General features: G+C 44.4%; 1 protein-coding gene across 6 annotated transcripts; it reads right to left on the bottom strand.

Annotated features, from left to right (window-relative positions):
* Positions 1-11,181: 11,181 nt before the first annotated feature.
* On the bottom strand, positions 11,182-60,541 carry MORC2 (MORC family CW-type zinc finger 2). Of its 6 annotated transcripts, XM_063173287.1 has the most exons (27): positions 60,419-60,541; positions 54,885-54,938; positions 53,410-53,444; positions 52,369-52,437; positions 40,741-40,831; positions 39,158-39,266; positions 37,810-37,969; positions 37,617-37,728; positions 36,251-36,376; positions 31,968-32,047; positions 29,772-29,854; positions 28,835-28,920; positions 25,333-25,473; positions 24,749-24,903; positions 24,493-24,621; positions 23,126-23,231; positions 17,925-18,057; positions 17,323-17,397; positions 16,836-17,210; positions 16,204-16,344; positions 16,056-16,110; positions 15,159-15,300; positions 14,642-14,833; positions 14,432-14,547; positions 14,051-14,109; positions 12,945-13,133; positions 11,182-12,088 (listed from the first exon to the last, which is right to left on the bottom strand). In XM_063173287.1, exons 1-27 carry the CDS (start codon positions 60,484-60,486, stop codon positions 12,020-12,022), a joined length of 3,150 nt encoding a protein of 1,049 aa, XP_063029357.1. In that variant the 5' UTR covers positions 60,487-60,541; the 3' UTR covers positions 11,182-12,019. The 6 variants fall into 6 exon arrangements, with proteins under 6 accessions (XP_063029357.1, XP_063029358.1, XP_063029360.1 ...); XM_063173288.1 differs by lacking the exon at positions 52,369-52,437; XM_063173290.1 differs by lacking the exon at positions 14,051-14,109 and having other exon boundaries at positions 14,454-14,547.
* Between the last annotated feature and the right edge of the window lie 407 nt (positions 60,542-60,948).

Raw genomic sequence — 60,948 nt, forward strand, 5'->3', positions numbered from 1 at the left:
TTCTAAAATCATGGAGTCAGAGCACATTATTCTTGCGTGGGGGGCTGCCCTGCATCAATGGAACTTCACATTTTTATAGGCAAAATCGTTCACCCAGAACTTCTGAGTTTTTACATTGCCCGAGAGACACAATGCGTCCCCATACACCATTAGATCCTGGATTCAAGATAGGGATACAGCAATTAATAAATTTATTTTTAGGGCAATCTATGGGAGATATCAGGAGGAAACTTCAGAAGTTCCAGGGACCAGAGGAAAGGAATTTGGAGGCCTTGCTAGATGAGGCATGGAGGGTTTTCAGCAGTCGAGAAGAAGAGTATAAGCAAGGGATGAGAAAGTTAATGGCAGTAGTAAAAGAGTGAAGGCAAAGGAAGGTGGAGACAAGGACCACCTAGGCAAGAACCACCTAGGCAAGGACCACCCCGGCTGGGCAAAGATCAGTATGCAAATTGCAGAAAATTTGGACGCTGGAAGAACAAGTGCCCTGAACTAAAAAGAAATGGAAAAGGGGACCAGGGAATGGAGGTGGTGGTTGCTTGTACAAAAAGCAACTGCAGGGGACCAGGGGACCTTACCCCAGGGGATCCACTGGTTATAAAAATGAAATGGGGGAAGGACGAAAAAGAGGTGGAACTTATAGTTCCACAGGGGCAACATTTTCAATTTTAAATAAAACTTTGGTGCCTGTGAGGAATGAATATGTTTGGGTAAGGGGAGCAACTGGCCAATCTGAAATAGCATATTTTTGCAAGTCACTCAAATACAAATATGGAAAACAGTGAGGCATCCATAAATTCTTATACATGCCCAATTCCCCAGATTCGCTCCTAGGGAGAGATTTATTGGAGAAGTTGGAGGCAACTATTTTGTTTAAAAATTGACAGGTTACTCTGGAAGTTAATAAGCAAAAATATGTAGAAGTGCTGAGTTTAATACTGACAGCCATTAAAGCTAAAGAAGAAATTAGTGGGGAGATCCTGAATCAAGTGCTTCTGGGAGTATGGGCCTCCGATGTACCAGGGAGGGTGAAAAATGCACCACCAATATAAATTAAGCTTAAGGGAGAAAAACAACCGGTTATAATGAAACAGTATCCTTTGAGGAAAGAAGATAGAGAAGGAATTAGACCGATAATTGAAATTTTTTTCTCTGGGGTTATTGAAGGAGTGCCAATCTGACTTCAACACTCCTATCCTGCCTGTCCGCAAACCTATGCATCATACCGGGGCGTGCAGGACTTATGGGCTGTTAACAAGATAACTAAGGATCTCTACCCTGTGGTGGCTAACATGTACACCTTGTTAACATGTTTAACGCCAGAGCTAACTTGGTTTACTGCTTTAGACTTGAAGGATGGCTTCTTTTGCCTTCCTCTCCATGAAGCCAGCCAGAGAATTTCTGCATTTGAGTGGCAAAATTCCAAAGGTGGAAGAAAAACTCAGCTCACATGGACAGTCCTACCCCAAGGACAAAAGAACTTGCCCACCCTGTTTGGATAACAACTTGTGAAGGATTTGGAATCCTGGGAAGCTCCACCAGGAAAAATATTGCACTATGTAGATGACATCCTAATAGCTACCCCTACAGAAGAAGGGTGCATGGCCTGGATGGTAAGCCGTCTAAACTTTTCGGGGCTGCATGGGTATAGAGTATCAAAGAAAAAGGCTCAGGTAGTAAAACAAAAGGAGTTTGCCTGGGTTATGAGGTCAGTGCTGGACAATGGGGAAAGAACACATAGAATCAGTGCCAAACCCTGAAGCCTCAAACAATAAAAGAGCTGAGAACCTTCCTTTACATGATGGGATGGTGCAGACTATGGATTTACAACTACGGAGTACTTGTGAAACCTCTGTATTTGTTCATTGCAAATAGGAGAGATCTCCAGTGGACAAAGGAAGCCACACAGGCCTTTAAAGGCCCTCATGTCAGCTCCAGCTTTAGGACTTCCAGACATGAGTAAACCATTCTTTCTCTTCTCTCATAAGAAATAGGGAATTGCCCTGGGAATACTGGCACAGGACCTGGGCCCATACAGGAGGGAGTTGCTTATCTTTCTAAACAGCTGGATACAGCTGGCAAAGGATGGCCAGGTTGCCTCAGAGCAGAGGCTGCAGCTGTACTGAACATTCAGGAAGCCTGTAAGTTCAGCCTGGGCCAGAAAATGACTGTGCTAGTGTCTCATACAGTATCCTCAATACTGGAAAAAAAAGGCAGCCACTGCCTCTCCCCACAATAGTTTCTGAAATATCAAGCTATCATGGTAGAACTGGATAATGTAGAGATAGTGATAACTAACATTGTCAACACACCCTCTTTTCTTAGTGGGAATCAAGGAGAGCCAATTCATCATGACTGCCTGGAGACTATTGAAGCTACTTATTCCAGCTGCTCAGCCCTGAAGGACACTGCTTTGGATGATGCAGAAACCTGGTTCACAGATGGAAGCAGCTATGTTATCAATGGAAAACAACATGCTGGGTATGCAGTTACCACATCAAGGAACCTAATCAAATTAGGACCATTATCAGCAGGTACCTCTGCACAGAAGGCAGAAATAATTGCCCTGGCCTGTGCATTAGATTTATTAAAAGGAAAGAAAATAGCCATTTATACAGATCCAAGATATACATTTGAAGTAGTGCATGCCCATGGGGCTATCTGGAAAGAAAGAAATCTGTTAAATTTGCAAGGGAAGAACATTAAACATTCACAAGAAATAATACAACTGTTGGAAGCAGTCCAAATGCCTGAGAAGGTGGCAATCATGCACATTAAGGCACATCAGAAAGTGAGCTCAGAATTAGAATAAGGAAACAATCTGGCGAACAGAGAGGCAAAAGAAGAGGCAAAAGATGAGGTAACAGTAGAAGGAGCCTTAAATCCCAATGGCCAAATCTCCCTAGAAGGTAAGTCTGCGTATAATTAGAAGGATAGGAAGCTAACTGAGGATCAAAAGGGAACATATAACCAGGAAGGATGGGCGGTTACAGCAGAAAGGAAATTGGTTATCCCCTCCCATTTACTAAAGCCAGTAAGAGAGGATCAGTGGAAAATACACTGGGGAATTGATGCCTTGTATAATACTTATCTCTATTCTCTGCCCTGTTGTTTTGCACATGTGGAATGTGTTAGGAAGATTGTTTACCTGAAGGGATTTGGTAATTGGATTCTGTGATGGTTGTCTATATTAATTAACCAATCACTTGAAGCTTGTGTCCTGGTTGTGGCAGACAGTCACAGGTTTTTCTTTGGTATTCTTTAGTATCTCTTTGTAGTATAGTATCTCTAAATTATAGTATAGTATAATGCAATATAGTATAGTTTAATAAAGCAATTGTTCAGCATTCTGAATCAATGGAATCAGATGCCAATCATTCCCTGCGACAGGGGCACCCTGCATTCAATAGCCCAGCAGTGTGAACTTTGCCTCCAGACTAACCCAAGAATACCCCTAAACCAAACCTGGGCCAAATTGGAAAGGGCCATGAACCTGGGCAGCAGTGGCAAATTGATTTTTCAGAATTACCAAGAAAAGGGGGTGTCGATATTTATTGGTACTAACAGATACCTTTTCAGAATGGCCAGAGGCTTTCCCTACCAGGACTGCCAAAGCCCAGGAGGTAACCAAGGTGCTGTTGCAAGAAATAATACCACACTTTGGAGTTCCAGCCACAATATCCCCAGATATGGGACCACATTTTATTTCAAAAATAATACAGCAGGTCAGTCAACTTCCAGGCATAGGCTGGGAATTTCACATGCCATACCATACCCAGTCAGGCAGCCAAGTTGAAAAAATGAGTCATTTGATCAAACAACAAATTGTGAGACTAGGACAGGAGGTTAATTTGCCTTGGCCCCAGTCCCTCCCAACCAGCATTGCTGTGACTCCTGACTAAGTCCAGAACTAAAGAAAAGCTGAGCCCCTTAGGAATGCTTTATGGGAGAACATACGGTGGGCAGAAAGGGATATCCACCCAAATTGGGGAAGAAAGACTGACTCCTTATATGGTAGCCCTAGGGAAGCAACTCAGAGAAATTGAAAAACGTGGCTGGAGCTCAGAGCAGAGGGATAGATGGACGAGTGCACGACATACAGCCGGTGGATTATGTGTATGTCAAGTGTCTTAAAGAAAAGACCTTGGAGCCACAGTGGGAAAGACCATTCCAAGTGCTTCTCACCACTTTTACTGCAATTAAGATCTAAGACCAGAATGCCTGGATTCACCACTCTCGCGTAAAGAAATCTCCTGAGGCTCCTTGGAGAGTAACACCGGGTGATGAACTAAGATTCACTCGAACAAAATTAATATATTGCAGTTGAAAATGTTTAGCAATCTAGATTGCAGGAATTTAATCAAGAAAATTATTTTCTTAATGTCCTAGGGTGACATTATGATGCTTGTACCCCCAGTCAGGTGTTCTGTTTATGCTGGATGTTATATTGGATGCCTTCAAGGCTGGCTCTCACAGTGCAGGCAGGGAGAAGAAGAAGCACAGAGTTTCTTTATCAGTTGCACTCTCCCCCGCAGTCTGCTGGAACACAGAACTCCACTGTCGTCTGCGCACAGACAGGGCAGAACACAGTGCTTCTTTTGCTTTTTAGTTAGTTTAGCTAGCTGAGGCAGAGTTTTCCCTAGACTGTTTGTCTTTCCCTTTTCTTGGAACCATTCAAACCTGCTTCAGACCAGAACCCAGGGAAACACCAAGAGCTCGCACTTTGTGGCCTACTGGGGTCTACTCTGGGCAGCAGCCATTCCCAGCACCAGAGGGACTGATAACAGTGACCACTCCCAGGAGAGACTTTTCTGAATTTGTCATCTCTTCAGAGTGGTGAATGAGTTTTGCCATCTGGTATTGTTCATTTCTTGTCCTGAGGAGTGCTGTGCCTGTTAAATAAACAGGTTTTTTCCAGTTGTCTCTGAGGAAATTCTTTCCAAACCATCTGGGGGGAGGGGCCATGTGAGCTTGCTTTCTGGGGGGGGGGGGGGGGGGGGCGGCCTTTTGGAGGTTTTCTCCCAAATTTGCCATAAACCAGGACAGTTAGTAACCATAATTACAATCCTGGAACTAGAAAATACTCTAGCCAGATAATGCTGAGTGGCCTTGGTCCCAAGCTTTTACTGGATACACTGGATCCATGGGAGAATATTCTGATTTAAAAAACCTAAACCTGTCAACTGTAGTCATGCACAAAAACCAAGTATATGGAAGGCAAGAGTGGCAAAGACAAAGGTTGTGGTCACTTCAAGGGACTATAGGAGAGGAAATCAGGATAGGGTGTAGAAGAATTAATGGAACAGATCATAGGACAGCAATCCAAATTAGTGTTTCAACCTCTCCCACAGGCAAACACCAGGAAGTTTGCAGTCATTCAAGTGAATTAGACTGTTGGTATAACTTTAGTTTAGTACAGACAATTGAGGTGGTTTGTCTCTGGGCCCATGATACTACTGGGCTCACCTTGAAATTTAAAATAAATGCCACAGTTGAGCCCATTACCCCAGCCCAAACCCAAATCACACCACCTAGGTCTGAAGCCAAAATTTATAAAATCGGCCCATATGTAATAAGGAAGACAGGCCAACAGCAGTTGTTGAATCATCTCTTAAGTGTGTCGAATTACTAATGCAAACTAACATCTCTGAAATTCAACCAGCCTGCTCTTCTTTCCTAAAGACATCCTTTCAGGGTTGGCTGACACAGTTGCAAAAGCTGGCATATACCAGAGGCAGAATGTGAAGAGATCTGACTGGAATATTAGGGACAGGGCTGGAAGTTTTAAATGCAATTGATTCAGAAATATTAGTGAATAAATTGGCCACTACAACAAGCAATCCAACAAAATTAAAACAACCCGTACAGTCAACTTTGTTAGCATTGGGAACCAGTTAGTGGCAGGTTTCGAAAATATTACCAAGTTTGAAAAAAGCGGAAGACCAAGACCATGGATTAATTATAGATGCACTTGCTATGGTTCAAGATAATGTGTCTCTGGCTTTTAGTTGCATAGAGACACAATTATGGTCACAATCAACAGCTGCTTCAATTATAAGAGAAGGGAGTGAAGGAGCTTTTCTGATTGAGATTCGAAAAGTTGTTTGGGACAATGCTACGGATTTTGAGAAGAAATTTCAATCTTGGTGGACGTTGCTAAACTTCACCTATGACTCAAGTGATAACATAGCTAATGCTTTTGTGCTCACCGTACACGACGCCACAGTTTACGTTATTCATCCTATTCGAGCATTAGGACTAAATCAGTGTTCTACCCTTCAGAACACAGGACATGGGCATGAAGAGTAAGTGAAAAATGGCAAACTGTGAATCCAGAATCTTGCATTACCTGGGAACAACAGGGGTTAATTTGTGAGAGTAATACAATCAATGCTCAAGATACATGTCTTGAAACTGAACAGGGTGTTTGTCTTTTTGAAATTCATCTCAATACCAGTCAAAGGACTGTGCTTGTAGATATTGGTCAAGGTTGTGTGCGTTTGAGAACTGCATGCGCTCTTATAAAAATAGACAAGAACAATGAACTTTGCTCAGTGAGAGTCATTTTAACCTTTTGTATTTGTAACTTTGTTAAAATTTTAGGGTGTGAATTTCTGAATTTGGCACCAGTTGCATCTCACCAGCAAATTTAGTCCAACAATACAATGTATCACAGGTTGTCACCAACACCTACTAGAACAAACCTCATGTAAATTTATTAAGCATCAGGATCTTGTCAAAATTCTAAGGGATGTTCAGAAAACTGGACAGAAAACTTTACTGTCCATTGTGATGCGAAGGAAATAAACAAGGTTCTGCAAAGAGTAAAACAAGATGCAAGTCACAATTGGTGGGGTTCATTTTTCAGATGGTTGCCAACTGCAACCGGGATCCTAAATACATTATGTCACCCCATCATTGTTTTACTAATTGATAAAGTTTTAGTAATTGGTGTAAGTTTAACATTGTTTTTTGTAATACTTATTTGGAATTGGAGACTGTTACAACAAATAGCGATATTAACCTCTTTATCATGAGTACATAGTAAACCATTAGAAGACACACATACCATGAGGATTGGAATTTATACTAAGTAAAAGAATTTACTACTTTATTAAAAAGAGGGGACTGAAGCATGGAGTCAGGAACTAGAGGATATATATCAATCACAGAAATTAGAAGGTATTCCTTAAGAATAGGCACATAAGATGGTGGACATTGCTTAATATTTGCTGCATCCTTAGTTGTGTGAGAAAGAAAAGGAATACAAGAAAGGAATATGTGCAAAACAGCAAGAAAGAATGCAAGGATGCCTGATAAGGAGGAGGATGTTTATCAAGAACAGGATATAGTATGCAAGGATACTGAGATAACAAGGCTCCTTGGGCCCCTGAAATCAGATTAAGCTGGACTCCTGGCTTGAACAGAGGCCAAAAGATTAGTAAGCATGTGCAAGGCAGCAGGTCAAAAAGTCAGTCCTGAGGAAGACAATTTTACTTCATCCCTTACGACCACCAGAGACAACTGCGCACCAGCAAAGGACTGATAAGATGATTAGCATACAAAGTAGAGAGGGAGAGGAGCCAGGAAATAATCTATTCTGAAACATGACGCATATGTAACATTCTAGACGATAAAAGAAAACCGTGTCTGTACAAGGGGTACACATGTCTTTGTAGCAATATTCCCATCCATCTGGCCAAATAAAAACATACCTACTTTAAAACTCATTTTGTTTTTGAGTTTTAGAGTCTCTCTCCACGTGTCAATTGAAGCCCTCTCTTTAGAGAAAAACAGTAATTTTAGAGCATTTGTCTCCCAGAATTTGTGTCCAAACTGAGACCGATACTCACAGCATCTGCTCTATGTGACAGCAATTGCTTGCATCTTTAATGGGGGTGTTTGGGCTTTGTATTTTTTCCTTTTGTTTCTTTCTCTCATGGAATTTTGTCTCATCTGTCTCTAAGAAAATATAATTGGTACTTAAGAGAGACAAAAGAAGTTGCCAAACTTGAGGGGCAGGGCACCTAGCTGCACTTCTCTTACCCTCTACTCCAAGAGGGTTTCTCTCAGAGGGCCAGAGATACTGAGAGAACTGGGCTGGGGAAAATGGGTTTGGGAGCAGCTCCTACCTCTCCTACTCTCTCAGCTTTCAGAGGGGAAAGAGGCTTCGGTCCCTGCAGGAAGAATTTGCAACCAGCACCACGTTCAGTCTCCTGCTGCCTCCTACCATGAGTGGAGTGCTGCTTGTAAGAGTGGCCGTTGCACTGAGACCTTATCAGCACCCTTCCACAGCAAATACAGGATCCTTCACCATCTGCTGAGGTGCCTCAGGGGAAATGCCAGGATCCCTGAGCCCCTTCTCTCCCCAAGGGAGCCTCTCTGGGCTCAGTTTGGGAGACGGTCTGCTGCTGCTCAGCTCCTGCTCCAGGGGTTTTTCACAAGACTGTTAACCCCACACTCCCTGCCTGCCAGGACACACCGCAGCTCCTACTACAGCTGACTCTTGCTTGCTATCCCAGGTGAGCTCGTTCCTGCCGTTTCAGCTTGCCACTTCCAAGGTTCCTGATTAGGCATTGGGATCGGCTGCCCCTGGAGGTTTGTGGAGCAAGCCCTTTTCCCAACCCTTCCGCCGGCATGTCCACCATTAAAACGTGAGAGAAATAACCGAGCCTGCGCCACAGCGCCCCCTGCAGGCGCGGGGGAATCATCGCCCCCGCCCTGCCCGGAGCCAGCAGCGCCCCTGGCGGCTGCGCCCGGAACGGCACCAGAGGGGAAATGGCGGGACTGAGTCTCTGCCTCTGGGTGTTGGGAATGCCACAGTTGGTGTCTGTTTGCCTTGGGATGCATACTAGGAAAGAGCTGCTATTCCTTTTCCCAAATCTTTGCCCAAAAGCCCCTAAATTTCAAAGTTAAAATAATTCCGAGGGAAGGGGGTTATAGTCTCCATTCCAAGAGATGTTCCTGCCTTCCTTGGCAGACACCAAGGCAGACACCTTGGCAGACACTTGCTTTTCAAACTAAGACAAGGTAAGCTCTGGTTGAGACTCAAAAAGTGATTCAAGAAGTGCTTCAAAAGGACAGGAATGACATAGTCCTCCTCATTTCCTTGCTAAGAAGCAACTCTGGGCACTGATGAACTCTTAGGGACAATGAAAACACACACCCCTCAGCGTTCTCCATCCAAAAAAGATCAGTGTTACTTTACACCTCTGCAGAGCTGTGCATGCCAGGACATCCTCTCCATTTCCACAGCATTTTAGTTCACAGCAACTATCAAGAATTGGCAAATTTTCCAGATTCCCTTGGTTTCTCTCATGAGTGACCCTCATCTTTACTTTCCTGCAGGCGAGAACATCAGTCATCTACTGCTCTTGGAAACAGATGCAAAGGGAATGTGGCAAAGAGCTTGAAGGAAAAATGCAACCTGCCCACAAGAAGTAAGCTGGCATGAAGTATCCAGCTGACAGCTCTGGTAGAAATTTCAACTATGGAATGTATAAACAAGGGATTAAGCTGGCCATAGAGAGGGGGAGGGAAATGTTGCGCAAAAGGAAACTTATGTCCTTAGTATTTCTGCTGTAAGAAACAGCAGAGGAAGACTTAGGGGAACATCTGAGGCATCAAGAGGCTTAAATGCAGGACAGAGGTGTCCTGACAGGGTTAGAGGCAGGGGACAGGTTTTTGATGGCAGCTGGAATGACCTTCAAGATGTGATAGGGACATCCCTGTGTGATACCAGGGAAGAACACCCATAGGAGTGGTGTGTGGTGCAGAGCTGTGGGGCAGTCTCTACCCCTGATTTTAAGAGCTCAACAGGAAAATGCCCTGAACCACTTTATAAAGCTTTGGAGTATACCCCACTTGGAGCCAGGAGTTTGGATTCCCTCTGGAGGCATTCTGAGCCTATGGGTTTTAGAGGTGTTACTAAAACCTGATGTTACACACAGAGTTGCCTAACAAATTTATAGAAACAAAATCAAGAAAAAGAAAAAAGCAGCTGCAGAGCATTGTCCAAAAGGGTTTGAGAATGAAAAATCTATTTTACTGGCACTTAAAAGTTCTTGGCTTTCTCTTCCTAGCAAAAAACCTTGGTAGAAGATCAAAACAATTAAATGCATTAAAAAACAAGAGTTAAAATTGGAAATGAGAGGTTCCACAGAAAAGAGGGGAAAAAGACCAAACCTCAAAACAATTGCACTTTCTTAACATGGGAGAAGTAGGAAATCAAACTGTGCCAAGAAGCTCAAGAACTATGTAAGAACAGTTAGCCCCATTCTGGTGCCCTCTGGGTGTCCAAAATTGAAGCCTGTGTGCAGCAGCAGCTCTGAACTGCAATATAACAAAATCTCCTTCTTTAGAATGTCTGCTGTCTCCTGGGAAGGACAAAAACTTCTTTCACCTTAATAAAAAATACATCTTCTCTGGATTATTTTCATCAGAAACTGCAGTGTATCATCACAACTAATAAATCTCCAGTATGTGTGAGGAAATGGAGACTGGTGGAGCCTGTTCCTTTGCTTAAGGAATGCTGCCCCTTTGTGCAGGAGGGTGTATGAGGAGAGGAGAATACTCCTTACCTTTATTTATTGTGGAATGTCAGGCCCAGATTCGGGATGGAAGCAGTCTCACCATGTGCTGTGATAAGCACCTGTAATTCAGGTAATAAGCAAAAGCCTTCCCCCTCTTCTGTGGTGTGTAGAAACTTGGGAGTTATTCAGGACTATAAACAATTAGTGCCAAAGATTTTTGGTGCAACAGATTTTTAATTTGGAAGGGTTTGCTGCAAGACGTCCATTACACATCCAGGTGTCAATCTCCAGGGTCCATTCCACCTGACCTCCCTGATAGTGGGTACCTCTTGCTTTACACCATGTTTACAACCATCTGGCTTGCAGGGGACTCCAGTTTCCGAACGTGAGTCCACAGACACTTTGTCCTAGCAGGCCTGCGAAGCCGCTGGCCAGCTGACAAACTCTGACGAAGTCCCCTTGGCCACAAGTGGCTCACCAGGAGTTGGCTGCAGCTGAAGGATAAGGGAGAGTTGTTTTCTTTGCTGCAGGCACAGGGCCAGATGCCAATCAGCGGTGTAGGGCTCCAAAGGCTCCAAATAGCCTCTAATAATTAGAAATCTCTAATAATAAAATTACCTGGTAGAGCAAATTGAGCAAAGCAACACAAAACTGAGGGGGTGAAAATAGAACAGGGGTCACTTTATTGTCAGGTGGATGAGGAGTTGTTCTGATGCTGTACTTATGTCTCAAAGAAACAGCAGCAGAAGTGAGTGATAAAGTGACTGCAAGCAGAGAACCCAACGCCAGCATTCTTCCTCTGACTGTGAGCAGTCCAGGAGGTGATCCTCTTCTACAAGGACCTCAGCCTCTTGGCTATTACCACGGTGGCAGTTTCACCCACTTGCAGCAACCTCCTGTTCAGGAAGCTAACTGCAGGTGCCAGTGCCAATTTCCGAGTTCCACCAATGTTCCATCCCCTCTACTCACACTCATACAAGGACATCTCCTTTCCATAGCTCCAATTCATGGCTTGGCTTTCTCTACCTCAAGTTCAGTATCTTCCACAAAAAAAGCCTGACCCCCTCTGCCACAACTCAAGGCTTATTTTTTAATTGCTGCCAGCTTCTTGCTGGAGAACCAGTAAGCTAAGCAGGGTGCTCCGAGCTCCCAGGTTTAGCATATGAATATACTTGAGTTGCAAAAGCGATACTCACACTTCTACATCACTAAAACCAGCCATTGTAACAGGCACAGTTCCCATTTCTTTTAAAAATAAATATTTATAAACAAAAGGAAGAGATTCAGAGAACTACAAAGTTAAAAATTTTCCTGCCAACAGCACAAATGCTTCTCATGTACAGTCACAGGAACAAGTTGTACACCAACATGAGCGCTGTCTAAAAAACTCTCTCCTCATCAGCTGCCTCAGTCCACCTGCACAGAGATCCACATCTCCCTCTGCAGCAGCCAGCTCTTCTGCACTTCTCCACGACTTGTGCTGGAGCTGCTCAGTCACCTTTCATGATCAAGTCCTCAATATATGCATCCAGTTCATCATCTGTATTAATATCAATGTCCTGAAACCAAAGCAACAAGGAATACCAGTGAGAAGTTAATACCGAGAAACAGCACAAGAAAAGAGGAGCCAGAGCAGCTTAGCACCCTCTGTTACGTCTGGCCTGCTCAACCTCTATGCCCCAACCTCCAGCACCCTCCAGCTGCTGACAGCTTGCAGTGACAACACCCCTAGCTTTCCCTGTCAGCATCCGAAAGACAACACAGGAAACCCATCAGCACCAGATGCTCAAACAACACACTCAAGTGATGGATCTACTGTACTGATTGTGGTCAAAGAAGATTTGGTTTGGGCTCTTTTAGATTTAACACATTTTCCTAACAGGGTGAAACTGCTTTCAGATGCTTTCAGTAGCCTTTACAGGTTGATCCTGATTTTATTAAAGTAGTTTTTTTTTAGTTTAGAGTTAGTTTATTTATTTGTTTTAATTATATATTTTTTATTTTAATTTAATAGTATAACTAATATATAAATTTCACCACAACACTTTTTCATGTTGTTTGTTTAAAGGTTTGCATTTCTATTCGTGGAGTCCAGAATCTGCCCAGGAATGTGGCAAAAATTCCCTGATGAGCACTGCCTACACCTGGGGAAATTCTCAAGCAGCCTCACAGCAGAGAACAAACAGAATCTGTGCATAACATACACACCATGAGAAATCATTCTCATGTGAGAATTAACACACATCAGACTCTCAGAGCCTGGATCCCAAGTGTGGGCAGTGACAGCCAAGCTGTTCCGAGTTGAGGAAGTTGGAGCCCAGTGAGACACTGGAGTGAAACACTGTAATGCTTGGAGGTGATGAGCCAGGTGGCTACTCCGAGACAGCTCAGGGTTTGCTGCTACTCCTCACCCACCTCCTGCACTTTTTGCAGAAGGGCCATGATATTAGTCCTCAGCTTCTGCAGTTTCTCCTCTGTTTCCCTCAGCTTCCTTTCTAAGTTCCGGAGGTTTTCCTCAGAGGCTTTGGCCCGCGCATCGGCACGTGTCTGATATGAATTGCACAGGTTCTGCAGACCCACCTCATACTGCTTAAAATATTCTTTCTGTAGTAGACAAAACACAAGGTGTCACATTAAGAGAAAGCATCAAGCATCAACAAAAACATGAGCATTCACAGGCTGTAGAAGACCCAAACTCCTGGCCCCCATGATCAAATCCTCCCTGCAGCATGCCTCTGCATACTCTGCCCACCCTCATATTTACATCTGATTTGCCTACACCAGCCAGCACAGAATTCACACAGCTTTTCACATTCTTCCAGTACCAGAACTGCCCCCAAAGCTGCTTGAATTTAGATTAAGGGTGCAGTGTACTTTAAAAAGCATGAACCCACAGGTATGGTTGCAGGCCTGACATGCCCTGTAAATTCTAAGTATCCTTGGTACAGATCACCCAGACATCATAGCCTCCCACTGCAAGGTAGGGACAGCTACACTAACCAAAAGCCTCAGACACAACCAAGGTGTCCTATAGAAGAAGCAGGAATAGTAACTCCAGCAAATGCCAGCAGATGCCTGAGTTAACAGAAGAGGAGGAGATGAGACTGCCAATACACACACTTCGAGTCTGGAAGTGCAAAACAGAACAGGCTTTGGTCATGTGCTCATCTGCAGGTGGCTTTTTACAAGTGCCTCCTTGGAAAGGTCTGTCTTGGTGGTATGCTGGAGAAGGAAAAAGTAAGAGAGGCCAGTTCCCTTGCCCTGCATTGCAGCCAGCACTGGTACCAGGTAACGTTCCTCCCAGTACCAGGCTGCTGGTGGAAGCTCAGTCCTACCTGTCCTCAAATAAACAGAAGTCAAAAGTCTTATGGTGTGCAGCTGACTTGCTGGCAGTCAACCTGTTTTCCCAGGGAAGTGGGAAGGGGTTTACTTCAATGTTCTCTCACACTAAAGTAAATGGCCTATAAAGGGATTGAACCCCCACTAACGCTGTGGGCTCAAACCCTGTATGCGCCATTTACCTTAGAGTTGGACTCAATGAGCTTTGTGTCTTCCTTCCAATTCAGAATATTCTGTGAATCTGGGGATAATTATTTGTTATTAATTTATAATTTTTAAGATTGTCTCCAGATAAGTTATAAGGCTTATAAGTTTAATAGCAATGGTTAAGAATTTAAGATAGTAGCAGCCAACAGCATTCCCACACACATGTATGGTAATTAAAAACATCCTCAGACAACTCTTACAAGACTCAAGGCATCTCTCAGAGGTCTCATTCTTTTCCTCAGCTATGTTAGTCTGCCAAGGATCCAAATTATTTTTTCAAGAGTGCACTCCCGCATTAGCAAGACGCACATTTGCCATAAGAAAGGAATATGTGTGGGGAAAACACATAAACTTACTTTTCAGAAGTACTGAACTCACCAAGGGAAATGCCAACAACCCTTCTGAGCTCATGGAACTCAGCTCATTCTTGGAGATTGGAAAATTTGGAGGCAAGAAGTATCGCAAACAATTCCTGTGCAGGAAAACAAAATGCAAAGCCAGAGGTGGCAGTTTAACAGACTGAAGCAATCAGACTGCAGAGCTCACAAGATCTGCAGTGAACCCACCTAAGGATCTGGACTAGTAAGTCAACTGTTTCTTGGCTGCTGCTGGGACCAGTGGTGTCAGGCTCGATTCTGATGCAATCCGAGGTAGAAGGTTCGGCCATGACCGCATCCTCTTGCTGCTGTGTGTCTGGAGCCTGGTACTCAGGAGAGGGAGGCTTCATAAGCCTTACATCCTCACTGCCCTTCTCTACCCTGAGGAAAAGCATTAAGGGAATGTCAGGAATCTTTTTTTACATTGGACATACCTGAAACATGGTTAACAGTTTCATCAAAATCTGTACCCAAGTGTCACACAGACTTCTAGACACACAACAGCTGCCTCCAGGGCAGGCATCAGAGTGACAGACTGATGGAGTCTGTAATGCCCATTCCTTATGTAGCCCTGGACAGTCTTGACCTCACATGTTTCCTGACATGACAACAGCATATTTGTCTTCAGGATCTATGGCAATAAAACAGGCCCTTCCTCCCAAAAAAAACCCCAAGCCTCCACAATTCAGTAGCTCTAGATAGTTACCAGCGATCCCTTGGTGTGGTGTCTGTAGGGACATAATCAAACTTCACCTTCCACCGAATTGCATGCCTGACCCTTTCCACCGCTGTGACACGGCCTGTGAACCATTCCTTGTTCACACGCACTTCCACGTGCAGCCCTTTATCTGTGAGGGGGAAGCAAAGGTGTTTGTAAACATTCAGGTGCTGGAAAGCACATTCTACAGGGGCTCTAGAGATTCAGGCACCTCAGCAGGGAGAACATCTGAACCTGTGACAATGCCCTCAAGCAGTACGGACACCACCAAACACAATGGGCACACAGGTCAGCTCCTGCTGAGAAACATGAAGATGCATGGAAATGAGCTGGCAATTCCGGATGGAAGGTTTCTCCTGTACTCCAAGCTGTTTGACATTGGCTTTATAGTCTCATGATGGGCTCTAGGACAATTTGACACATGTCCCTAGTGGGCCACTTTTCAGACAGCTCCCTGGAAGCATGCTGAAAAGATGTCCTGCTCTGGCAGATGGTGCAGTACCACCCCAGCTATCACCTTTCCTGGGGTCTCCCAGGCACTCTTCTCTCACAGCAGTGCAGATCTGGATAGAGTCCTGAGCATTTTCCAGCTAGCATGGCTGCATGATCCACTCAGGATAGGTGAACATGCCATCAGCTACACCCTGCAGCCCAGCCTCACCTCTGACAACATCACATAAGCATCAGTCACAGACCTTTCCATGCCACAATTGCCACTGGTCTAATCAAAGGGTTCTCAGCCAAAATTTTTCATGCAAGTTAGAGTAATCTTGGGGTTTGGAGTTCAAATCTACACTATTTTTTATTTTAAATCTCATTGATGAAAGCACATGTTTAACTTGTACAACAGTTCTTTTTTACGTCAGATACTGGCTTATTTCTCACCTTTCTGTGCTTTCTTCAGTTCCAACAACTCTTCCTCTCCAGCACTGTCTGTGAGCTGGGAGCAGAGAGAGCTCAAATTAGCCACCTCTCATCAAGATTATAAACACCTGAAAAATACCTTCTGCTGGGGAAACCAGCACACTCTTACCTCCACCACCACCTCATTGGAATCCTTCTCTTCTTTCACTGCCAAAAATTTTCCTCGTTTTGTCCTCTCCTTTTTGGGCTCACCCTCCTCCTCAGACCCATCCTCTGGGATGTTCAAGGCCCTCTTTCGAGTGCTGGAAGCCTGAAGGAAGCAAACAAGCTCTAGCTATTAATTCCAGCCTGCTTCCAACCAAAACCTTCTTGCAGCCAAGTTAAAAAAAACAAAACAAAACAAAACAAAACAAAACCAAAAAAAAAAAACCCCAAAAAAAAAAAAAAACAAAAAACAAAAAAAAAATAAAAACCAAACAAACCAACCCCCCAGAAAAAAACCCAACACTCAGTATTTTATTTGGTAGTTAATGAGCTTTTCTGGAAGGTTTTAGAGGTGGTATATCATCATGCAAACACTCATCCCACCACCCCATGCACTTTTTTTTTCCCTGGGGAAACAATCTGGTCTAACAGGAAAGAGATGAGACCAAGGAGTGTAAATGACACCCTAACCCAAGAGTAAAGTAGAAGTTCTCTTGTCCTGTGCAGTGCCCACAGTGCACATATCACAATACAGAACAGACTGGCTTACAGGACAGTGGGTGAGGAGCTGAGGGGTTTCATCCCATTGATTCTTACCTGTAAACATTTGCCAGAGGCAGATTTCCTTACTGCTGGCACCTTGGCTGCTTTTGGATTGGGTGTCTCACGTGAGCTTTTGGGACTCTGTTGGCCAGAGAGCGACTTCAGGCTTGTACCTGGCTTGGCAAGAGTTTTTAAAGTGCTGTTAGACTTCCCAGCTGTCACAGTGTGATGGTGTGTCCTGGAAGTGCTGGCCTCCTCCTTGAAGAGCATGCTTGCTAGCCTGGGGGAGCTGGTATTTGGATGATCTGAAGAACTTTTTTTCAGCTGAGTGCAGGACTTGTGAGGAGGTGAAGATCCTGGTGGCCTGCTGGGAGCATTCTTGATTACATCAGGCAAAGGAGGAGATCGTGGGCGCTGAGATCGGGTGTGCTGAAACAAAGGAGGGTAGAGAGAGAGGAAGGGTAGAAGAGTGGGGAACTGCTGTTCAGAACAGCTAAGGAAGCACAAAAGAGTAAAAAGCCTACAGTAGGATTCCATTTACCTCCCTTGAAGGCCGTGTAGTCACTTCCAGAGGTAGTTTCTTTAAGTCAGCCTGAGATAGAATTGGAGTGGTTTTCTACAAAAAACAACAAGAAAAAAAGAAAAATTTGAAAAAAAAGAAAAAAAACTCCAAACACAAAACCAACCAACCAAACAAAAACCCAAAACCAAACAAAACCAAAAAAAAAAAAAAAAAAAAAAAAAAAAAAAAAACCAACCAAAAAAAAAAAAAAAACCAAACAAAAACAAAAAAACCAAAAACAAAATAAACCAAAAAAAGCAACAAAAAAAAAAACTGATCAGAAAGTTCATGTTTACAGGCGGCCAGGGGCTGCCTGAACCCATTCCAGCAGTTCTCCAGGCTAAACCAAACAATTATATGGTGTGTTTTGTGTTCTTCAAGAGATATTCTTTCAGCTGTCATTTCCATTTTCCCAACAGAAAATTAAAAGCAAGATGAGATGATCAATTTCTGTTGTTATAACAGCCCCAGCCCTGTGAAGGAGCATAGATGGTTTCAGACTCAGCAGCAGCCCTTTGCACAGGGAAAGGGCTGCTGCTGAGTCACACCTGCTCTGCTTAGCTGGAGACCTCCAGACTCACCTGCAGAGCTTCCAGCTTTTTCTGCTGCTGGCGGATTTTCTCTGTCAGTTGTTTCTGCTTTTCCTCATTTGATTTCAAGTCTTTTTTTAGAGATCCCAGTGGTACCTTCTGCTTCTGCTCTGCAGCCTCACATCTAGAATGGAGGGAATGCAAGACACCCTCAGTAAGGACAGCAGAACCTGTATCATCTCATGCAGGATTATCCCAACATACCATTCTAAAAGCAGCAGGAAAGCCACTTGCCTTTCTGCAGCAGCCACAATCTCAAAAGCAGTGGTTTTAATCTTGGAAAAGAAATATGAATTAAGGATGAAAAGCATAATTGCTAATAAAAAGGCATTTATGCTGGAAATCACCAATTCAGAGCCCAGGAACTCTGACAGTTGTGACAGCTTCTGTACTGCATCTGTACTCCAGACTTTTTCAGCAATTTTCCTTCCTATCACCTTATTTCTTCATATCAGTTCTTCTTTCTACATAGTTTTTTCCCTTCATAAAGGAAAGCACAGTACCAGAAACCCATGACTAAGACATTACCACAAGCCTTCCAGTCCCAAATGCCTTCTGCCTTGCCATTCAAGGCCAGGCAGTGTGCTTTGCAATATCCTGTAGCTAATTGCTTTGTCCTTTGCTTTCCTGTGGCTGTTCAGCCCATGGCCAACAACAGTGGTGAGTATCCTACTCTCCCAGGTCCTCTCAGGTGCAGAATCCTGGAAGAGTCCTTGAGAGAGAAGGAAAAGAGAAGCAGGAAGTACTCTCTCAAACGCACTGGCATCACCTTTGAAGTGCCTGGATGAGCAGCTGGCCCTCAGGAGCACTGCCAGAGGAGGAAGGGGACTGAGCCCAGGCTCATCACCTATCACCAAACAATCACAGAACGACAGACGAGGACCAGCACTGCTGGGGTAAAGTCATGGAAGAATGATTTGAGCCAGGAAAGCAGCAGACAGCCCTTTTACAACACGAGATGCAGCAGATTTCATTGGACACTGGAACCAAGCTGGTAACCTGAAGATGTAAGAGAACCCTACTCTCACTGTAGAACACTCAAAGCTCCAAGAAGCTGAGAAGAGATGATTCTATCAAGATCTCTAGCTATCAGATACACTCTGATCAGCTTTGTGAGTGAGAAGGAGCAAAAGCAGCAGTTCCTCCATCAGCCTCTTCCCTGCTGAAGCACTTTCCATAGAGTGGTTACTTCCTTGGCTAAGAAAGTGTGTGTCGTCACTGCAAAATGACTGCCTGTGAATGAAACCTGCAGTTCCCAAAGATAAAGTTGAACAAGTGGCACCATAAACAGGTTTCCCAGCACAGAAATGCATCTTCCAGCTCATGGCAAGGCTGGAAGCATTGCCAAGCTATGTCTTACAGCACAGTAAAGAACAAAACCACCTTGAGTTGTGTGACAAGAAAAATTCAGACTACTTATGGCATCCAAACCCAGAGACTGCATCACTGGAGGCAGCAAATCAGAACAAATGTATTATCTTGGTAGTCAGAATGGACTAAAACCAAGACTCCTGATAATGCTCAAGGAGCTTTGAGACACGCAATCATCTTCAGCTGGTGCTTCAGCCACCCATCCAAACGACATTTGGGATCCAACTGGATATCAGATAGGAGAATAGAGGCAAGCAAGCCTCACATTATTTCACAGTGTGAAACAGGGACACTGCCTTCTCTGTAACGAAATTGAGTGATAGTGGCACCTGGTGCTGACCTCAACAGAGACAGTTGCACTGGAGGGAGTGACTGCTTCTCATAACACAGACTGAGAAGGGCATTCAGCTCCCATGATCTGGAACACCTTGCCACAAGCAGCCACTGAAGTGCAGGTGGACAAACCAGAAGGGCAGGGAACAGCTCAGTGCCAATAGTAGACACTGTGCTGAGGCAGCCAAAACTACCATATGACCTCTGATGCCAGGACAGTCCCAACACCTGACATTGCTCTGACATTGCATCATTTCCAATTTGGCTGGATGAGACCCTGCACTGAGCCTCACAGTACACAAGCTTGAGGATGTGACCCATGTGCTTCTCAAATCCTGCCATCCTTCAGACACTACAAATACCTGTAATGGTCAGGACACAGATATGAAGGTGTCCAAACTCTGCACAAGGACTCAACAGTGCAGCACTTGGAATGTGCTCCAACCAAAAGCCAGGAGTGCTGGAGAAACTTCTACTTCATGTAAAGGACACAACTGCACTTGCTGCTGGAAAGCACATGTAAGCCTACTTAATCAAGAAATGTCCTGGAGTTATTTATTCTCTCAAAGTAAGACTCCTGAGACTCCTTTTGAAGCTAAAATGACCAGAAGTTTGGCTCACCAGTGCCAAGTGCCCCACCTGCCCTTTCCCAGCTTCCTGCACGGGGAATGTAGGATGGCACAGCATGCACTGCGGAGGTACTTGGACTCACCCCAAACAATACCTCAAAGTGAAAAGTAGCCCCACCCACACACCCCCAATTTTCAAGGTATTGCAAATAAAAGATCTGAATTCTTTCATCACTAAATCAAGTTCCTGGTAGGTGATACAATAAAGACTCCCACTTCTGCAGACAGAAGTGCAGAAATATAATGGCAGGTGAGGGGACCTGAATAACACCCTTCCATGGCTACCCTCAGGCCATCCCAGAAGCTACCAGCCCATCTAGGGTCCATTTCCACAAGCCCAGAGGCCCAAAGGCAGCTCAGGAGATGTGAACTGGGCTTTTTGGGAATTGCGGAATGCAAATCTGTTCAGAGGAACAGAAACCCCTTTTGGGGTCCTGCCAGGACTGTCCTACGGCTGCCTCAGCTCTGGTGAGCTCTGGGGCAGCCCTCTGAAACATCTTTTGGACCAACACCAGGAACCAAAAGCAAGTAAAGGAAAGGACTGAGATTATTTGGGAAGAACAAATATGGGAAAAATACACTATAACAAGGGCCAGTTGTACATAAACCTTGGGCTGGTCAGTACACCTCTGTGTACTAACCTCCATGTCTCCCCCTTTCCTAGGCAACGGCCTCTGTACTGGGGTGCAAGTGTCAGTAGCTGGAGAGGGACCACTGGTGCCAGTGCCTCATGGGCCTGAGTGCCACCAGCTGCTGTGACTACAGGCAAGTGAATGAATATGAGCCACAGGAACGTCAGGCCAGAGGAGCCAACCAGGAGGCTACCTGGGAGCAAGGGAGGGGATGTCTAAGGGTGATGCTCAGGAGCTGATCACTGGAGACATGGGTGAGTCTCACAGCTGATGGAGATGGGTATAGGGGTGTAGGCAGAACAGTGGGTGTCTCTAGGCAGAAAGCATGTGGGGAAGAGCAAGGACCCTGATCCAATCAAGACAGAGAAATCCCCAGTGTGAGACACTGGGAGGTCTGGAGGGTGTGTGCGCTATGTGTAAACAAGGAAGGAGGTCAGTACACCTCCCCCTGGGACTGCAGGCCTCAGGGCCCATCTATCCCAGTGGAAGTAACCAGAGGCTCGGGATCTGAAGGCCAGGTATGGACATGAGTATTTCCACTAGTGATCCTTCACCCTGACGAGCCAAGAGGGAAAAGGATGAAGCTGCTGGTGTGGTCTGTGGGAGCACTGCACATGCCCACTTGTGCTATCTGTGGAACTGGATGTATGTACATACACATTCTGTCTGTGTTTGTGTGTGTCTACAAGCAACATCTTCTGAACTTCACTACTCCTTCCAGCCGAAGGGCTGGGGACGTGCCAGCCCCTTAGGTTCCAGGCTCAGCCCTGCCCCAGCATTTTGTCCAGGAGCATCCTCAGCACTGCCACACTCCTCGGAGCTCTACAGCAGGAGCTCTACATACATATGGAGCAAACAGAGAAGTCAGCACAGGTATTCTCCACTGGGAGGTACCAAAAGGAAGAAGTCAGAAAGTCAATACTTTGAAATAGCATCAATATTCTGTAAAATTTTCAGCCATAGATATTAAATTCTTTATTCCAATCAAAAGTTACCGCCTGGATTCATCCCCTTTGTCTTTAAGCCCTGAGCCAAGGGACCTGACTTAGAGAGAAGCAGCTTCCCTTCCTTACACAATACAGACAAGAACTGGCTTCCAGCAGTGCTGCTTTCCACAGAGAAGCAACCTAAAACAATCATTTTCCTCACTCAAATAAATGACTACATTCTACCTACATTTTGTGACTGTAACACACATCACTGGAAAATGAACCACTGTGCTGCTTCCTCAAGCATGCAAAATGTCCCTCCTGGGTTCATCCCAACCATGTGGAATTGCTGCAGTTTGGTGTCTGATGGGTGGGAGCAGTAGGAGCAAAAAAGGCAATTGCAAAGCCCCCCTGAACTCACCTAACTCCCAGCCTGCACCATGACAGTTCTCCAATTGCCATCTATCCTGCCCATAGCAAACCTAATATAATCTAAACCTGTAATAGCATTTCTGGTGCCAGGGCAGAAAAACAACCAATGATTCAAATTCCACCATATCACTTGGTTGACAGGCTAGAGGCAGCTCTGGGGTCTACCTGGCTCCACCCGGCTCAGGCAGGGCCACCCAGGACCAGGAGCTCAGGACCCCATCTTGGAATATCTCCAAGGATAGAGACGGCACAATCTCCCTGAGAAACCTGGGCCAGGATTTGGTCACCCTCACAGGGAAAAAAGTGTTTCTGATGTGCAGAGGGACCTTCCAGCACTCCAGTTTGTGCTCCTGGTGTCTGGTCCTGGCACTAGGCACCTCTGGGAAGAGACAGGCTCTGTGCTTTTTGCAGCCTGCCTTTGTATGTTTCTATACGTCGATGAGAACGCCCTGAGCCTGATCATCTCTGGGATGGACAGCACACACCAGTGCTGGGGCTGTCCTCCCCAAGGACAGGACTTTGCCTTTTCCTAGCTGAATGTCAGGATAGGCTTCTGCTGGCCAATTTCTGCAACCTGCAAGTCCCTCTGCAGGGATCTATGACTGCCTGGTTTGTCAGCTGCTCCTCCCAGTTTGGTATCACCTGTCACTTGCTGAGGATGTCCTCTGCAATTTGCACATTGCAAATGCCCACCCAGCATTCAGCTCCCTATACAATTGCCATTGCTGCCTTTTCACAGACTGTGAGCACAACTTAAAGGTACAGAACCCCTCCAACTGTTTTCAAAGAACAGATGATCAGAAAAAAGCTCCAAATGTGCAGATAAAGCACCTTGCAGAAAAGTCTTAATATTAACTGATTCTTACCTGTCTTGTTCAGGATCAGGGTTCATGGAGCACACCCAGGTGTCAGGGTAGTTCCTCTCCACTGAGCTCAGCTGGAACGGGAGAGTCCGCCACTTCAGACAGACATCTGTCAGACAGACACTTTGCAAGTCAGAAATACACAGCCTGAGACACATGATTTTTTCCCATAGCCCATTTAATGCCCAAGTACCACACCAAAGTGTATCCAACAACAGTAAGACTAGTGGCCAAAAAAGTGAGACAGTCACAGAATATATTGAGTCAATTATTTATTTGTGCTCACAAAACACTTGAATGAAACCCTCAAAGACAACTCTACCTAACAAGAATGCAATGAAGCCTAGCACCAACCAACACCAGAGGACCTCACACTCCGGCTGCAACTATGACATACACAAACTGAATTGAACAGCCAGTCTAGACATCACAGCTCAGCCCAGCAGACAGGCTGTCTCTCAATGATACCAAAGTAACAGAAATCACAGACATATCCACTTAAAAAAAAATCTACTAAATTTTTGATGAACCAGGAACACAAATATGTTTTCCAGAGTACTGCTAGCCTACCAGGAAACCAACAGCTTCACAAAATCAAGTTCTGCCAAGAAAATCCAAATGTCCTTAAATCAGGCTCTGGAAGGATATCAACAAGGGAAGACAAGAAGGAGAAAAATTCCCTCCCCCTTCAAAAGAACCTTGAAAAGACTGAGACAACCATCAAGGCAGAAGAGCCTAACAAATAATTCCACAAGAATGGCCTCACATTCCTTCCTACAACCACATCCTTAAGTCCCGGCGTGAAAATAAGGGAGCTTGGTGTCCCTCTACCAGGTGACAAAGTGATGGTGTGGAGCTTCCCATTACTCTAACAAGGGCTTAGCCAGAGCTGTTTTGAGGTGCACAGAAGAGAACTTGCATTAAATTCCAAGGTAACTGTAAAAGGTTCCCTCTGTGCTGGCACAGTGCAGGCCAGTGCATCAGGGTACAAATTACTTGGCCACTTCCCATTGCCTGTGCAGATGTTTCACATCTTATTCTGGTGCTGGGATGGGTGCCTTTGGTGAGCTCCAGTTCATATGACATTTCTAAGGCTGTTCTCAACACTGCTACTGGCCATACCTGCCCTGCTCTGTCAGAAGATTCAGTTGAGAAGATCAGTTAGCAAACTAGCAAACTGTGCAGGAAAAGAGCTTTATGCCTGGCTGTCACAGAATACCACTGAGTGCAGACAAAGGCAAACTGCAGAGGAGACAGGCCCTAGGAAGGGATGATATCCATCCCAAATCTCCTATGCATTTAACTGTCCCATCTGCAGCCAGGAGTGCTCCCCCACCTTCCCCAGAGAGAAGCAGCTGGATCAGACGCACCGCACTGAATTGTGGTGGGGATCTCCATGGCTCTCCTGCGCTTGTAACGCAGTTCACTAGACGGAGGCTGGTTCCAGTTTGCTGATAAATAACCAAATTCATCCCAGAACTTGATGATACCTCTCTGGGCTGGAAAACAAACCATATTCTGCTCAATATGGAGTCATTATCACAAAATCACCATCTGCACTTCTGGCTGACCTTCAGCCACCCAAATTTCTCCTTCCAGACTCTGGTAATTGTGAAGTTTCACTACCTATTGCCACATCCTTCCAATACTGAGCCAAATGCTCTCCCATGGCCTTCAGCAAGTGTCGATACTCCTTGGCATCAGCAAAGTCTTGTTTATTATGGGTTGGCTCCAGAACCAAATAGGGCACATCCACCACGCCTACCACTCCTCCACATGCCCTGGAAGAGGGACACAGAGTGACACAGAAGGACACAGATTAAACCGACAGGCTGGCAACATGAACTGTCATGCAAAATGTAAGATGGGCTCAAATATTTGTACTTGCTGTCAAGACCTATTTTGCCTGTCTCTGGAATGAGGCACTAGTACTACCAGCACTCATCAGCACCAAATGGCAAGCTCCTCATACTGCTGCAGGGATGGCTAAAATATGTGTCAAGAACTCTCTATCAAGAAACCAGGAAAATATGAGGCAGTACTAAATATAATTTATTTGTCAGAATGCAAACTGAAGGCTGACAAAATGAGCAGGCCTCAGGCTCAGGAAGAATGATTAATGCAAAACATGGTTACTGTGCAGCCTAAGTCAGATATAGAAAAATGTGCCAAGCTTAAGCAAAGATTGCAGAAAAATCTGCAGGACTCACATGCCACCCTCCAGCTGTGGGCCCACCTTCTCATACATCTTGATCAGCCGACTGCAGTTATAAATGAACATGCCATCCAGCTCGCGCTGCTCAATGTTCACCCCAAAGATAAAATTCAGCTCCTTGGGCTCCTTCAGTGCCCTGTAGGGAACAAAACAGAGCCCCTAGGGATGCTGGAAATAAAACATACTATCTGCTGGTGTTAGAGAGAGGGTATGGAAGGCCAGCACCCTTGAGCATTAAACTGCTACTTCTGAAAAATACAAAACATTTGCTGAAAGAGCATTACAACTGAATATGAACAAAATACAAAAACTTTGCAATACAAATACTAATTTAGGCTGGACAGAGAATTTTTCAATTGAATATGTTTTCTCCTTCAGAACAGATTCTGGTTTTTACTTCAGATGTTTTTATTCAGTGAATTAGTCTTATGAGAGTGCTGTTGCATCCAGACTGGTCCTTTCCCATGCTATTTTGGTTTGTATTTTCCAGCTATATATCCCTTTCTAGATAAAGCATGGAAATTCAGATTTCAATAGAAAAGTACAGTCTTGATATTCTGATTCTAGGAAGTTCTCCTAATTCCAAATTTCACAAGGCTGCTCCTTAAGTTCAAAATCTAGAGGATACAACATACAGCCCAAGCAGAGCTCCTTTTTCTGCAATGTTAGGATATCAATTTGCATGATTTCTCTCTTATCTATGCAGCAGATGACTCCAAGAAAAGTTGGCCTCGAGTATGTTTGTGAACCCACAGGATTTCTCAATCTGAATCTTTGGTTACCAGGAATTCTATCTCCATTAAGGCCAAAAGCCTTGAGATTTCGATCTCTTTGTGCTATAAATCAAACAAAATCCCCGTGTCTCACAAACAAGTCCTGCTCTTCAACATACTAAATTAATCAGGTTCCACAGCTTCCCTGATACCCACGCTGAGAATTTTTCATAAGAAGGATACTCAGCCTCAGTATGGAAGTATCCTCAAATATGAGGCCCAAACCATTAACTACTGCTAGGCATAGCCTATACCATGGTCCTGCCCACCCTTCTCAATTTTGACCTGCTTTATATTCCCCACCTACCCCCATCAAGTCCTTTGCAGTTATGTACCTTATCTTAATGAGGAATTTAACTTCTGCTTAAACGGTTAGCTGAAGATAGTGGAATTCCTTAAAATGTTCAGTTGACTGTCTACTAATATCAAATATTAGGAAGGCCTGAACCACACACACATGAACCCTACACAATGATCACCTGCAGATATGAGATCTGAGTCTGTCTTAATGGTGAAACTTTTCAAAATAAATACCAAAAATAAAACTCATATTCATTTTTTGTTTAAGGCCATCATCCCTCACACCGATGCAATGGTACCCTGTGACACAGCGTCATTTAAAACAGGTGACTGTAGTACATTCCTAGGAAAACACCTGAAATAGCAGTTTTCAGTAATTTCAAATCTAAACCTTTGCCAAGAGGGGATTTGAACACTGCCAACTGCTGGGCTGGAATGTGACCTGTTGGTCTCAGCTCACTGTCGTAGAAAACCATGATTCAAGAGCATGAGCAAGTGCAGCAAAACACCCATCTCAGGGATTAATTTTCTTTTTCTAACTTCTGGAAAAGAATGTAGAGCCTTATACTTCAAGAAATAGCATGTATACTTGAGGAAGCGAAGGGAGTTGACCACATCCTTATTGATGAGCATCAAACTCCGATTTATTGATCCAGTATGCACACTTCTATAATCGTGTTAAATTAAGTTCATACATATTGCAAAACCCGAGCTCATTATTGGCTACAGATTACACACCAACCCCTCCTCTTGTTTTCAATACCTGTGGTTTGTTATTGAGACCAAAACTTGTTTTTCTCATCCTGTTATTAACTGTTCTCAAGGCCTCCATGTTTGTCACTCTGCTTTCCCATCACTATCCAAGGACAAAGTATTTACTTGTTATTAAAAAACAAGCCTGAGAACTTTGCTGTTTACAGGAACGTGTCTGAGAACATGCTGTTTACAGCTGCCTTTTACTTTTCAATCAGCTGTATATTTTCATGGCCTTTTTTCCTTCAAGCCATGTCTGAGCAAAATTCTCCAACATATACTCACCTACAAAACAAAAAGGACATTTCATTTTTATCAAAGACAACAGGAAGTAAAATTATCATCCAAACCACGGAAAATGAAGTGGTGGGTCAAAAGCCAGGGATTTAATTACTAGAAATTTAGTACCTGTCCTACTGTCTGGATTCAGAGCCAACCTGATCTTATATAGCCTTTGGAAACATGAAAGCACTTCTTTCATTGATGCACCCAGCCTCACGGAAACAGCAGAAAACTGTCTTAGGACATCCTCTGTAATTCAAGAATTTTCCAAAAGACAACAGGGATTGCTTAGTACAGAAGTTAATGTGCCTATTATGCACATCTTTCAGGATTTTTTTTTTTTGGTTTTCTGAATGAAGTACAATGCTGTAGAAAAGCATTGTACTTTTGTACAGATCAGAATCCTCTGATCTGCTTCTGATCACCAGTGATGAATGCAGGGACACAGGGAAAGCCATGTACCTGCCCAGAGTGGCTTTTTGCTGCTCAGCTTAGTAACAGGAAGAAGTATTTTGCCCATGGGCAGGAAGGGCAGAAGACTATTCACAAATTTTTCATTGCACACTAATGTCACCAAACCCAAGAATTAAAGAACAAAGGTGTAGATGGAAAAGTATGTGGAAGCTGAAGGAAACAGGTTCTCTCACAAGCTTCTTTATCATTCAGATCCTAGCTCTAGCACTTTTAAATTAAAGTTGTATTTATTTGTTTCTTTTCAGCATCTTAAGATGCTCTGGCAACAAGTCTGCAATAGTTCTGACCTAGGCAGCCATGTAAATCGGCATGCATACACATAGGGAATGGAGATGTTCTGTATCCAAATTCCCAACTTCCTCAAACTCAGCATGTGTTAAGAGCATTTGTTTCTGGTTTTCACTTCATTTGAGAAATGCAAAACAAACATATATGAAGAGTGAAATATTCCTGTGAGTACATCAAAAACCAAAGTTAACTGCCACCAGAGCTAAGCTAGAAGAATGCCTTGGGATTTCACAGCACTGACTACACCAAAACTCAGCCTTTTTGAGAAAGCATGCCTAAAATTCCTACAGCTGTTTCATTGTAACTTGCAAACATTTGTTCATCAGCCTGAATCTTATCTGCAAGTGAAAAAGCAAGACTGAAAAAAAACTGATATGAAAATCTGGTAAATATTTACAGCGAACAACCCAATCCAGAGACCCACATGTCTTTCAGCAGGTAAGAGGGAATACCAGAGGTAACCAGAATAGTGCCCCAGCTGCTCAGTTTAACAGCCCAGGTATATAAGATGCCCATGGATATTTAAGCTTTGAGCTGAACCGAAAATACATGCAAAACGGGAGAGCTATATGAGCACCTGGAGCAAACAGCCTAGGTGCTCCAGAGTTTGGAAGCCCCTGCACTCACCGCTGCTTTGCATCCTTAATCCTTTTCTTGACGTCAGCCTCCCGCCGCATGGTGATGGCAGAGTTCTGGACCTGACGCAATGTCACCTGCAAACAGGCATTGCATAGTCAAGCTGGGAAATTCATAAAATTCACTCCATTTATGATATTCTGCTCTTTCAGAAAGAGCTGAGAAGCGTTTCAAGTGTAAATAAGTCACAACTGGTAGACAGTGACAACCAGTGTGACTCCAGAGGCAGGGCAAACTTATGCTAGGTTTGGAGGAAAATGTCTACATGTAAAAAGAGGACTAAGGAAATTGCAAACAGGGGCAATGGAGCACAAGGAAACATCCAGGGCACTTGGATACTATTGTTTCCATTACATACCATTAGGAAGCTCAATGATTTTAAACTGGTGTTACTTGCTGACCTTCTAGTGCCCCTGCCAGCCCTCCTCCCAACTCCTGGCACCAGGGCTCAGCCTTGCCCCTCAAAGCCACAGTCCCACTGGAAGGAAGCAAAGAGGCCCTCTCCAAAAGCCCCTGCCCAAATGCTGCAGAGACAGCTGCACAGGCAGCAGGGAACAGCCAAAAGGCCCATAGCTCTAGTTCTGTTCCGCGGGCCACTTCCACAGAGGCTGTCAGCAAACAGCACCTGGAGTCAGGAGGTCACCTTCTCATGCAGGATATATTGGGTGTGTAGGCAGGGGAATGCCAACACACTTCTCACTTGGGCAGCACACCGTGTGAAGATGGTGAAACACACCCAGTGGTGATGAAGCCATGGAGATACCTAAATGTTGCTGGAAGTTCACTGCTGACTGGAGCCACCACCTGCTTAACCAGCACACGGCATGCTGCCATGGGGTGCTGCCCAGTCAGTATCACTCCACCACCAGTGCTCTGAACACCCCTTGGTGCTCAAAACACGACATGCTGCCAAAAGCTCAAGGCTCACCCTAGACTCCCGCGTGAGATCCCCTCCGAGGCGTAACTCGAGGGCACGGGCTTTGCTCTCCGCCTCGCGAGCCTTCTCTTCCGCTGAAACATACAGAGACAAGGATGCTGTCAGCCATTTGGTACAGACAGACACCATCAGGCATTCACCCAAAGAGAGCAATTCCAGAGAGCCTTTGCTGCACTGATGTGTACAAGGGTACAAAGGAAACACAAAAATATACAAAAATCAAACCTTACATGAGAGGGTTTGAGAGGTACACCAAAAGCACTGGGCCAGTTCACAGAATTACAGAATCAATTAGGCTGGAAAAGACCTCTGAGATCATGGAGTCCAATCTGTGACCAACACCACCATGTCAACTGGACCACAGCAATAAGTGCCACATTCAGTCCTTCCGTAAACATCTCCAGGGATAGTGACTCCATCACCTTCCAGGGCAGTTCATTCCAATATATAATGATCCATTCTGTGAAGAAATTAATCCTAATGTCCAACTTAAACCTCTCCTGGCGCACCTTCAGACTATGTCTTCTCATCCTGTGACTACCTGCCTGGGAGCAGAGACCTACCCCCACCTGGCTACAGCCTCCTTTCAGGTAGTTTCACCTGAGCATCCTTCTCTCTAAGCTAAACCACCCCAGCTCTCCTCATAGGACATGCACTCCAGACCCTTCACTAGCTCCATTGCCCTTATCTGACTTACTTCAAACACCTCAATGTCCTTCTTGAAATGAGGGGCCCAGAAATGGATACAGTACTTGAGGTGTGGCCTCACCGGTTCTGAGTACCAGGCAGGGGGGAAGAATCACTTCCCTGGTCCACTGGCCACACTATTTCTAGCACAGGCCAGGATGTCATTGGCCTTTTTGGCCCCCTGGACATCCTGCAGGTTCAGTGATCCCTGCACAGCCAAAGGCACCAGGCTGGTTTGGTGATGGCAATGTGTGACATTTTAGGGCCAATGGGACCTGTTCTCAGCACTGGGACAACAATGGACACCACTTTTCAGTGCCATACACTGAACTCCACTTTTAAGTGTCATGAAAGCCTCACAGACTGCTTCAGGGAAGAAGCTTCTCTAAATCCTACTCTTTGCATCTTCTTGAAAAGCAATGGGAGTGTGTGCTCAAGACATGCCCTGGCTATAGGACTCAATGTAAAAATAAATTCACCAATGAGGATTGAGGCATACAATAAAATCTGTTTAAGCTTCATCTTACCAAGTCTATCTTGCCAGGCTGTACTTCCTAAAGGAGGAACAGGGAACATGGCAATTCACACCATTTCATTCTGCTGCTTTTCTTTGGGGCAGGGTCACAATCACACTGCCCTCTGTGATGCTGTACAGGCTGAATGTGGCACCATCCCTGTATATATGACCTGCAGCCATGTGCAGACATGCCTAAAGCAGCTCTGACACCGGGACAGAGGACACATGCCTCCAAGTGATTTATGTATTTGATTTATGAAACCTACCAGAAGATACAGGTCACATATAAATTACTTACAACTTCCAAGATTCCTCCTTCACTATAGCTTTTTTGCATTAAGGGTTAAGGAGGGATGCTGCTTTTTGTGTTATATTTCTGGAGATTTAATGCAGCTCTAACACAGTTTAATGCTGTATTTATATGCTTGTGTGATTTATATATGCTGAATAACCAATTATGACAAACTGAGTTTTCCCTGAGGATTACAGAACTTAACAGGAAAGGAAGATTAGATGGGCAAAAGGTATGCCAGGAAGGATTAAAACCGAACAAACCAGGGCTCCCTTGTACACCCAGACCCCAGACTCTTTACATTAAGTGACAGAATAAAAATCTACTTTTTTAACTGCCTTAACAGGAAAGGTGCAGAATGAAAACATAGCCAGAAGCTCATAATATCTTAAAGGTGAGAGAAGAACTGTAGGATGACAGGGCTCAGCCAGCCTTCTGCTGGAGTGGGGGAAAACTGCTGGGACTCCAAGGGTTATCCTGTACATCTGCTACTCAGATGATGAAATGGTCTCTGGAAACAATGTACATTCCTTCCACTGCATGAACGTAAGTCTGTGTCATCTGTAGTTGCTGCAATAATACAGTTCCTGAGCAATTCCAGTGATCCCAGAGGCCGCCAATCCCAGGTCACATCATTCAAGGGTCTAGTCCTCCCCTTAGCAACAGATGAATGCATACCCTGACGACTCACCTATCCTTGCCAAGTGCTCTGCTTTCTTCACCTCTTGCTCTGCACGGGTCTTGAAACGGTTTGAAGTGTATTTGTACATCCTGTGATGATCAAAATTTATTAATCAGCAAACTCAGCAGTAAGGTCAAATCAAAATTTCATCACTGCATGAGAGAACAAGGTCCCCACATGCTACTCTACTCCTCCCAATAGATTCAATAAATGGAAGAGGTTTACATATCATGAACTGGACATTTCTGGATGAAGCTAAGCAAAATCTTTTTATTTCACAGATATTTTAGTAGTAGCTCCAACCACAATATCCTCTCTTCTTCTGCATTAACCAGTGGGGGTGAAATATATCCATATTCTTGTAGCAAATCTCAATACTTAGAGAAATAATTTCTTCAGAAGTAAAAAGGAGGAGTGAATACATATGGAAAGCTTCTCAAAATGCTCCCACCACAGCTAAATAACCTTTCCTGTGAAGAGCTGTCCACAGGTGCAGTCTGACAGGTCCATCTCACACAGGGCTATCTCAAAGTAGAACAACAATTTGGTAAGAACTTCCAAGTTTCAGGACACTTCTTTGTGTCTGACTCACAACCTTGTAAATTGTGCTGGAGATGAAGCAGCTTGTTTCACCTTCCCTGTATGCTAACATGCCAAATACAGATCCAAATTCACTGACTGCTGCAGAGTGAAAGATTGGTGCCCGTGAGGCAGAAGTTCATGAATGTGTATCACCTCCAAGCACGTCACAAGGAAAGATGACACGTAGGACAAGCAGAGCCTGCAGGAACTCAGATCACCTTAAGACATGAGGGTTTGGATATACCCAAGAGGATTAAATTTTCCAGTATTTAGCTAAAGCAAAAGCCACTAGAAATGCCGTTTTTACAGAAAGGCAAAACCACACAGAGATGTAACACTTGACTGACCAACTGACTGGAATCACACTTAGATCCTAATGAGAGACAAAATTCCCCCCAAATGCAGATAAACTGTCAGGATTTATGAGAAACAACCTTGTACTTATGAAAAGTTTTGTTTAGGTTTGTTTCTGTGGGTGAGCACACAGGGTACTGACATCAGACATAATCTCACCAACAGGAATCCCTTGCTCCCAAATCTAGAAAATTAATACCACAAGAGCAGTTCCCGGAAATACATTTTCCCAGAAATACATCTTCTGCTATTTTTAGGGATTTCCTCCCTGGGGAAAAAGCAGGCAAGTGCTAAGACTTCCAGAAATCACAGTTGGTGATTTCATAACGTCAGGAGCTAAAGAGTCAGGATTTTGGTGGTGCCATCTCTAACCTATGTAAGATTGACTAAAGCTATCTGGGGCCAGGAGACAGTACACTCTGAAAACCGGGCTGCTTTCAACATGTTGGCGTAACTACATTACTTCATCCACACCTGCCTGAATTCTAAGGAGAAAATAAAAAGACAGAGCTGAATTATCTCCCCATACCCAGCTCAGCAGGCAGGGCAGCACTTGGGGGGGACCATAGGGACAGCACTCCTTTGCTGTAAGGAACACTATAAGCAACAGTTGGATGTCCTAGATGATGGCACTGTGAACCATCACGACCTTCAAGACACTCATTCCAACTGCCTTGGAGGGTCCTTGTGGAGGCACAGGCCTTGCATGTGGCCTGGCTATTTCTACCTGCACAGCCCATATTGCTAAACAAGCTCCAACAGGTATTGGGGAAGAGATGGAAGCAATCCTTCAGGAGACACAGGCCACTCCCAGGGAAGCTGGGAATGTGGCAACACAACTGCAAAGGCTGGTGAAAGATCCACACAAAACCAGCCAGCCCCTGTCACCAGCATGTTATCACCTCCAGAAAGGTGAGGAGAGGCCTCTCCCACAGAAACATGGGTGGTGACAAACAGAAAACAAGTGTCCTGCTCAGGAGATGCACTGTTATTCCTGAAAAACAGTGCAAGGGCTGCAAAACCTTTTTTCAGTAAAGGCACTTACATACCCTAAATCCACAGTGGATTTCTATTCATTGTCCACAAACACCAACACTGGAACCTGCAGACAAGCCACTGTACAGGCTTTTCCTTCAGAGATAAAGGCAACCTGACTGACAGCAGGAGGGAGACCCCTCTGAAAGAAAAGAGCCCTTCAGATGTCCCAGACAAGCACACCAGCTACTCAGGCTGTAAGGCAGCAGCACCTCCACTGTCTGTTCCCCATCCCTTTGCTTGATCAGGAAGGTTCAGGATTTATCTGGCCCAGGCTACTGGGCCAGAAACACAGCCAAGCTAAAGAGCTGAGCATCACTGCTACATTTGCTGACCCCAAAGGAGCACCATAATGGAGGTCCCTTCCCCATGCACTCACACACAAAACAATGCTGGCACAAATGCAAGGGATTGACCCAGTATTACCCTGCTGAGCACTCAAAGCCTAGTAGATAAATGGGGATGCTGAGCTCTGGCTTCAGCTCTAAAGGAAAAGTGAGGGCATAAGTGACCCTTTTCAGCAGGTTCAGGGAGAAAAACGTAAAAAAACCCTACACCTATGTCAGTAAAAGCAAAGTAACCACTTTCAGAGTGGACTGATTTACTGGTTTTCCCTTTAGAAAGAGCCACTCAAGGCAGATTTGAGCTCTCCTGAGGAAAAAGACAGCTTCCTCAACCTGCCCAGGGCACAGCATGGCATCTACCCCAAGAGCAGTGCTGGCTCTCAGAACCCACAGGAAAGACTTTGATGGCTTGTCCTGATGGCCACACAGCTTCTAGAGGCCAAAGCTGGCATTGGGAAGTCCAGCCAGAAGGCAGCAGTCTGGACAGTCTCCAGAGAGGCCCAGTAAAGCCACAATGATTGCCAAAAGACTGAGAAGATTTACACTGTGCTCTGCAGGAAGGTCTTTACTGCTCTGTTGCAGGAATGGGGATCGTAAATGTAAACGTCTTTACAACGTTCAGGAATTTGTACTGGCCTATCACTATAAGCAGATCTACAGGAGTTTGCTCACATGCAGCACAAACAGATCTGTAAGACACATCTGCCACCAGCACACATCAGCTTGGGGCTCCTTAGAATAGACTACTGACCACTTGAAGAAGAAGACACTGAAGAAGAAGAAGACACATTCAGAAGAAGACATGTTCATCTGGGGTGACCTGGGACACCTAATATTGTCATGACGCTGACAGCATCACCCACAATGATGGCATCCTGTCTATAAGTCTCGCAAGAAGCTTGTCTCTGATGAGACAAAAATCTGTGTCCTCCCCCAGTTTCTCTCCCTAGTACTTTTGATGAACTATAGCACAAGCAAAAGCAGCACAAGGCCCTCACACGTAGATAAAACACAGTCAAAAATAAAGAAATCCAGACATTCTCTATCCAGTAAATCAGGATTTACAGTGGCAAGTTCCCTGCCTTCCGCAGGGAAACAACTGGCCTGGCCAGCATGAGGAGCAGTGAGTGTGTAACATTCTTTTATTTTGGTCAGGTTTCTGATACCATTTCACACAGTCTCATGTAAGGAGCTGAGGAAGCCTAAGTTAAAAATCAGCCAGGCTCTTCAGGCACTGTCAGTGGTGTGACACTGGCCTGTGGCTGCTAACAGTGCCTAGCAGGCTGGGTGAGCCCAAAACGTTACTCAAAAAATCCACAAATACTCTACAAAATTACTACTGTTTGATTCAAATAAATTATGCCAGGGTATCTAGAATGCAGACTGTGTGCTCCCAGAGAGAGTCTGCCGCAATCAGACTGAAATACAGGTTTCCCCTCCCATGCCAGTAACCTTTTCCAGTCTCTCTTCAGCCAACTGACAGCACACCCCAGCTCACAGTCACATTTTTTGTTTAAGGAAATCTAAAAGGAATATAGGGAAAGCTTTTTCTCAATCTCTATTCAAACCCGGATTAGCTAAACATAGAAGCAACTGTTTCAAAGCACTCAGTCTAGTTTCTTTTTGGAAATAATCCTAACACCCACCTTCTGCTTTCCTTCTGCTCAACAACAACAACATAGTTACCCAACAGTTTTGTATGAATATGGTATTTCATACAACCAGGATCTTAATTTCTTTGTTTGCTCTGAAAGGGAGCCAAACTGCACCAATGACTCAGGCAACTTTCAACGGCATTCGATTTTCCACGATGTATCTCTCTTCCCATGATGTCAACACCACATGCCATTCTCTTATGGTCTGATTCTGTGGCGTTAGAGTTAGGAATGGAATTATGCAGGATACACCTTGAGAGTAAAACACTACACCTTTTCTCTAACTCCAAATGGTCCCACAGATCTTGGATCCAACACTTACCTTGGCTTGTAGAGGCAGCATGAGAGTCGTTTGGTTTGTACTTTGTGTCCATTGATGAAGATCCTCATCCTGGGATCAATATAAAGCACAGCAGCATAGGCACGGAAGGAACGGCGCTCCGGCTTGCTGCAAGAGAGACATCTACTTCAGAATATGCCCAAGAGATACTCTTAGCAAAACAGACAGGTGAAAGAAAAGGTCTTTCTGTTTTAATTACCATGAAACTACAATAAGTAAAGCTTTTCTTTAAATTTTTTTGACCTATGTCTTCTCCAGACTCTTTGTTGAGCTGTACATCATAACTACAGCTACAAGAAACTGATACTCATGTTACTGCAACCTGAAGAGGGAGTTTGAATACATCTGGATAATAATGGCCAAAGCTATAAACTGGCCTATTTAACACTAAAAGTGTGCCCACCAATCCAGAGCATTTCCACCCTTCAGCGAGTCAGTTGTACGCTGCCTCAGAACCTGCACTACTCACTGACACACATGGTACCACAATACCAGAAAGAAGAGGCAGTGATCTGTGGCAATCACGCCTGCCTTATAAACAGGCATTAAATATGCTGAGAACCCTCAGAGGGCCCCAAGGAATTTGCTCAGTAACATCACTCTAATACATAGACAGAGCTGCTTTACAGGGTCTGAAACTTCCTATGGAAAATTCAAGCACTGCAGAGGAGAAGCGTCTAATCTCACCAAAAACATAAAGCTTGCTAGGTGCGCTCATGGAGCTCTGGGACTTAACCAAGCATTTGGCTCATTTCAGCTCAGTTTTTTGCTTTCAGGCTACAGGTGATCAACTCAGCAAACACTCAGCTCTCTCTAAACAGGGGCCTGTGCTCTTCCAGCTGCCCTTTGAGCACATCCTTCTTGCCCCTCTCCAGGAAGAAGTGCTCCCCGACAGATGTGATGATACACTTCACCTGCCTTCCATACTATCCACCCCCAGAGGCTGACCTGTGCAGCACCTCATGTTTTGCCACAAAACTGAACACCAATTTGGGAGCAGCACTGACTCACAACCAGCTCTCATTCTGATGAAAACATCTTTGATAGGTGTATAAAATTAAACATAAAACTTAGAGCTCCTTTTTTTATGGTGCCTAAAGGACACTGAGTTTTCTGCTTTGGCGAAGCTGAGATCAGCCATTGATTGCAGGCACTCAACCCGAACACAGCCACAACACCCATGGGCTGACCCACACATGTACACCAAACAGCTTAAGAACAAACTACAGATCTTCTAAATTCCCTAATTCACTATAAAATGAGAATCTTAAAAAAAACCCACGCACATAGTATATAGCCAAACCCTACACCAAATTTGATCAAGGCCTGTTACACCAGTCACACTTACGTTCCCTCTGGAGGTGTTTCTGCCATCTGAATATCTTGAGGGTCAGAAGTCACATCCAGCTCTGGCTCTCCGTTATCCATTAGTTTGAGGTTAAAGATGATCACCAGAGTGCCTGAGAAAGTAACAAGTCAACCAGGTGAATCCCAACCAAACCCCAAATATCTCACTTGTGACCTGCACCATCCACATGTACCTTTGTCACCACGTATCTTATTGAACTGGTCCATCACTTCCCATTCTGATTTGAAAGGAGAATACTTGTAGATGAGCTCCGTCTCAATAGCAAATTTCTCCATGTTGTCCGTCAGGGGTTCACGGCTCCGTGCGTTCCAGGTGGGTAGGGGAACGATGACCTGCAAATCCCATTGTATTGAGAGTGACTCAGGCTCTCCCACTCCAGTCAGCCCCTCCTGCAGGTCATGGTCCAGTGACTTACCCCTCCTCACAGCCCCCTAAGTCACCAGGAGAGACCTTTCCAGCTCTTCAGTGGTTTGCATGTCTGTCAAATGCTCACAGACCCTCTCTGCCAGCCTCTGAGCTGCCTTCTCAACATACCAGTCTCAGAGTGAACCATTCCCAAGTTACATGTATGGTACTGGCTACTCACACACTCAAGGCCTTTTTTTCCCCTTCTCATGTAGCAACTTTCATAATACTAAAAAAAAAACCCCACTCTGGCTTAATTCCTCTCTTGAACTCAGATATCCTTCACTAATATTTATCCTGATCTCAGTCTTTGATTTTTTAAAGGATGCTAGCAAAGTGGCTTCTGCCACGTAGAGTAAAAATATACACAGAATTCTAAACTGCAGCTGCACATCAAGGACACAAATCCCATCCCAGAACTGTGGTCAAGCCAAAAAAGTAGCCAGAGCTGCTGTGGGAATTAGACTTACTTTACTCTTCCCAATCTGCTTCAGTCATGGGCTGGCTACCAGCATGCACTGGCCCTCCCCAGCTTCACCCTTCAATCCCTCCCTCATATCAGAAGACGCTTTCTGAGATACCACCCCAGTGCAAATTTAAATTATCGACCTTGCCTGGAACAACAATGCCTGAGTTATTTCTTAAAATATACAAGTTTCTCATAGGTAGAACTATGCTGACTTTTTATTAAAAATCAAAAATATTTGTAAGAAGATACACCTGCAGTAAATGACCCGTGGGTAGCAATTTCAAACATCTTTAGTTCTCTACACAAAATCAAATCAGCACAATAAAATTAAATACATCTCAAACTCAAATTTTGTGGGAAAAGAAAAATGCATGTCCTGAACTTAGCATAAGCACACCTTTAAGTGACTGAAATAAGCCCTTCAAACTTGCTCTACTCTAGAGACTTCTGAATTAGAATTAAAACCAAAAGGAAAAAAAATGTGTTGACTTTGCAGAAGCCCTACAGTATAATGCCAAAAGAAAACCATACACTGATCCCACCAGAGTCACAAACAGCTCTGAGACAGACTCTTCTGTAAGAGCTAGGCAAGTTCAGATGAGGCAGCATTCACTATATTAGTTCATTACAAGAAGCACATGCAAACCTCGTCGATGCCTTCTTCCTCATGGAATGTCCGTGATAAGAGGAGGCAAGTCATGGTGTTATCTTTCTTTGTGAACAGGATAAAATCCTTCCCAATCCGCATGGAACCCCTGTAGGCAGAGGTCAAACTGTGTGTTACACCTGAAGCACCATACTGTTCAGAATGCAGGCCACGTTACTGAGCTTTCTTCCCATTACATTCAGTTAAGAGATGCCAAAACCAGGTTAGGCAGAAGAGCTGAAAGAGCAACTATCATTTCTCTCTAAACACCTCATTCCTTTCAGAAGGCATATCAATCTGGGCATTTTCACAATGTTTCAAAACATTTAACACCAGTCACAATTAAAAGGTGCACAGCATTGCAGACTCATACTATGCAGAAAGTTTAAACAGAAATTAAAAAAAAAATTAAAAGACAACTGAGGTGAGATGTGACAATAACCTTCAAATCTTTGAGCAGAAATGTCAGTGAGCAAGAAAGCACATTCCTCATTTCACTGTATCCAGAATCAAGTGCAATCTGGAGACAGGAAATTCATTTCCTAACCTAACTAAAGCCTTACTGACACTTCAGCTAAGGCAGCTTAGTAGCTTGTTGTCACAAAAAGGGACAGTCCCTTCCTTCTCCCCACTCTCCTAAGTTATCCTGTTACCAACCTCATCCAAAACACCTTAACAGGTAACAATTAACATTGCATCGAAAGAAGTATTGGTGTTATGTCAGCGCATTTCTCTTCAGACTGCCTTAAGTCCATACCACAGCAATTCCACAACCTACCTTTTGCATATGCTAGGGCTTCAGGCAGCATTTCTCTGATGTAATAAAGTACACCTCTTGCTCAAGGTTAAGAAAGGACAGAGATCTCTCCTGGAAGCAACAGTCAGGATCTGGGATCTGTCCTGCACTGTAGCTGAACTGACAGTGTCTCATGATCCCCTAATTTTTCCCCCCAGGTTACTGAGTCCCACTGATTTCCCAATAGGATGCATATAATCAAGGCACATGGGTGAGCACAAAGCAGAATAGCCAGAGTAAGTCACAAAGTCCTGTAACTTTCCCAAAGACACAGCAAACTTTTTCCTCTTTCCTAACAAATCCACTCCAACCAGTGTTGTGCTCCTCTGCACTTATTCCTACCCTTCCTCTCATTGCTTCCATCATTCCCCTTCTCCCTGCATTTGTTTGGTTTGAGAACAAAAAGAAATGGTTTAAGTCCATCTGCCTTGCACCAGATAACTTTCCTGTTGGGAGGCTGAAGCACTATTTTGCTGCCTGACTGTAACAGGAAGATGACCATTTTGTTTCCAGCTCTTCCATTATTTTCCCCAAGCTCTCATCTGTACCCTCTGCGTTGGGTAAACACAGTCCCAAATCACTGATGTCAGCTGTACAGAGCCTTCCTGGCCACTGGAATACTACAGCAGATGTTGAGAGAGCTCCTGTCTACCAAAGCAGGGGATCTTAGAGCTCATCTGCTTTTTTTTTTTCTGGGAAGAAAGCTATACACATCTGAGCAAAAAGTACACTGATCATCTGGACTATGACCTCCCCAACCTCAGGAGCTGGCTCTTGTTGTACCTACGATTTCAAGCCGTTTCCATACTGCCCGATTTGAGTTGACTCAGGTGATCGCTTGGCTGATTTACCAAACTGGATAACACTGGCAGCTTCATCTGCAACAAGAAACAGGGAACAGAAAAGGCTTATTTCCGTGTACAGACACACACAGACACATCTTTTAGATAAAGAAGGAAGGTAACTTCTTCACCACTGGAAATAGGCCAGAAAAAAGGCCAGAAGCCCAAGCTGAAGCTGCATCCTGAAATTGTACCACAGAGCCCTGTGAGAGACATACTGCTTGAGGGCACTGATGTTACCAGAAGATCTGTACATGTGCCATGATGCTGACATAAAGAGTTTTAGGTTTCCGTCTAGTTCACTGTCCCATCTGAACTGCATGAAGACATTTCTTTTTGCAAAAAAAAAAAAAAAATCCACAAAAATAATCTATTGTGTCCATCACAGTTGTCAATTCTTATAAATTAAGACCCTGGGATGCAGTGGGTCTGTTGTATCCCATGTCCCATTGACACCTCACACTTGAGAGCACTGGCACTAGAGCATAAGTCAGGACTATTAAAAAGGTCAGAAATCCAGAATAAACACTGCTATTTCTCCACAGTGCTGAACTTAACACTCTGGTTAATTAAAGCACTAGGAGGACACAAGCTAACTTTGGCAGCAGATTGCTGGACCCCTGGCAGCAGGACAACTGGGGAGAAAGTCAACACAAGCCGGTCCTACAGCAATTAGCAGAGGATTTCATTAGCACAGGACAGAATGAAAGGACACAATGGCTTTACAGCTCAGAGGGTCTGTCATTTTCAGTTCCAGCCTTTCTACTGTACAAGGGATAAAGACTTTTAACATCATCCCTAGGACAGATTCCTTTCCCTTCGCCCAAGAGATAATAATCATTTCACCAGAGTTTACTGGGAGAAATAAAGTTTAATTCCAGAGACAAGGAACACAAAGTGCCTTACTCTGAAGGCTAAAAACAAATGCATACACACAAGCTATAAGGGAGCACAAGACATCACTCACCCCACCAGGCAACTATGGGGAGGCTGAGCCCATGGACAAGCTAGATTTCAGCATGCAGGAGACACACAGGCTTATCAGCATTGACCAGTTCTACAGTAAAATATTCAGTACTAACACCATTGGTCTGACATGGCATCACTGAGCTGGTGTCAGAACACCATTTTCAGTTGAAACTATATTCAGATTTAAAGACACAAATACAGGAGAACAACTGTGCAAATACTTTGCTGCCTAAACTGCAGTTGTTCTCAATGGAACTCCACAGCTATTCCAGAAACAGCTTTGGACTGGATAAGGGTACCTCTACCTTCCCTTCAGCCTACTGTACTATTTTCTAGCCAAAGAAAGAAAACACTCGAATGTCTTGTATTTGAGATCTGGCTAAGGATGTTGGTGATGATCATCCTCATCACCATTATCATCCAATTGATGATCATCATCATCATTCAGTTTTTATTACTCTAACTACTATTACTGTGTTATTTTTAAAGCCTGGTAAGGAAAGTAGATACAGGATATTAAAAAGAGAAGGACTATTGGAATCTTTTTGCTCCACAAATATTTTTTCAGTAACTATTTTTAAGAAACTTTTAGAAAGCCTAAAGAGGGTGAAGAGTAATTATCCAAAGCACTTCCCCTCTCAGGAAAGGTGATCAGATGGTATCACTCATTGTTGGATGTCTGAAATCACCCTATTATGACTCCTCTTTCAGGTCAGAGGAATGACGGTGATGCTGAGCAGAGGGGAATGTGAGGTAGAACCTCTCTCCAAGCTGTCTTTAGGAGAGATTCAATATTTATATCCTCCCAAGAATCAAGACACAATTTTTTTCCCCAGCTCTTTATAGAGCTGCTCTTTATAGGCTCTGGAGGGTGTTTCTACTGAAGGCTATTTCTGTCACACTATTTTTGTTTTGTTGTGCCTCAGAGTTACTGGATTTAAAAAAGCCAAACTCCCCAGCAAGAAAAATAGAGAAGGGAGATCTATGCAAAACAAAGAAGAGAAAAAACAAGCTGAAGAAATTCACTCAGATGGTCAAGATAAACAGGATTTAATTCATTACCTGGGGGGAATTAGCCTAAAGACAAGTTGAACTTTCCTGAGGATAGGGGAACAAGGGAAAAGCTGTGACATCCTTTGCGACTGCAACAAACACAGGACACCAACCCCACACGGGGCAATGACTGGAAACAGACAGTGACTGACAAATCACTTTGATATATGTTCCTGTAATTTGTTTTAAAAATCTGTTAACTTTATAGGAAACATCCATGTTTAGGTTAAAGATTTAACCTTAAAGACGGTTAAAGAGACATTTTCTCCTGAGAATTGTGTAGACTTCTCCCCTGAAAGTGGCCCCCAAGAGTCACTGTCCACACACACAAGTGCGTACACACTCTGAAGTAGGAGTTGGAGTTCCAGTTAAACATTTTTCCTCACTATTGTGAGCCTTGGATAAACAGTATTTTTTAAATACAAATAAAGCAACTACTGAAATATTAAATAGCAAATACTATATACTAAAATATAATAATGCAACCAACACACTACTACTTAATTAACTGCTTCCATTAAAACAAAAGCTGTTTTGAGCTTCCAAACTTCAAAAACACAGTTGAAAAAAAGCAAGACTTGATATATTTGCTTCAATCTCTCAAAAAGCAACAGAACAAGCCCTATTAAAAAGTATTAGAAGCCAGACAAGGCAGGTAACTGGGCTAAGTCTGCAGAGATTTACAAAGGCAAGTGACACCTGACTGATTTGGTCACCTTCTACAAGGCAGCACTTCCTTTCCTTATCGAGACAGTAGTGGGTGTTGTTTGGCTGGACTTCAACAAAGTGTTGGACACGGTTTAACACAGCCTGTTCCTGGACTAACTGAGGAGACACAGACCAGGCAAGTGGTATACAAAACAAGTAGGGAACTGGCTCATGGGTCATGCTCAGAAGCGATCATCGATGGTTTTCACTCCAGCTGGGAGGCTGTCACAAGCAGAGACTCCAGGGACTGATGCTCTGCCTCATACTGCTCAACATCTCCATACAGGAGCTGGACAGTGGGGTGCTTTTGAATCCTCACCAGCTTCATTGATGGGGGTAAATTGGAATGCTTTCTTATTACAGCGACCTGAGGAAGGTATCCAGGGTGAGAGACGGAATCTTGATTGATGATCAGAAGGCTGGATTTATTGATATATGATATTAAATACATTATAACTATACTAATAAGAATAAGGAGAGAAGCTGCAGAGGCTGCTAAGCTAAGAATAGCATAGAAAAGAATGAATAACAAAGTTCTGTGTCCAGCAGAAAGCAAGGACAAATTCTCCTATGAGTGGTCAGCAAATCCAAACACTCACAGAAGCCCAATCACCGCTGCACCTGTTACATTCCACACCAGCCGATAACAATAGTTTACATTCTTCTTCTGGGGCCTCAGCTTCCCAGAAGATGAACAAATCCCAAAGAAAGGATTTCTATGAAAAAATGTCTGCGACATCTCACCTTTCTAAATTGCATAAATTAAAAAGAAAAATGTTGATGTGAAATGAACAGGAAATTTCTTCACCTGTAAAATATACAATACTAACAAATCACTAAAACAATCCTACAATCTAAGAAAATGCAAAAAACTATGCAAAGAGAATTCAAGTCCAAGCAGCTGAGTTTCAGGAACAGTCCATGAGCTGAAGTTGCTTCTCTTGGAATATCTGAGAGTCCTTTTTGGTCCTGAAACAGACTTCTGCAAAAGTCCCATCAATAGTTATCACAAACCATTGACAGTCTTACAACAATTTCAAACAATTTGAACAATTTTGGAATGTCCTTTTCTGGCCCTCCAATGCTTCAGTGCTTCAGAGCTGCTGCCCGCTATTTTCAATCTTTTTTATTTAATTTTAAATTTTTTTTTTTTTTTTTGACCGAAAAGGAAAAGAGCAGCAGCCAGCCGAGCAGAGCAGTGCCAGAGAAGGAAAAACCCTGGGGGCCCTGGCCCATGACGGACCAGGAACCCCAAAACTGGCCCACAAAGGGGGGGCCAGGACTGGTAGGAGAAACCACAACCCCCAGAAACATCAAGAGGCCAAGTGATGGCCCTAGCCCAGAAACTTCCTGAGCCCAACAGGCCAGGCCAAATCCATGAAACAGGCTCTGCATTCCCACAGGCCTGCACCCTGCTGCCAGTACAAGGGCAGCATGGGTGATGACATGCTTCCTTTTCCCAAAACCACTGAGGCATGCCAGCAGTGAGGGAACAGAAGCCTTCCCCAGAAATCCCATCTGGGGTCTGGAGATGTTTGTTCCCCACAGCAAACCAGCTATGGTCTCCTCCATCTGTGCCCTCTTCCCCTGCAATGCAAATGCATTGGGTTTTTTGTCTCTCATTTGCCCCATGGCTTCATCCCCACCCCCTCCAGGCTGGGGACCAGAGGCAGAGCTCTCGGGATGCACCTGCCCCCCGCGACTAGGGCGCAAGAGAGGTGGCAGAGATGGCAGCCTCCATGGGACAATTCCCGAAAAACCACCCCCCAACCCGCCGAGAATGCTGATCTTGAACGCAGGCAGACGCACTGCTCCTGCCCCCAGCTGTCGCGCAGCCCCCGCTCCACGGAAGGAGAGACCAGCCACCGGGGCCGCTGCAGGGGCAGCCGGTCCGGGATGGTCTGAGCTCAAACAAGCCGCCAGTTCCAGGGCAGTCTCTGACACCGACATGGAGGACAGAGTCTCTGATAGCGGCAGAACTGCTGGGGCAGCCGGTGGAAGCAGCAGGGGAGCCAGAGCCAGGGAGGGAATCACGCTGGGTGTAGGAGCGACCGCGGGCTTTTCTGAGGGTCCCGCAGGTTCGGCGCCATCTCCAGCACCATCCTGAACAGGGACCATCTCGTCTTGAGGCGGCGGGAAGGCCGAAGAAGCTGGAGAAAACAACTCCTCCGCTGAGCCAGAAGCTGGAGACACGTCGTCGTCGCCTGGCAACTCAGCAGCCACAGGCGCAGGTGGGGAAGCCAGAGAAGCCGTGGGCGGAACCGCCCGGAGAGGCGGAGACGGGATTGCCTGGAGTGGCGGCCGCACCGGCGAGGCGGGTCTTGGAGGCGGACGCGGCGCTGGCAGGGGCGGGGGGCCTTTGGGACCTGCGCCACCCCCATCTCTGAGCGGGGCAAGGTCCAGGAGGCCGGCTGTGGCAGCACTGTCCACTCCCATCCCCCCTGCGGGGGAGAAGGGGGGGAAAGAGAGCTGTCCATCTGCGCAGGCTCCGGAGAAAGAGTAAAAAAAACTTCTTCGCGCGGCGAAGTTTCACCCCCCTCCGCCGCGAAGCAGGGGGGGCTGGGAAGCAGAATCTCATCCTACACCGGGTCTTCTCCCACTGGGGACGGTGGAAACGGAGCCTGCCCATAGCAGTTAGAAATCCATGGAAAAACAGCTGCTCTCCGTTTCAAAACTGGGAAGAGCTTTCTAAATGCTGGGTAGACAGGAAGGAAAATGCATCCCTGACTCCACATCAATTGGAAAATGGAGTCCATGCATTCCCACACGAAAACATCCAAAGCGTATAGGACATCAGTAAAGAACCCAAAAAGCTTTGCCCATCGGAAGAACTCATAGAGATCTGTTTTTGACAAAAAAAATCCGTCCTCTTCACCCCATCTTTGCCAGAGGGCGGTAAGTTTCTCCTCTGAAGGAGAGAACTGAACCTCTTCCTCCAAGGCATGTGTCTTCCATACGAACAGCCACAAGCTACGAAGGGCTGGTTCATCAGGAAGGGAAAAGCCAACAGTACCTTTTGAAAGAGTCCAGCTTGCACTGGCCAGCTCCACGGTTCTGCTGCTCTTTCCAAACATCTCCCAGAGGGTTTTCAGGTTCTCTTTGTGGTCAGCCTTGGCTGTGAACTCTGTCCAAATCAGGATCTTCAGTTCTTCAGCTCCTGGCTTAAATGCACTTCTGTGGTCACTTCAAAGCAACCATCACATGCTACACATACAGGATTTTACCCAGGGCAGCAGTTTGCTCCTCTGGTCTTATCAAATTAATTTTGCTCTGACACGAGGGGTCACCAGATATTACAGCGACCTGAGGAAGGTATCCAGGGTGAGAGACGGAATCTTGATTGATGATCAGAAGGCTGGATTTATTGATATATGATATTAAATACATTATAACTATACTAATAAGAATAAGGAGAGAAGCTGCAGAGGCTGCTAAGCTAAGAATAGCATAGAAAAGAATGAATAACAAAGTTCTGTGTCCAGCAGAAAGCAAGGACAAACTCTCCTGTAAGTGGTTAGCAAATCTAAACACTCACAGAAGCCCAATCACCGCTGCACCTGTTACATTCCACACCAGCCGATAACAATTGTTTACATTCTTCTTCTGGGGCCTCAGCTTCCCAGAAGATGAACAAATCCCAAAGAAAGGATTTCAATGAAAAAATGTCTGCGACACTTTCTTAGACACCTGGACTGGCTGAAACAGTGGGCAAGCAAGATTGTGTCTGAATTTCAAGGGAACTGTGAAGTCCTGCACCCGGGATTAAATAACCTAAGAGCCCAGCACAGACTGGAATCTGCAGGTTGGGAGGAACAGCCTTGTTGGAAGGGTCCTGGTAGACAACAAGCTGAGTATGATCCAGCAGTGTCCCACAACAGCAATTGAGGCAAACAGGATCCTGGACTGTATCCACAGGGACATTGCCAAAGAGAAGGAAATGTGATTAGCCCACTCAGCTTTGTGCTTGTCAGGCCCCACCTGTTGTACTGTGCCCAGTTCTGTCTCCTCAGTTCAGGAAAGATGCAGACAGCCTGAACAGGTTGCAAAGGAGATGATCAGAGGGCTGCAGAAACCGCCCTATGAGAAGAACTAGGTCTCCTTCCTTGAGAAGAGAGGGCCCAGGGGGAATCTCATCATAATACTACGGTACTTGAAAGGTATTTACAAAGGCTACCCTTCCCTAGGAGCCACATGAAAAAGAGGCAAGAGATACAAGTTGCACTGGGAGAGGTTTCTTCTTAAAATAAGTACGAAATTTTTTAGAGATCAATCAGTCATTTAGTAAATCACTAGAACAACCTCCCCAGGTGTGTGGTGGAATCCCCCATCACTGGAGAGACAGGGTGCTAAATCATCTTTTCCCTTGCCCATTAAAGGCTGGAACAAATTATATTTGAGGTACTTTCCAACCTGAGCACTTCTGTGATGAAAATGCCAGTTAAGAGACTTATTTTCTTCAATTGCTTAAGAATAAAACTACAGTCATTTCCTAAACTAGTTGTTATACTTTCTCAACCTACAAGTTGATTCATTGAATCATTCAACCTGTATTTTGATTCTTTAAATTCACGCAGCACTTTCAGAGCCAGGTATTAGATAAAATTTCAAGCCTGAGTAGTTGATTTCACTGATAGTATGAGAAATGTGATGTGCTGCATGAAATCTATTGTTCGGTTTTCTATGGACTCCTATATAGTTCCTTACAAAAGAGCCAAAGTTTTGGACCAGTACTATTATTCTGTGTTGGGGGAAGAGGGTATTTACTGGATAATAATATATTTATTAATATTGGAAATTAGAAAAAGGTTCTTCACCAAAAGGGTGATTAGGCACTGGAACAGACTCCTCAGGGCAGTGGTCATGGTCTCAAGCCTGACAGAGCCTCAGGAGCATTTGGACAACTCTCTTAGGCACAGGACACCCCAAAATCCCACCCTTCCAACTCAGAAGATTCTATAATTTTGACACCTCTCTGCAGGACATGATGGTTCCTTTGAAAAGAGCTGTCCTGTAACATCACTGAATCCTTGGACCTTATGATAACTCATGACTACAGTGTGAGATGTTTCCAGCTTGAGTACAAATGTTTTTTGATCTTGAGACCACACAACTCAGAGTGATCATTAAGAGAGCCAATGCAGTGAGTACTGAATGCAACTGCACCAGGAATCACTTGACAAACATCCCTAATTTTTAGAAATGAGGAGTTGTCATTTGGCTTGCTAATCAGAAGCCATCAGAGCACTCAAATCTGACCAACTGCCTCACTATACTCTCCCATTTTCAGAGCCTGCCAGACAAATCTAGAATTGCCCGAGACAGAACAAGACCAAAGAGAACAGCAACAAGACAGAGTTACACAAACTGTTACTGGAACAGTTAACTTGAGCCCTTCAGCTCTTCCCTCCGTTTAGAAGTGCCCAGACGCAACTGGGTTTATTCACTCATCATCCCCAGATGGTGCCCCATCCAGCCTTCCAAGCCATCCTTTCAGTTGACTTGGGAAGATCCTGGGCTAGCATGGGCTACAACAGCACTACAGCAAGTCATGGAGGTATTCTTTTTAACATGTCACCTTTATGTACAATAAAAATAATTTCAATTGAAGTTATCATGCACAAAAATAAAACACTCCCAAGATCCATGATTTCTGTTGAAGCAAAGTCTGTATTGAGGGAGAAAAGTCCAATAAAAAGTTTTCTGCTGACATCTTTCAAAGTCAGATATGAGATCTTCAGGATATCTTTAAAACTGGTAAACCCTGCATCATGAGAAATTACAACTCGTATCCCTACAGCTAGGGATGGAACCAGAGAGCCCCATGCAGCGAGTTTGAATGACTCTCCTTAGCTGCTTCTGTCCATGCTGACAGGCAAATGGTGCAGCACACAGAGCTTTCACCCGGCTGCCCTTGTCCAGCATCAAGACAGTCAAAGGATCTGAATTACATGGTATTTTCTATATACAATGCATAGCACTGTGAAACATCCCTGCAAGGCACAGTATCTGCCAATCTTCTTCATGAAACATTTCAGGCTATCAGGATAAAATTCTTCAACATTCAGCTGAAAGATTAGTCAAAAGAAGCCACTTAATAGCTGTCTTAGGTAACCCAAATATTATTGTATTTCATATCCATCTGTGCTCAAAACTGAAAGTCACTTTAAGACCCAGCGGTGCAGCCAGAATCAGAACCACAGGGATGGGAGCAGGCAAGTGTCAAGCTCTTTGCAGTCAAGGCATTCCAGGCAGACTTTCGTCTCTCCCCTCATAGCTTTTGCTCAAGGCAGAGGCTCTGCTTTGTTTTTTTTTTTCTTCTGTTTCTTTCCGACCTCCAGAGGGGGTTGTTTAAGGTAGGTTTTCTGTGCTCACAACAGTAGCAACTGTAGCTACAAAATGGGACCATGCATGTCATAAGGAAAAACTGTTTCAGACTGAATTTTGCAGCATCTGTCTGCAGCTGTAGCAAGGTGCTAGGAGGAGTGAAGAGGCCCCAGTCTGTGCAGCTGCTGCAGAAGCCAGCTGACAGGAGGAGTCACAGAGTCTGAGCCACTTTAGCTGGCTGCCCTGCCATCCTCTGCCAAGATGAAGGTGAAGTCCTTCCAGAGGTTCTAGTCCCTGACCAAGTACCAGCAGCCAGAGCATGTCAGTCGCAAACACCGATGGAGCTGCTGCCACCAGAGAGGTAAGAGGGAGGGCTCCCCTCCCTTTGTCTTCCCATACACAGTTGCCCATGGCAAGCGTCACCTCGTGGAAAGGTGTCACTGCCATTTTGAGCTTCTCTTGGTTCCCAGGGAGTCCATGACATTTAGTAATTTTGTATCTAGCGATTATTTACTGTTAGTTTGTGCCTGTTGCTGTTTTGTTTGTTAGTAAACTGTTATTTTTTCACTTATTTTTACACATTTCTTTCCTGTGGAAAGGGATTGGTTAAAACTAAGGGGATATAACTCATTTCAGAGCATCCCCCTTAAATTGTCTTAAACCAAGACAATAGGCAATACTTAAATCCCATTCTGTCACAAAACCAGCACTACAGAAGCAGTAACTGTATAAAAGCTGCCATAAAATTCTGTGGCATTAGAACAGACACCTGGTACCTTCCAGAGAAACACACAGGCAGAGAAGGTCATATTTTCCTCTCCCCTGATCCTAAGGACTACCAGAAGGCCACACACCTCAGAGCTTTTTTTTTATGGATGGGGCTTTACTGTTTCCTTCAGCTTAACTGATGGCAGAAAAGTACTCTTGGAAGACCCGTTTAGCAACCTCAATCATATTCCAAAGAATATCCAGAAGGTATCTAGAGTTCAAACCAAATTCCTTTATGGAAGTCACAAATCTGTGTATCAGAGCACAAATTACATTGAATGAAATGCTTTGTATCTATATGGGTTTGTATCTATATGGGGTGGGATAGAGTTCAATCTCTCCATGCTAACTTGCATGGGGCTGTATTTCAGAGAAATGTTGGCAATATATGGTTTTCATTAGTGCTGAACACAGCTTACACAGCATCAAAGTCCTTTCTGCTTCTCAAACTGCACCACCAGCAAGCAGGCTGGATTGCACAAGGACTTGGGAGGGGACAAGTCTGGGATGGCTGATCCCAACTGACCCAAGGGATTCCAGACAGTATCATAAAATCCCAGAATGGTTTGGATTAGAATGGGCCTTGAAGATCATCTGGTTCCACTCCCTGCCATGGGCAAGGACGCCTTCCACTAGACGAGGTTGCTCCAAGCTTCATGCATGTTGGTGTAGCACTCACCAGATAAAGCTGGGGAAGTAGGAGGAAGAGAGGCATGTGTGACCTTGCAGCATTCGTCTTCTCAAGTCACTGTTTTACATAATGGAGGCCTGCTCTCCTGGGGGTGTCTGAACAATTGCCTGCCCACAGGAAGTGGGGAATGAATTCCTTGGTGTGCTGTGCTTGCATGCACAACTTTTGTTTTCCCTACTGAACTGTCTTTATTTCAACCCATTAAGTTTTCACATTTTACCCTTCTGATTCTCTCCACCATGCCAGTGGAGCTAGAGTAAGCTGCTGTGTAGGACTGAGTTGCCAGCTGGGATTGAACTAGGAAAATATCACAAGAGGAACTTAAAGTACTGAGGAATCAGTGCAAAAATGTTATTTACACATTTCCTTTGTCTTCTCCATATTCACCTCCCAGTTTCACCCAATTTTGCTACCCTGTATGGAACTCCTCACAGGATGATTTACCAGTCCTCAAGACTCAAAGGTGGGTAGACAGTGCTGTTCCTTTACGCTAAAGTAAAGCAGAAAAGCTTTTAGCTTTCACCTGCTAGATACAACATCAATTTACAGCAATTCTTACAAGGCAGAAATACATTTGCTATATTCTCATATTACTAAGGTTTTATATTGTCCAGTATTGATCTCAAACACAATGTCCATGATGAAACAACGGCAAACTGTTTTCAAAGCAGAACCTTAACTTCTGCCGTGGCACACCTTCTGGTCAGAGCTGAGATACACTGATCCCCTGGCAGCCAGATGGAGAAGAGGCTAATGCTACCTTGTACTTGCTCCCCTTCTTGCTCCACTATTCTCCCTTCAGTGTACTGGGAAACTTCAAGCTAGGCTGACCCAACTCTAAAATGAAGCAAAAAAATTTTCTTTTGACCAATTAGTTTTCTGCAATGGAAGAGGTAAATGGTATGATACGTGATATGGTGTGAAAGAGCAAGAGGAGAGGCAGAAACATGTATACAGGCATGGAACATGTCCTTTTCAATGGAACTAAGCTGTTAATTCAACTTAAACCATAACATGAAACCTCGGCTTGCAAATGCAGGTGTAACTTTCCATCACTTACTTGAATCCATTCCTGTTCCATCATCCAAAAAACATAGCATGAATCCACCTCGCAGGTCCTCTCGTTGCTCTGCAAGAAGAGTTATTCACTGCTCCCATAAGCAAAAGTTATAAGTTCCATAAAATGGGATCAGTGTTAACAACAAAAGTAACACAACAAATAGGACTTTTAAACCTGCAATATGGCTAAGCTGTAAGAAAGAGCACCAGATTTTTGTTACAGAATGACTAAGAACTTCTTCAGTACAAAACTGAGCTACAAAACTGTATTGTGTCAGTGGAGTTTTTTAGCATTCACTACATAGAGCAACTCACTTCACCTGACCCCAGGTGAAGGCTGACTTAATTGCTTCCCCAAGATATTTGTAAAGGCAACAGGGACTTTTTGAAAGGTAACAGGGGACTATGGCACAGAAGAAATGGTAGAACAATAGAATTATTCAGGTTGGAAAAGACCCTTAAGATCATCAAGTCCAACCACAAATCTAACACAGCTGAGGTCACTAAACCATGTCCCTAAACACCAGATCTACACATTTTTTAAATATGGATAGATAGTGACTCCCCCACTACCCTGGACAGCCTGTTCCAGTGTCTGACTACAATTTCAGTAAAGAAATTTTCCCTAATATCCAATCTAAACTTCTCCTGGCAAAATTTGTAGCTGTTTTCTCTTATTCCTGTCACTTGTTACCTGGGAGAAGAGCCCAACCCCTACCTGGCAGCACTCTCCTGTCAGGGAGCTGTAGGAGTAAGAAGGTCCCCCACAAACCTCCTTTTCTCCAGGCTGAGCTCCCCAGCTTCCTTAGCCACTTCTCATCAGACTTGTGCTTCAGCCCCTTCTTCAGCTCCCTTACCCTTCTCTGGACATGCTCCAGCCCCTCAATATCTTTCTTGTCTTGAGGGGCCCAGTACTGACCCCAGGATTGGGCATAAGATTCTCGCTCTTATTCAATCAAGGACAACATACGTTTGCAGCCTAAACCCAAGTTAACTAGTGACTTAATTGCTGACATGCAAGGAAGCAGCATGAGTGACTTACCAGTATAAATGTCTATTCTCGTGGCATCTGCATCTCTACAAAGAAATAGAACCACAATTGATATCCAAACGTTAAACAGAAATGAAGCTAAAAATCCAGGCATACACAAGCATTTCCAAAATAACTGGCTGTATAGATCAAAGTCCACAGAGGCCCCACAGTCATGAGTGACAGAAAACACTGTCCATTTGAACTAAACTCCAGCATAAGACATTGCTAGCACACAAACAGTTCTGGTGACAGGAAGTACCACTGGCATTCTAACAAAAGTCATTCTGGGGCTGGAAATCAAATGAGTACACATTTCTGAGCTCCCTCCTACACAAAACAAACATCACCTATAGTTCTTTTGTTGAGCTGTCTACAAAAGGTTTAGTAACTCTATATAAACCTTCATTCCAATACATTCAGGATTGTTACAGTAAACTGTCATTACAAGATCACTTAAGTGAGGCCCTTCACACGCTGCATCCTCCTCTGTATTTGAAAGTACAGCATGTACAGCACTACTGCCCTCTTTCCAAACCAACCTTGGTTTGCTGACTTAGAGGCATGGCACTATAGAGCAGTAACAAAACCCCACTTGACAAATGCCACAGCCACTTTGTTTCACTTTTGATTTCCAGCCCAGCCTAGCTACTTCTTCCCAGAAGACAACCTCTCTACAGCCAGAGGGGAACCAAGGTAAGGGAAAACCACCCCCAAAGACCCTACTTTTTCTTACCTTGTTGCAACCATGAACATAGCGCCAGCCTGCATGTGTGCACACGAACACACACACAACTGATTCCCTAAACAGAAGCTTTCCAACTCAAAAATGCCCCAGTTTCAGCTTGTTACATCACAAAATGCACACTGTGACAAATCACATTTGAGAGAAAACAATCCCAAAATACTTCCATAGTGCTTCATGACAGTACTTCCTCTAGCTCAAGACAAAAGCACGCAAGGCTTGGGAGGCTTCAATAGCAGGGATTCCCTCCACACACAGGTGAGACAGGTAGCCCAACAGCTGCAATTTCCGAAGACCATATCTCCTGAAGTGTCAAAATTCCTTTAGCATTTCTTGCTCTGTTTTTCAGCATCCTGCTTCTGATTTCATTTTCATTGTCATGTTTGATACTATGATTTTTTATATATCAGATGAGTCACAGCTCCTGTAATATTTATTTTAGCAATTTCTTTACACAAAAAGGCAGACTAGTTTTTTCTTTAAATCTCTCTTGTTTCTGCTATCAATTTCCTTTCCAATATGAGTTGTTCCAGGATTCACTCAAACTTGTCTTTCCAGGCATAATTATTTTCTTTTAGGAAGTTCATGTGGCAATGTAAGATGAGCAAATGAAATACTAAATTAAAATTCTATTTTCTTTAAAATCTACTAGAAGTGAAAATTGCTTAAGATCAACTAATACATAGGTGAATTAAATCTTAACCAAAGTTACCTTGGGAATTAGGCAGTCTCAGGTACATACCTGGCATTATCTACAAGTTCAGCAAGGGCACCAAACAAAAACTCATGGGTAGTTCTGCAATGAAACAGAAATCAGCAGAGTTACACCAACACTTAAAAAAAGAGACCTTTAAATAAATGAGAATCTCAACAATCTCAAGAGACATAGTTTCCAGCCTCTTTAACTCCACCTCTTTTAAGCCGCTCCCATGTGGAAGCCATTAGTTATATGCCTCAACATTGAAACAGATGGTGAGAAAAACTTAAGCAGCTAATAAAAATCATTATAATACACTGTCTGTTGACATAAATGCCATATCTCCACTTCAAGACCAAGCTGGCAACCTAACTTCAAATCCAACAATTTTTTAAACATAGATGAACCACATTCACCATAAGGTTAACAGCAAAGATGTGGAGAAACAGCTGATGGAATTTGTTACTCTTCCAGGTTGTTCAATGAAGAGACTAAGACCTCAGAAACCAGTTTGATCAGCATGTTTCAGTTTGCACAAAACCCTCACATACAGCCAACAGGTGACCAAGAAGAAATTTCTTCATATTTTCAGCCTTCCAAGAACAGACACACAGGTACTTCCCACACATAAAATATATAGCTGTCCACACTGTTAATAACCACAAAACACGCCTTCATAGCCATCTTCAGGGTGATCACACTGAACCCATCAACACAGCTCCAGTCAGAGGAAAACACATGAGGCTTTAAAGTTATCACTAAAACCATGGGAACAGAGATTTCCATATCTCCACTCTCCCGCAGAGACAAGACCAACGGGAACAGTGTTTGGAAGACTATCTACCCAAACAGAAAGCTTCCATAGAAACACAATCTTGGTATTCCTTCCTTTGAACACGATTTCCGGCTGACCTGGTTTCAGCAGGGATACAGTTAATCTTCTTCTCAGTAGTTGTTAAGAGTTGTGTTCTGGATTTAGTGCGAGTATAATGTTGATAACACACTGATGTCTGGTACCAAGCCAAGCATACCCTAAGTCAAGGGCTTTTCAGCGTCCTGCACTAGTCAGCTATACAAGCAGCTGGAGGGGAGCATGGTCAGGGCAGCTGACCCAAATCAGCCAGAGGAATATTCTGTACCACAGAATCTTCTGCTCAGTGTACAAACCAGGGGAGCTGGCCAAGAGGTGCCAATCACTCCTGGGGGACAGGGAGAGCATGGGTCAGTGGGTGCTGAGCAATTGTATTGAGCATCACTTGACTTTTGGGGTTTATTCTTCTCTCACTTTTTCCTATTATTATTATATGTTTCTTCCCTCCAATAATTGAAAAGTTCTTATCTCAGCCCATGGTTTCGGCCTTGTACCATTCACCTCCCCATTCCACTGGGGAGGTGAGTGAGCAGATATGTAAGATGATTACAGATTTCACATGTTCTCTTGAGTTTACAAGTGTCTATTCAGCTCCACAGGTCAACATCACCGAAGTATATTTAGGAAGTGACCCACAAGCAAATGCATGCTTTAGCACTAGTAGCAATGCTTAAAGAGCACTTTCTACTCCACAATTTTAGGAACACTTCAAAGAAAAGATGCAAATAAGATACAAATAAGGATTTCCAAAGAAAGATGCTGAAACGAAACAATTGATAGCACAGCTATAGAAGACAAGAAAGGCAAAACAAAACATATTCACATAGCCCGACGCTACTAAACTTGACCATCTCCCAAAACTGCAACCTCTTGTGCTGACACAAGCAAAGGGAAACCTTGCTACAAGCCAATGAAAATTCACTCCAGCTATTTATCAGTAACAGAAATGAATATGTACTATAAAAGTCTTCAATTTATGAATTTAAACACACTTGTCAATATCTAACTTACATCAGATGAAGTGCTTTGGCCTGATTTAATCAGCTAATCTCAAACAAACCCATTGGTCTTGCCTTACAGTCAAAAGTGCCTGAAATATTTCACATCCATCATCATCAACCAGTGACCATTTCTCACATCTCCTCAAAAAAGTTTAGGATTATTTTACTTGCAGTACAACTTTAAAAAAACAAGACAAACTGTTGGCAAAATAAAGCCTCTCAGAGCTTGCTAGCAACCTGCAAACACGGTGAGCTTATTTTAGATAGGCATCATCAGAGGCAACAACAACCTGCATCAGAGTACCCAAAATACAACTATTACTGCCGTACAATGGGTGAAACAACATATAGAAGGGAGGAAAGGAGTATCAAAATCCATAGCGTCAACAACAGCTCATCTGGGTAGACAAAGACTGGCCTGGATCATCCCACAATGTGCACTTCCCTTTGAGCCAGCTCCATGCAGAACTGGAGGCTTGATAAGGAATCTAAAAGGGGAATCCAACATTGGCAATTTATTGAAACATAGGTAACAAAAGGTCGAGTTAGATGGCTCTAATACATTACTAACTTCAAACGCCTCTACAAAGAATCATTTGGAGTAATGTCCCAAGGGAAGAAAAACTTGTTTTGCTCCTACAGGAACTTCCAGCTTGAACCTAGGTGGACTCCAGATCCTGCAGACAAGTACCTAATTACTAACGAGAGGCTCAAGACTTCACTTTTCTTCTGAAGGAGAGCACATCTGGGAAAATGTTTTATTTTGGCACATGCATCAGGAAAAACAGACATTCTCTAAATAATGCACTCTGTTTCAGGCCAAAATAGACAAAAAGCACAAGAAGAAGAGGGAATTTGGTGGAGGGGGGGTAGGGACATATTGTTGGTCTGTTATTACTAGTTTTTCTCAAGTCCATCATTTAGTCATCTTGAAGTGACTTTCTTCGACTCCAGCTGTATTCACCTGGACAATTTTAGCTACACAACAACACACAAGTTGCAAACTAAAGGCTACCTACTGCTAGAAGACAATCACAGGTCCTCAACTTTTAACAAAATAATTCAATTTTTTATTATAAATATTCAAAATATGCTAATATAAATTGTCTGGTCTCTGTTATATTTTTGGCATCATCTCAATGAATAACTTTGGAAGTGTCTTAATATAAGCATTTAATTGTTACAGAAAAGCAATGCAAAGGAAAGCAGATGACACTGGAAAGTCATAAAACAATGTACATGCAATTTTCATGTGCTTATACACCCTGATTTTCATTCTAGGATTTAAAAGAATTTTAACATAGAAACATATGGGTTGAAAAAGACTTTTAAAGGTCATCTAGTCCAACTTCCAGTCATGGGCAGGACCACCTTCCACTAGGCCAAGTAGCTCCAAGCCCCATCCAACCTGGTCTTGGACATTCTGAGGGATGAGCAGCCACAGCTTCTCTGGGCACCCTATTCGACGGCCTCCCCACCCACACAGGGAAGAACATCTTCCTTCTATCTAGTGTGACTCTACACTCTTAGGCTAAAGCCATTGCCCTCTGTCTCATGACTTTGGAACTTACTAAAAAGTCTGTCTTCACTCAACTATTCAAGTAAGCTGGAAAAACACAGTGATATTTTTACTTTTAAAAAATATGGCAACTGAATCTATTCATGTAGATGCTAGAGGCTCAACTCCACGTCCCATCAGACATGTAAGCATTAAGCTGCTATTGGCAAGATCTGCTGCAGTTCCTCAAGCTCAGGGACCTGATCAACTGTCTTCTGTAAAGCACTTCAAACTGAGTGCTCTGAGTCAGACATATGGAAACTTTTCTGAAAGAAGGTCTTAAAAAGGAAGGAGAAAAAAAAATTTAAAAACGCATGGTTTTCCTCTGCACCCTAGCAGCCAGATGGTTGGTCTTTCACTGCAATTTAAAGAATTTAAAAATTTTCCACCTCCTTTATTATGAGAATACATTTAGCACTGAACTAGAACTTAGCTAAGATGGGACAGTGTTCCTCAGCAAGCAACAGTGTTCCTCAGCAAGCAAGAGAGCAGTCCAGAGGAGATCAGTCTCCTCTACCAAAATCTCTATACTGGCCTAGGGTTGATTTGGGGATTAGCTTGTTTTCTTTTTTGCTCATTTTTTTCTGGAGGAGCAGGAAATGTTGGTTGTTATGGGTCAGTTTGCTGCTTTCTTTGTTTTTATAATGACTTCCATTACTCCTATTGCCATTCTTAGGGAAGCATTTCACTTATGCACTGATTCCCATAACCTCAAAAGGCTCTTTGCTCATGATGGACAAGGAGCTCTGGCTTTGGCTTATCCAAGCATTGGCTTCCAGCTCTTTCCAAGAATTCAGTAATGCAGGTATCACTGCAGACATGCAGCACACCACAAGCACACAGTAGCGTAAGCACAACGGCAACATGAAGTACTTTTAATATACTTGACAACAGCAGCAACAACTCAGTCTTTAGCACAGGCTTTATCTTCTTATGAAGATGGACAGAGTTCTGGAGCTTTGCAGGCAAACACAAGCTGCTGAAAGAGCATTGCCATCATCTGCACAGTCTTCTTATCCACAAAAAAAAGATTGTCTTCTGGAGCTGGACATGAGAATTTCACAAATCAACAACAGCACCACAACATGACTCAGTACTGTCCATCTTCAGGCACCAGATTGTTCACTTCATATGCAACTGCCACCAGCCAAGCTAAAGAGCAGTGACATGGAGCCATTACTAGGTTTATTTCCCTGCTCAAAGCCCATTACTTTCCTGATTCTGAAAATAAATGGATTGTAATGGTTTTGGCATATGTGAGATTAGTCTTAACTGCTCTTGCATTGCTCTTGTAGATGTATCTCACTACCAACAAAACAAACCAGACAAAAATCCTTTGAAACCAAGTTGCCCATGTTTCTGTGCCATCTTTAGACTGCTGTAGACCACTGATCCTTCACATGCTGAAAAGGGAAACAAAAAGATAAGCCTGCACTTTATTTATTCTTCTATTGATGGACAGTAAGTCAACTCTTCCACAGAACATCAGCAGACAATCTTCGCCGGTGACCAGCTGATCCAAATGAAGCAATGCCAAGTGGTTCCACAGAGTTCTTCCAGTTTGGGCAGAACGAGCTCTTCCATCTCCTCTATACTTGCCATTACAAGGCTCAGGAGCAGCAGGCAGTCTTGATGGGTGCCTGACCCCACTTAAGTGCTGCTCCCTGATGGTGCTCCTCATTTTCTAGACATGCACCCACAAGAAACTCATCTTCAATAATGGCTTTGCCTCTTCTCAAGAGGCGTTATTTTGGGGGATTCACTGGCGACATGCAAAAAAATCTGGCTGGAAAAAGAGTACCATAATCCTGTTAGTCACACACAAAGCCAGATGCTACAGAGGGATGGTGGCTGGCACGACAGCGCACACACACTGTTCCACAGAGGTCGACCGTGCGGGTTTGGTTGCCCAAGGTGACTCCTTGCTCCTCCTGGGGCCTCTTGTCCCCATGCACCGGCTCTCCGTGACCCGTGGACCTGCCCGGGATACAAAAGCCGGTCCCCAGAAGGACCACGAAACGCCGGGGCCGGGGGCAGGGAGCCGCTCAACCCCACTGGCCCGCGTGGCTTCGGCCGGGCCCATCGCACTGAGGCGGTGTCCCCAGCAGGCCGGATGCCGCAGGCCCACCCCACCCCAGCCGGTACTCACGAGTTGGTGTGCAGGTATTCGAAGGTAAGCTGGGCCCGGTTCAGGCTGCTGTAATTACTCAGGGACATGGCGGCCGTGGCCGCTATCGGGCCTGGGCCTGCGCCCGCGCCGCATGCACCGGCGGCCGCGCACGCCTCGAGCGCGCCCCGCCCCCTGCCGGTCACGGGGGACGGCCGGGTGAGCAGCCGGCGCTGCGCTGCACTGCGCTGCACTGCACTGCACTGCACTGCACTTCGTTATGCCGCGCCCCGCCGCCGCGGTGCGGTGCGGTGCGGTGCGGTGCGGTGCGGTGCGGTGCGGTGCGGTGCGGTGCGGTGCGGTGCGGTGCGGTGCGGTGCGGTGCGGTGCGGTGCGGTGCGGTGCGGGCCTGCTTTGTCTCCGCCGCGCTGGGATTGCGCCCGGCACAGCAACTGTCCCCGCGGGGCGGAGCCCCGCGGCTGTTCCCTATTGGTCAAGAAGGGGCACGTGATGCAAGTGCCTCGGCGCGGCCAATGTGTGCCCTGCGCCGCCGCGTGACGGGTGCGCGCGGC

Source organism: Melospiza melodia, chromosome 20 (assembly GCF_035770615.1).
Source record: "Melospiza melodia melodia isolate bMelMel2 chromosome 20, bMelMel2.pri, whole genome shotgun sequence".
NCBI lineage: Eukaryota > Metazoa > Chordata > Aves > Passeriformes > Passerellidae > Melospiza > Melospiza melodia.

Coding starts and splice junctions, on each gene's coding strand:
- MORC2 (XM_063173287.1), bottom strand. CDS start 60,486: ATGTCCCTGAGTAATTACAGCAGCCTGAACCGGGCCCAGCTTACCTTC. Junction 39,267..40,740: donor TATGGAAACGGCTTGAAATC/GTAGGTACAACA, acceptor CTCTGCCTACAG/GGGTTCCATGCGGATTGGGA. Junction 16,345..16,835: donor CCTCTGGCAAATGTTTACAG/GTAAGAATCAAT, acceptor TGCTTCCTTCAG/GCTTCCAGCACTCGAAAGAG.